The 60,948-nt window shown below is 40.9% G+C and overlaps 1 protein-coding gene across 4 annotated transcripts; it reads right to left on the bottom strand.

Moving 5' to 3' along the window:
* Positions 1-823: 823 nt before the first annotated feature.
* kat6a.S (K(lysine) acetyltransferase 6A S homeolog) lies at positions 824-44,915 on the bottom strand. Of its 4 annotated transcripts, none has more exons than XM_041588085.1 (18): positions 44,727-44,915; positions 42,710-43,528; positions 29,081-29,191; positions 27,597-27,705; positions 23,804-23,919; positions 23,539-23,620; positions 23,282-23,417; positions 20,254-20,540; positions 18,880-18,986; positions 13,140-13,255; positions 10,483-10,624; positions 9,179-9,340; positions 8,927-9,020; positions 7,788-8,019; positions 6,742-6,967; positions 5,857-6,381; positions 3,943-4,222; positions 824-3,836 (listed from the first exon to the last, which is right to left on the bottom strand). In XM_041588085.1, exons 2-18 carry the CDS (start codon positions 43,301-43,303, stop codon positions 1,372-1,374), a joined length of 5,784 nt encoding a protein of 1,927 aa, XP_041444019.1. In that variant the 5' UTR covers positions 43,304-43,528; positions 44,727-44,915; the 3' UTR covers positions 824-1,371. The 4 variants fall into 4 exon arrangements, with proteins under 4 accessions (XP_041444019.1, XP_018110515.1, XP_041444018.1 ...); XM_018255026.2 differs by having other exon boundaries at positions 5,857-6,387; positions 44,727-44,913; XM_041588084.1 differs by having other exon boundaries at positions 3,943-4,219; positions 5,857-6,387; positions 44,727-44,912.
* Between the last annotated feature and the right edge of the window lie 16,033 nt (positions 44,916-60,948).

The raw sequence follows: 60,948 nt of genomic DNA, 5'->3' as shown, positions 1-60,948 counted from the left end.
GCTGAGGATACGTGATCGGTCTGTCCAAAAATGCCATTTTATTGTGTAGGGAATAAGTGCTTCTTCTTACATTGAGATAGGAGTACTAACCCCTTGTACTGAGGGACAGTAAAGGAGAAGGAGCTTCCAGTCCCAAAAACATGCAGCATTCAATAGCAAGACTTAAAGGGGAACTATCGCAAAAATGGAAATTTAATACACTCAACAAATGTATAAGAGCTCACTCAAATAACAGATTCAAGTACAAACGAAATAACTGCCTTTTGCACAAATCCTGCATGTAGAGAGACATAATGTCTGATGATTTTAATCAAGTGAGCTCTAAAACATCTTCTAGGCAAAAGGAGCCCCCCTATAAGATATATTGGATCATTCATCTGACACACAACTGCTGCATGAAGAGAGAATGAAGAGAACAGATGCTGAGAGAAGAATAGTGAATATAAGCTTGATTTATTTTGGTGTGCTGAAGCTTATATTAAATTTTCATTTTCACTATAGTTCCCCTTTAAGTATGTCGCCAACATCCTGCTTTATTTTGTACAGTGGAAACCAAAAAAATTGAATTTTGACATTCATAACAAAAAGCTGCAGTTGTACTCTGTACTACTAGTGAACGCTGCATGTGCTGAGTAGCTGGGTATATCAAACCCCCATTTCATGTACCCTCAGAATGTGAGAAATCTACAGCGACTGGACTGAACAAAAAAAAAAAAAAACCCACAAAGGAGGGCAGTTATCATGCCCTTCTACCCATCATTTGGGCTTTGAAGACTTCTCTTCCCTTCAGCACCCCATCTAGGATATCACAATTCGTGAAGAAAGAGCGGATGCACGTTGAAAATATACGCTTGCCGCGGTGGCTGGGTTACAGCTGGCGACTCAATAAGGCTACAGGGTTAGATATTTTTTTTGTCTTTCTTAATATTTTTCTTTTAAACTTGATTTCTAAAAACAAGATTTTTTTCCTATTTCCGTGCGATTTTCCCGCTAGAGCTGCTTTTTATATCTGCTATATTTTTTTTTTTTTTTTTGCTTCCATTATATTTAAAAAAAACAAAAAAAAAATAAAAATGGAACTGAGGGGGGAATTTTTTTTTTCCCTGCCAACATTTGTATAAACTGGAGAAAGAGATAGAGTGAATAAAAGAACCTTTCTACAGAAAAGAAAAATATCTGGAAAACCCCAACAAAATTATATTTTTTTTTGCACGGGGGAAATAAAATAACAATAAAAAAAAACATATAATAATAAATCTACAGCAAGGGATAATAAGGGAGAGGGATAAAAGTCCTGTCAGTATAAAAGGCCTTATTTATAGTCTGCACGAGAATGGTGAGTGGCAGGTGGGCTTTTTTGGGGTGGCACCCTCATCTCCTCATATAGGGGGAGTTTAGAGTTTGTTTGGGAACTGCAGGGGAATTCATGTAGGAGTGGTGCGGAGGAGGGGTGTACATCATATTTCCATGGGGATTCGGCTGCATAGGTTGCTGGGTGTAGGCCTGGGCACCCATCATGCCCATGCCAACCTGCATGGGATACTGTGATGTCTGGTTCATATAGGCTGCGTTGCTATGATACGAGCTGTTGACCATGGGCTGGGACATGCGGTAGCTGCCCATAGCATTGAGCGAGTTCATGGTGTTGACATTGTACGGGGAGGTGGGCATGAGGTTGACGCCCATGTTCATGCTCCGCTGGACGGAGAGTGCTCTGGCGGATGACTGCATGCCTGGTGTGCTGCGTCCGTACAGTTGCTGCTGGTGAGGGGATGGTGCAGCAGGAAGTGGGGCAGATTTGGAGCGGATGGAAATGTGCCCCTTGACAGGCATCTGGCTTTGAATACGCTGGCTATGTGGAATGCCAAGATTGCCCGCCGACATGTTGCACTGAAGGAGGTTCATGGTAGGAGGGGGGGTCATGGTGGCTTGTGCTTGGGGTGCCCCAGTTAGAGGGTGGGAGGAGGTGAGCTGGGAAAGGCCTGCGTTGGAAAGGGCCACACTGTTTGCATAGGAGGTGACTGCCGGTGCATGGTTGTAAGGCATAGTATGAGGGTCCATGATGGTGTTGGTGAGCTGCTGCAGTTTTGCCAGGCTAAAGGTGGCAGAGGGCTGAGTGTAACCACCAGCCCCAAAATCCCCGGGATAGATGCTGAGGTTGCCGCCATTGCTCTGGTCTGGGATCTCCATGATCATTGGTGAGGGGCCAAAGCTGTTGTTCATGCTGCACTGTGACATTGGGGGCTGCTGCTGTTGTGGGGGTGGCTGGGGAGGCAATGGTGGAGGGGGAGGAGGCGGTGGTGGTGGCTGGTTATTGTTGCTGGGAGGTCGCTCTGAAGCACAGCTCTGGGGTGACTTAATGCCACAAGCTTGGGCTGGCTGCAACATGCTTGCCATGCCAGCCATCTGCTGATTCACAGCACACCCATTCTGTGCCAAGCTGGCCGTGGATTGCATGCCCCCTCCTCCATTAGCATTGCTGCTACTAGCATAAGAACAGCTGCTCTGTGAGGAAATACTGCCAGCCCCCATGCTGGAGTCATAACTGCTGGGGTTTTCATAGTTTTCTGTAGTACTCTCAATGCTACCGAGGTCACTGAAACCGCTATCCACCACCTGCTGAGAATGGTCGGGCACAGAGGGAACATCCATCATGGGGCTGGTGGTATCTAAGTTCTGTATAGAAGGAGCAGACAGGGAGCCCGCATCTGGGCTAATCTGTGGGTACACACTAGTTCCATTACTCTCCAAAGTTTGTGGAACGCTTGGGCTGCTTGCTGATCTCACAGACTGGCTGGGGTGGGAATGAACAGAGGAAATAGGGCTATCGTGGGCAGAAGGATGGCACTCTTCAGATAAACTTAGCTGGGGGTCTTCCTCTGCCTGAGTGAAACTCTGCAAAGTCTGACATGCTGCAAGGGTCTCATCCTCACAGTCCCCGTATGGGCCATCATCACGCTCGCTGCTCTCCTCCTGGGTTAGAGACTGCACAGCTTGCACAGTCTCCAGGTCCAACTCCGTGTGAGGTATAACCTCCTCTGTTTCTTCTTCTTCCTCCTCTTTCTGCTCTTCCTCTACTTTCTCTTGACATTCCTCTGCCTCCTCTAAGCAGGAAGGAGGATCAGGCCCTTCTGTTGCCTCCTGTGCACCATCCCCTTTGTCGTCTTCTACACTGCTACTAACTTCACAAGGCTCCTGTGGTGCGGGTTCTTCAGGTACTAGTTCCGGCTGCAATTCCTCCCCTTCCTCAGCCTCCTTGGCACCCTCATCTTCATCATCTGCATCTTGGTCCTCCTGCTGATTGGAAACAGTTGCTGTTTCAGGCTTTTCCTCTAGGGTTCTCTCCTCTTCTCCTCGATCAGCCTCCTCTGTAACAGCCGGAGGTTCATCTCCAGCTTGCACCTGCATTTCTGGTGACGCTGGTTGATTTTCAACCTCCCTTGATGAGCTTTCGCTACAGCTACTGCTCTCAGATGGAGAGGATGGTTGCACAACAGTATCCTCTTCTGCAGCCTTTTCAGTTACAGGTTCTACAATTTCCTTCTCTGGCTCCTTTCTCTCAGGAGATTCTTCTCTGGTAGGCTCTTCCTCCTCTTGGGTTCTTGACTTTCGTCCAGGCCTAGCAGGAGGAGGACTAGTTGGAACTGGCGGTGGAGGCTCACGATTTAATTTGAAACCTGGTTTACGTCCCGGGCGTTTCTTCCAGTGCAGCGGTTTTCTACTTTTACCCTTAGGCCAACCCTTCTTCTTGACAGGCGCAGGATTAGAAGAATCTGGTAAAGAGGCTGACCCTTCTGTGGATCGTATGGTAGAGACAGGAGGCTGTACAGTTGACCCTGAAATTGCAAATGAAACAGGCAGTCAGTGGAGAACTCTAAGGTTTTACTCAGCATGATAATACAGATTGATGAGGGTGTAACCTACTTTCCTGCACGCACTTACCTTGGGATTGTTCTGTGTTTGATCTGCTTTTGCCCAATGGTCGATTATGCCTCAGCAGGGGGTATGGAGTGAGGTAAGGGAAGTAGCTGGGAGAGAAAGGAGTACCACGGTCACTGCCCTCCTCTTCAGGCTCTAGTCTTGGCATTTGACGCTCCGAGTCAGAGTCATCGAAGGGCTCATCTAGGACTTGGGTAGTCTCAGAAATAGTCTCTGTTACTACGCTGCTGTTGTGGTGATGCTTGCGTCTTCGGACCCGACGTCTTCTGTGTGCGCCAGGCTTCTGACACAAAGGAGAGAATGAAGCTATCTTGTGATAAGTTCATGCATAGTAATACAATTAAAAGCTACAAGGGCTGAATTCTTATATGATCTTTAGAATCCTTTGGCAACTTAGGGGTCTATACGGCAAGTAACACAAAAAATAAACTAGAGGATGAAATACTTTGTTACACTACAATTATCAAATCTGTCTGTGGCACAACTTCTAGTACCTATGCAGCAGAGAATGCATGGACCCATGTACATAGTAGATGGAACTGCTCTCGGACAGACTATTGTTTCTCCTACTCAATGTAACTGAATGTGTCTAAGTAGGACCTGGATTTTTACTATTGAGTGATGTTCTTGAATCTACCAGGCAGCTGTTATATTGTGTTAAGGAGCGGTTATCTGGTTAGAGAGGGGGCGATATCACTCCAACTTGCAGTACAGCAGTAAAGAGTGAATGAAGATTATCAGAGCACAAGTCACATGACTGGGGGCAGCTGGGAAACTGACAATATGTCTGGCCCCATTTCAGATTTCAAAATTAAATATTAAAAAAATATATATCTGTTTGCGCTTTTGAGAAATCGATTTCTCTGAAGAATTCTGCTGGAGCAGCACTATTAACTGATGCATTTTGGTAAAAAAAAAATCTCCCATGACAGTATCCCTATAAGACGACAATGGAACGCACAGGTGCATCTTTATGCTACTTGCTCCTCATATTTATTGGTAATGCCTTAAAATGAGTACACTTCTAAGACAGCACTGTCTCCTCTGCATCTACAAAGTGTGTATAGCAACATAGTAAGTTAGGTTGAAAAAAAGACACACGTCCATCAAGTTCAAACTATTAACTTTTTGTAACCTGCCTAACTGCCAGTTGTTTGAGGTCACACACCATTACGCTATAACTTTCCTTATCTGCATTCACAGCAGCTGTTGACAAAATCTGACTGCATGGGTAAAGCAGCCTTCAAACCATAGTTGTGCAATTGTATTCAAAATTAGAGTAAAAACACAATTTAAAGGATAAGTAAACCTTAAAAATAAGAAAATATAAAATTGATGAAAGTGCTATTTTAACTTTTGCATTGTACATTCATTATATATTTATTTTTTATTCCAAGATATTAAAGGTTACAGGTACTGTTAACATGAATGAATTTTGTTACAACAGTGCCACCTGGTCATTTTCTGACTAGTCTGACGTCCAAGTAGTCGAGGAAGAAGTTGTCAGGAGAAATAAAGAGGCTGCTCTCACATTTTCGGCTTCTTCTGCTTAGGAAAAAAAATAGAAATCTTTCTCAAATCTCTCCTAAGCAGAAAAACTTCAGACCAGCCTCTTTCTTTCTCCTGACAACTTCCTTGACTATTTGGTGGTCAGACTGGCACTATTGTAACAAAATTCATTCATATGAACAGTACATGTATCCCTAATTATCTTGCAAAAAAAGAAATAAATAAAAAAATGAATGTACATACAGAATAGTCCCCTCATCAATTTTACATTTACTTATTTTTACGGTTCACTTATCCTTTAACATAAATCTTAAGTAAAATAGTCAATACAGTGAAAACGAAGCCTTTATTATTCAACAGAAACATTTATACTCTATGCATTATTTTTTTATTTTATAATACCCCCACCTTGCGTTTGAGAGTGGGCTTGGTGAGGATGGGCGGGGAATCAGAACGTAGGCTGTTATTCTCCTCTTCTTCATCTTCATCCTCCTCTTCACTGCTTTCACTGAAACGTCTTAGTTGTGGGTGCTCACTATCAAAATGCTGAGCCAGCCTTTCCTGTTGCTCTAAGAAGTCTCTGCGCAGCATTGGATCTGCCAGCCTCTTCAGTCTTCCCCTTCTTGACCCAGAGCGACCTCTCTCCCCATTTCGCCTTGGAGGCCCAGGGGTTTCCCTGGCAAGCAGCCTTAATAGGTCTGCAGCACGACTGGAAGACCCAAAGCCTCTTCCCCTCCGCCCACGTCTCCCTCTTCGGCCTCTTCCCGGAGGCTGACTATTGGCAGGTAAACTGTCCCGAAGCAAGTCCTGGAACTGGCGAGAGTTTGCAAAACGAGAGTTTGGGGAAGAGAGACGGAGTGTAGGTGGGCTCTTCTCCTTTTCCAAAACAGGACAGGTTTCTCTTTCAAATTCTCTCGAGATACTTCTCAGGACCTGTTGCTAGGGAGGGACAGAAAGCATTAACTGCAACGGTTCCAGGTTTATCATTAGTAATTTTATACCACCAGCTGATTTGCACTCATGAAACTTCACTTCTCTCCCCATTAACATTACATTGTAAGAGAAGTATGTTCATTTAAAATATGTAAAATCTAGATTATGGTTACCCAAAGGAAGGCTTGGGGCTGCTCACAAACTCCAAAACCTTTTTTATCCCCCAAGCCTAAATAAATGTTTTTTAGATTTCTTTGAAATCAAATCATTGTATAGAAAGTAAGTGAACAGGATTTTAAACATGAAAGAGCAGTGGTATTGTTACATCATTGCCCCACTATTACAGTCTATTATACTCACGCTGCTGTCTTTCAAAGGACTTCTTTGTTCTTCGTCTTCCTCCTCTTCATCCTCCTCCTCTCCGTCTTCTTCAGATTCCCCTTCTTCATCATTGGAGACCACAGAGTTGGTGACAATAACTGGCGTCCACCTCAAAGCTTCTGGATCCACGTCTACTTCCCGTGGCCGGGCCTGCAAGCGACTCATGTGTGCCTGGATTTGTTGTTCCCGGCGAACCAACACAACACTGTTCAAAGAAAATTACAAGCAAAGAGGTTAATATAACTCATTGGTAAGGAGGGGACGATTAAAGGGATTGTTCACCTTAAAAAAGTTCACATTAAATATTTAGGTTAGTTAGTTTGATGCAGAGAGATATTCAGAGACCGTTTTTTTATACGTTTTATTATTTAGATGAGGGGTGCCCAAAAGGTAGATCGGGATGGTTGATATATGTTGGTATATGTATGGTTGGGATAGTTGGTTGGTATGAATAGCTGGTGATCAGTAGATCTCAAGACACTGTCAACAGCTTGTCCAAAGCACCCTCCTATTTCATGATTTTGATTTAGATATTTATTACATTGTTACATAAGAAATAGAGGTTTGTAAAATATAGCTACATACATTTTCTCATAAATCAGTATTTAAGTAATATTTTCAATGGAACAGTATACTAATAATGCTTTTATGGATGTAGATCATAATGGGACAACATCACTAAAAGTAGACCTTGCATTAGTAAAGTATGGGCACAGCTGAAGCTTTATGGTTCAGCATCTCTCCAGTTTGGGATTTCAGCAAATTACCCTAGCAACCAGGCAGTAGTTGGTTTGAATGAGAAACAGGAATATGAACAGGAAAGGCCCAGAATAGAAAGTAATAAAAATAGTCAGAAGAAGGTGACAAATAATTCAAAAACTTGAGAAATAATAAAAAATAAAAAAATGAAGACCAGTTGGTAAGAACGGTCCATTCTATAAAATACTTAAAGTTAACTTGCCGCTTTAAAAGGAAAAGAGGCATCCTACAACCCCCAAAGCAATAAGACAACTGCAAAAGCTTACCGGTCTCCACGAAGTTCCAGCATACGTAGCTGCTGCAAGGTGGCTGCAATGTCCTGGGGGCAGATGCCAGTCAGCTTGGTGAGCCTTTTGATGCTTAGTTGATGCTCTTGGTTGTGATGTAAACACTCAAGTACCACACTCTTCCAGTACGCCATGTAAGAGAGACGGCCCAGATCGGAAAGTGGCTTTTCAGGGGATCCTGCTTGCCCCTCTCGTTTAGAAAGTAGGTAACCTAGGAGAAAAATAAAAATGTATTATATGTTACTCATATTGGCTTTTAAATCAGTAATAACAGAGACAGACTTGGTTACTTGGTTGCCTTCAGTAATTCAGGGAGCTTTGCTACACCAAGGGGTGACTTATGGGAACCCAGCCTTTAAAGGACTAAACCCTAAAAATTAATATGGCTAAAATGCCATATTTTATAAACTGCACTTATTGCACCAGCCTAAAGTTTCATCTTCTCAATAGCAGCAATGATCCTTGACTTCAAACTTGGCACAGTGGGTCACCATCTTGGAAAGTGTCTGCGACACTAAGCAGCTCTGAGCAGCTGTTGAGAAGCTAAGCTTAGGGGTCATTGCAAATTATCAAGTAGAAAATGAGGTTGGCCTGCAATATAAGCTGATGCTACAGGGCTGATTATTAAATTCTTATGCTAGCTGTACTAGTTTCTGTGCTGCCATGTAGTAATTATCTGTTTTAATTACTAATCAGCCTCATATTGTGACATTTATATTCTATGTGTACTGTATATTGTAAGTGGGTCCCTAAGCAACGAACAGTAGCACAGAGCATGTGCAGTGAATCAGCAGAAAAGAAGATGGGGAGCTACTGGGGCATCTTTGGAGACACAGATCTTCACTGTGGTTGCCTTGGGCTGGTACAGAAGCCCAACAAATAATGTACAACATTTCTACCTACTTATTTAGTTAAGCTTTAGTTCTCCTTTAAGCCAGTTAATATTAGGACAGAAAGTCTATTTGCTCTCCTACATACTCCATGAAACCAGCCCTGGAGGAGAAAGTCAATGAAGAGGAGATTTGTTAAATTAATTTGGATAGAGCAATACTAAAGTAGTGGAATGTTTCTAACACAAACAGTTGTGGTGGTAATGAGTATGTTCCCCCCTTCCTTACTGAAGTCTATAAGAAAGCGACCATATCCTTTTCTCTGGTACTGTGGAAGAATCATGATGCAGGACACATTGTACTTCTGCTGGCAGTGCTTCTCCTGGGGATAGTAGGGCAACACAAAGACAGAGATACATCAGAGCATGGAACAGGTCCAGTAGAACAATCACATACACGGCTTCACATTTCTATGCACCAAAGACATTCTGCCCTAGTAAGAAAACCACAAGTGTTGAGCAAGCAGCCCCTTTCCCTCACCTTAGAGAAATATCCAACAAGATGGCAGCCTTTTGAGTCATTCTGCGTCAGCACATAGAAGAGAAAGGGTTCCACGTCATAATAAAGGGTCTTGTGGTCGAGGAAGAGCTTGGCCAGAAGGCAGAGGTTTTGGCAGTAGATGGTGTTCACCTTTCCATCCACCTAAATAAACATTAATAGGAACATAAAAATCGAATGCAGAACAAATTACTTTACCAGTTTTTACCACATTTGTCTACACATTATGTAGAATGCCAACTTCCTGTTCTTAAACTGCTTGATAAAGCCCTAGAGGGGCAAAACGTCGCAGCATAGAGGTGCTGTGTCACTTCAAAATCCTGAACATATTTGCTAATGATTTAACCTCCTAAATCTCTAATCCGGTGATTTGGCATGAGAAGGTCCGGAGCGTTGCGTTACGCAGTGGAACGCACGCCCTGAAAAGTGGTCAGTGCCATTTTGGATCTGAATCGGATTCCCGAAGAGGAGTCTTTATCGAGCGCATAAGTGTACTGGCGCTAAGCTAATCTACATAGAGGGAAGGCAAATTATCTTGCCACAACGAGAACCAGAGTGCAGGATATGGTTTGATCAGCCCATTATTGTGGGGCACACGGTTTTTAATTACACCTAGATTATTACATTTAATTATTTATTCTATTATTGGTATCCTCAAAAGGACCTTGGGGATTAAAGGTGTATTAAGGGCTAGTTGGAGAAAAAAAACTTTCCTTTTAATGCCACATTACTTTATATCTTTTGGAATAAGGGTAAGGCCAGACGAGGAGATTCGGGGAGATTTTGTCGCCTGGCGACTTATCGCCTCGTCTTTTGCGCGACTATCTCCCCGAACTGCCTCAGCGTTTTTCCCCCATAGGCTAGAATGAAAAGTCGCCTGCGCTAATGCACACGCAGCGATGCGTTTTCAATAGTCGCCCAAAGTTGCCTCACTGAGGCAACTTTGGGCGACTATTGAAAACGCATCGCCGCGTGTGCATTAGTGCAGGCGATTTTGCGCTGTAGCCTATGGGGAAAAGACGCTGAGGCAGTTCGGGGAGATAGTCGCGCAAAAGACGAGGCGATAAGTCGCCAGGCGACAAAATCTCCCCGAATCTCCTCGTCTGGCCTTACCTTAATAGGTGAGGCCGGACCAACATGAGGATGAATAAAAGAAAGAAAACAACAGAACAACGCTGTGAGGTGATGATTAACCTGGAACAAAGGGAGGACAGAAGAAACAAAAAATGACAAAATGCAAACACAAGCAGAAAGAAAGCTGGTGCCAAACACTATGAACTACGTACCTCAAAGACGGAAAGGTTGTCCTTGCGGTAAATCTCATTGGCAGGTGGGTGGAACCAATTGCATTTCTTCATATGCTGCTGCAGCATTGTGTGGCTTTTCATATATCGGAGACAGAACTCACACAAGTACAGCTTAGGAAGTCTGCAAAGGATGAGAACATAAAGTTGGAATCACACTCTACTGCAGATGTCACAGACAAATACACTACCCTATACAAGCGCAGACCCTGCCATATAATATGCTACATTATGGGGCAGATTTATTAAGGGCCAGATTGAAAATTTGAATTCTCACATTTTTTTATGGTAAAAACTGTCAAACGCGACTATGGAATTATCCAAACTCGATTTGAGCTTTTTTAAAAAAAAATTGAATTTGATTTAAGAATTAAATTTTGACGTAAAACCTGCCGATTTACTGTTTCAGTCAATGGGAAAAGTCCAGGGATCAATTTGGAGATGTTTGCAGCCTTCCTGATATTCAAGTCTTTTTTTTTTTTTCTCCAAGAAAATACTCAAATCGATTCAGAATTAACTTTCGAATTAAATTTAATTTGAGTTTTCAGGTCGTTTAAATTCGTTCAAGTTTTAATAATTTAATTTTCTTAATAAATTTCGCCAGGTAGAATTTTGAATTAATTCGAATTTAAGAGATTTAAAAGAAAAAATACATGAATTCGTAATTTGACCCTTGATAGATGTGCCTCATAATATGCTACATTATACAGGTATATAGGCAACCTAGCTTTATGCAACATAATTCAATGGAAAATCGCCCTAAAGTATTTGGGAAAAAACAGATACGGGTGTATAGAATGATTTCAATTGCAAGTCCAATTTGGTGTTGAGGGGGCAGCGAGAGGGACATTATAAAGTACAGAAAGAACTGGATCAGTGTTACTCTGCAGATACACACAAGCAGGATAAGATATTCATGAGTGCATTGATTGTGTGTCACAGCAGCAGGAGTATTATATATGGGTGAGTCAGACCTGTGCTACAATGCAGTAGGAGGTATTTACATAGGTGTACAGGTTCAGTGCTGCATGAAGGAAGTATATTGGTTCTGCATTTAACCAAGATTCTCTTGTAGGCTAAACTCATAAATCATATGCAATGTGGCCCAGATGCTAGGGGCCTTTAGCACAGATACCTTACATACTTATGAACAATACCCATACCCTACACTTGCCATGAATATTGACTAATGATACATGGGACATAATCTACAGCCACGTTTAAAGGGGGAACTATTGCAAAAATTTAAAAGGATACTGTCATGGGAAAACATGTTTTTTTTTAAAAAAAAACGCATCAGTTAATAGTGCTGCTCCAGCAGAATTCTGCACTGAAATCCATTTTACAAAAGAGCAAACAAATTTTTTGATATTCAGTTTTGAAGTCTGACAAGGGACTAGACATATTGTCAGTTTCCCAGCTGCCCCCACATGTGACTTGTGCTCCGATAAACTTCAGTCACTCTTTACTGCTGTACTGCAAGTTGGAGTGATATCAACCCCCTCCCTCCCCCCCAGCAGCCTAACAATAGAACAATGGGAAGGTAACCAGATAGCAGTTCCCTAACACAAGATAGCATCCTGGTAGATCTAAGAAAAACACTCATTAGTAAAAGCCAAGTCCCACCGAGACTGATTCAGTTACATTAAGTAAGAGAAATAACAGCCTGCCAGAAAGTAGTTCCATCTTAAAGTGCAGGCACAAGTCACATGACTGGGGGCAGCTGGGAAACTGACAATATGTCTAGCCCCATGTGAACATAAAAAAATCTGTTTGCTTTTCTGAAAATTGGATTTCAGCGCAGAAGTCTGCTGGAGCAGCACTATTACCTGATGCCTTTTGAAAAAAACATGTTTTCCCATGACAGTTTCACTATAATATAAGCTTCATCACACTGATATAAGAAAATTGTAAATACAATCAATATTGTGCATTGTTTATGAAATAATCAAGTTTATCTTCACTGTTCCTCTCTCAGCATCGGTTTCTCCCCATTTTGTCTTCATGCAGGAATTGGGTGTCAGATAATTATTGACATTTAGATCCAATATATCTTATAAAGGGGGGGGGGCTTCCTTTTCTTGCAGATGTATTAGAGCTCACTCAAATAACCGATTCCAGTACAAACAAAATCTAATCAAATAACTGCCTTTAGCACAAATCCTGCATGTAGAGAGACATGATGTCTAGTGATTTTAATAGAGTGAGCTCTAATATATCTTCTAGGCCAAAGGAGACCCCCTTGGATCTAACGGTCAATAAATATTGGATACCCAACTCCTGCATGAAGACAGGAGAGAGGGATAGTGTAGATAAGCTTGATTATTTCAGAATAGGTACAAAATGTTTAATTGATTGTATTTGGAAAACGTATTATTTAAGTATGCGGAAGCTTATATGAAATTTTGATTTTCACGATAGTCCCCTTTAATAATGCCAGCGGAAACAAGCCCAGAGGGTCATCAGCCTTAGCAATATGATTTCGCGATATTACGTCAGTCACTGATGACAGTGAATATTGCATGCAGAACAAAGGCTCAGGCCTTCTCCTGTTTTAATGTACACGTGTCCTGTACGGATGTCAATGGCTGAATGGGGTTAGGGTCCATGTCCAGCTATCTGAAATTATCTGCCCTCACCTTGTGTACTCCTGTGGATAAGGAGAGGAATACCAGGTCTGGATCTCATATTTCCCAAACTCGATGACAGATGGGCAGCGCACCTGCGGGTCAGGAGGGCCACTTACTCCAACCTTCTGCAAAGGGAACACAGAATGAATGTAACGAGGAGAATAAAAGCTGAATGGTAGAAACAGAGAAAGTGTTGGATGGAAGTCACTCAGTAAAGGACACACAGTTATATCATCTGGATCTTCTTTTTCATACTAGCCAGTTTCTTCCCCATGCTTAGGTGCCTTTATGTTACAGGATAAAATAAAAGCAGTGAGAAAGCAAAGATCAGTGGAGGTGCAATGCAGTATGTGCACATGAACATAAAAGAAGGGGCGTGCTTGCGCTCCCATAGAGTAAAATTGTATCTTCACCTTTAATCAAAGAAAGATATATTGCAAAATTTGCAATCATTAGGAGAAAATAATTGTTCATCAATAAATCTGTTTCCTGCTAAAGGAACAGTTTAGTGGAAAAATAAAAACTTGATAAATAGGCTGTGCAAAATACAAAAATGTTTCTAATATAGTTAGCCAAAAATGTAATGTATAAAAGCTGGAGTAACTGGATGTGTAACATAATAGACAGAACACTACACCTGCTTTTCAGCTTTCTAAGGGAAGAACAACACGGCCGATTTCAATGCGTTTTCGGCAGATCCGTCGAGATGTGCAAAAACGCAGACGTCAAGTCGGATGCAACAGAAAATAAGGTAAGAAGTACAAATCAAATACAATTAATGCTACTTCAATTAATGCTACTATGCAGAGAGGCACAAGACTTTTTATACTATGACCAGAGGTAAACAAGTTAGGGACAACCGTGTGGGGTTTACCTTTGACGACGTGGTATGGTGGCTTATTAACTTTATGATCATAACTGTGTACCTAAAAACCCCTGTCTTTGTGAACACATGCACTTGCATATATACTGAATTACTTAGACTGGGGCCCAGGGAACGTGCACTCCCACTTCCATTATACTTTAATACATGTTTACTAAGCCTTAGGAGTGCTCCCACAACGCCCTTTTTGTAAAGAAATACAAGTGTCGGATCTTGTTGCAGCGTTCATCCGACACATCGGCATGCAGCGTGTGCATCCAACAGTCGTGTCCGATGAACACTGCGACACAATCCAACATTGGTATTGCTTACCTTATTCTCCGTCGCATCCGTTTTGACGCCTGCGTTTTGGTGCAGCGTATCAGATCTGCCGAAATTGCATTGAAATCAGCCTTGTAGTTCTACCCTAACTATGAGTTAGTTAGCGACCATTAGGGGGGCCACAAGGGACATAACTGTTCAGTGAGTTTGCAATTGATCCTTAGCACGCAGCTCAGATTCATAAGCAAACAGAAACATGCGGGCCCCCTCAAGTCACTGATTGGTTACTGCCCGGTAACTGATCAGTGGAAACCAGGAGAGCTGCAAAGCAGGAAGTAGTGTTCTGTTCTGTCATGACATCCAGTCACTCCAGCCTTTATACATTACATATTTGGCTAACTAACTATATTGTAATTTTTTTTTATTTTGCACAGTCTATTTACACAGTTTTTATTTTTATACTAAACAATTCCTTTAAATCTGCACATGGACACACTGGCGATCAGCAGGGCAAATCACTCAATACACGGTTTCACTGCCCTAAATGCTTAGCCTCCTTTCACTGCCCTTTCCCACACTGGATCACGATACATGTTAATACCAGGTTCCAACAACTCATTAACGGACCATCAGCAACCTTCCCTAGTGAGCGCTGGCCATGCCACCACCTCCAAGCAGGCAAAAAGATCTGCGATTAAAGGAAAACTGGATCCCTGAAACAATGTAGGTCTCTATGAAAAGATATTGCATAAAACAGCTCATATTTAAAACCCTGCTTTTATATACTTTTTTTTTTCTTCTTCAAATATTTTTGTGTTTTAAACATATGACAATATTTAAATATACTTGCCGGGATTTCCTGGGGTATAAACCATTTGGTACAATTATTGTCCATACACAACTATATATACTTTTTTTAACAGTATGTGCTATTGGGTAATCATAAATAGAAAACTGCCACTTTAAAAAAAACAAGGGCCATCCTCTTGGATGGTATGATTCACAGTGCACACAAACATACCAAACAAACCATACATGTTAGGTCACATCAGCGTTCTGTCTTTTGCTTCCACACTGCTTCCATCACAAAATGGTGGTTCAAGGCAAGAGATGTAAAAGGGCAAAGTTTACTTAAATATATATACCGGTTTAAGATGTGCCACTTAATATGATATAAACTATCTGTTGCTGAAGTATTCATTTTGGGGATATAGTTTTCCTTTAAAGGAACAGTTCAGAGTAAAAATAAAAACTGGGTAAATAAATAGGCTGTACAAAATAAAAAATGTTTTCAATATAGGTAGTCAGCCAAAAATGAAATGTACAAAGGCTGGAGTAACTGGATATCTAACATAACAGAACACAACTTCCTGCTTTTCAGCTTTTTGCCAGCAACTTGAAGGGGGCCTACATGGGACATAACTGAATTCACAATTGATCCTCAGCATGCAGCTCAGGTTCAAAAGCAACAGTTATGACCCATGAGCCCCTCCCCTGCCTCGAGTCACTGATTGATTAGAAAAAATTCTAATATAGTTAGCCAAAAATAATGTATAAAGGCTGGAGTGACTGGATGTCTAACAGAACAGAACACAACCTCTCTAACTCTGAGTTAGTCAGCAACTTTAAGGGGGGCCACAAGGGACATAACTGTTCAGTGAGTTTGCAATTGTCCTTAGCATGGAGATCGGCTTCAAAAGCAACAGCTATGACCCATGTTGCCCCCCCTTAAGTCACTGATTGGTTACTGCCTGGAAAACAATCAGTGTTAACCAAGAGAGCTGCAAAGCAGGAAATAGTGTTCTGGCTTTTTTGTTAGACATCCAGTCACTCCAGCCTTTATACATTCCATTTTTGGCTAACAATATCAGAAGCATTTGTTATTTTGCACAGTCTATATATCTACCCAGTTTTTATTTTTACACTGACAATCCCTTTAAACAACATCTGGGGGGGGGTATATTTGCTATAGACAATGAAAGGGAACCAGTTGTGCCTTACACAGGGTCATATTCAGGCTAAAAGGCACCTAAAGCCCTGACATGTATGAGTATATATCTCTTATTTTTATGGTGCACGGTTGTCATTTATTTTCTAATTGTGTCTAATTTGCCAAATGAAAAACAAACCTGAAACCAATGCTTCTTCTACACATCCATGATGAAAGAACAATGAAAGCTCTACATGTTTGTGGCTGAATAGGGAAGGAATAGTGAAAATAACAATAAAGAAAAGGGGTAAGGGAAACACAATGCTGTATATCTCTCCAATGCCTAGAAATCCGGATCCAACGACTGTCACTTAGATTTGTGATTCTATGTATGAGCCATTAGTCACTGCTATAAATATTGTCATATTGTGTGGCCAGCACTGCCTGATATATAGATGCTTGCACTGTACATGGATGACAGAACGAGTTACTGCTCATAATTCCCCTTTAGTAAAATGGGCCATTCCCTCAATAACAGGAAGGTTAAAAGAGATAAGTGCTGTATTGATAGTCACAGCGCACAGTAGCATATCTCAGTATGTATCAGCTGAAATTGGGGGGGGGGTAAAGGGAAATACAAGCTGGAAATACATTAACTCTATATAGATGTATATATGGGGGTCCAGCAGGAATGAGAAAGTATCATCCTTATACATGTAGGTAAACTACAACTTCCAAAAATGCACCATTGAATACTGATGGATGTAGTTCAATAGATGTACAGAGAAAGCTCCTAAATTGCGAGTATGTCCACAACTAGGTTTGAGATTTAGAGTAAAAGCTCATTCTCAGGGAAGTAGCTGGGCACTGAAGAGGATACTTGTGTACGGGAACTCAAAATGCATATGTTGCAAGGAGACTACTATACGGATTATGGAACCATGAATATTTTATTGTCTGTTATAAAAATGCAAAAAAAAAAAAAAAAAAAAAAAAACACTCATTCTCTGCCCTGGATATTCCTTGAGCAATAGCAAGTTGCTTATTATATATACATAGATCACTTACTTTCAGATTGACCTGATATAAGTTAGATATGCAGGTAGGGTTCACACTAGTTAAATTCTACCCACCTGCCTTAAGCATAAGTGGTTTTCAGAGTATAACAAAAGCCTTATTGGTTGATTTGTCATTGGATATCAAGCTACTATGTGACTAACCTGACAGAAATGTGGCTGGCTCTTGCTCGCTGCCCCAAAACCTTCTTCTAATTGAATTGTAAGTGTAAGAGTGGTCCCAGGACTCCAAAAGAGCTGTTTGCACATGACGCCAAGACCTCTAAACAGGACGGGGAGCACAATCAAGTACAGATCTCCCACCCACCACCCTATCTTTTCTCCGATCGTCTCTCTTGTTTGTTTCTTCTTGCTCCCCTGGGCTCTACCCTCCCTTATTCCTCCTCCTCCATCCTGTGCCTAGGTGACAGAAGAACTAAATTCCCTTTGGGTATAAGCACAGCTGGTAACAGCCGTAGAGATGCTGGAATGAACCCACTATGTGCCAAAGAAGTGACCAAAGATACAAAACGAAGACTTACTTATTTAATGAATATAGATTGTTCATATTATTCAAAAATATGGTATCTCCCTTAAAGGAAAACTATACCCCTCAGACAAGAGAAGTCTCTGAAAATATATTGCATAATACAGCACATATGTAAAACAATTCTTCATGTAAATAAACCAATTTCCTAATAATATACCTTTTCAGTAGTATGTGCCATTGGGTAACCATAAATAAAAAATTGCCATTTTAAAGGGCCGGCTCCCGAGATCTCAGGATTCACGGTGCACACAAACTGTACATGTTAGTCACACGAGCCAATTAACAGACAAAGTTCTGTCTTTTGCTTCCACACTTCTTCCTGTTACAGTTAGAGCTGCAGTATTTCTGGTGAGGTGATCTCTGAGGCAGCACACAGACCATCAGGAAATGGTGGTTCAACGCAAGAGATGTACAAGGGCATATATTCCAGTTTGATAAGATTCTTTAATATGCCACTTAATTTGATATAAACTATCTATACTTGCTCAAGTATTCATTTTGGGGGGTATAGTTTTCCTTTAAAGGAGACATAAAGCCTAACAAAGTAGGGCCGAAATGTTGCACATTATGTTTGGGCATCTGCACCAGTCTAAGGCAATCACAACCCTTTAGCAGGGAACATCGGTGTCTCTAAAGCCTTACTGAGCTTAGGGACCCACTAACAATATACAGTACACATAGCAATGTCACAATATAAGGCTGATTAGTAATGAATACAGACAATTACTACATGACAGTCCAGAAAACAGTGCAACTAGTATCTGAATGTAATAATGTAGCATCAGCTTATATTACAGGCCAACCTGTTCTGCTTGATATTTTGCTACGACCCCTAAGCTTAGCTTCTCAACAGCTGCTCAGAGCCCACTGAGCATGTGAGTGTCACAGACACTTTCCAAGATGGTGACCACCTGTGACAAGTTTGAAGTCCTGTATCATTGCTGCTATTAAGAAGCTGAAACTTTAGGCTGGTGCAATAAGTTTGGTACATAAAATATGTCATGTTTAGCCATATTCATTTTTAGGGTTTCCACTGGCTGATGAAGGTTCTTGGAATAGACAGTCTTTACCTGCAGTGCCTGTTCCTGGATATCCTGGAAGAGCGCAAATTCCCTTTCCAATATCATTCCTGGGTGATCCTCGCCATCCAGCTTGCTATCCCAGCCTTCTTGATTGTCTGGGGTGAAGACATAAATAAGTTGAAGATGGACTTGATAGCAATACAAAAAGTAGGCTTTTGTGTTTTTCCATATATTAAGCACAATAAAGTCCCTAGATCCTACAAATACCTTTGGGTAACTCAAAACACGGAGTAGCAAGTAAAGAGTTAGGGGCATTTGCCCGGGGCTGGGGGGGGGGGAGAGGAAGAGATGTCACACGAAGCTAATACAGCAGCTGTTATCCTAAAAACAAAGATAGCGCTTCTAGAGCCGTTTACTCAGGTGTGGTAAAGCATTCTGCAGAATAAATATAGTGTTATAGCTTGCACTATTATGGCTAATCTATTGGCAATCTATACCTCTATCCCAGTGATACTAACTTTTAAAGTTCACCATTAATTTAACTATTAATATGTTGTACAATGACCAGTTCTACGCAACTTTTTGATTGGTCTTCATTTTTATAGTCTTCTGAGGCTAAGGTTACAAATTTGCTATGGCTACTTTTTGTTAATCTTTCTATTCAGGCCCTCACCTAGTCATATTCCAGTCTCCTATTTAAATCAATGCTTGGTTGCTAGTGTAATTTGGTTCCTAGCGACCAGATTGCGGAAACTGCAAACAAAAGAACTACGGAATACAAAGTTAAATAACTCAAAACCACAAATAATAAAAAACAATTGCAAACTGCCTCCGAATATCAATTTCTACATCATACTAAAAGTTGAAGACTAAAAATGTAAATAATTTTTATAGTGTAAATGAAGTTTATTTTGCTTGACCAACATCAAAAAATAGGATTTGGGATTCTTTCTTAAAGGGGTTGTTCACCTTCCAAACACTTTTTTCAATTCAGTTGTTTTTAGATTGTTCCCTGGAAATAAAGACTTTTTTTCAATTACTTTCCATTATTATTTTTTATGGTTTTTCCAAAATCTAAGTTTTAAGTTGAATGTTGGAGTCTCTGGTGTTTGAGTCTGTCAGCTCAGTAATTCAGGTGCAGACTGTAAACTGTTTCAGAAGGTGAAAAATTACACTTCACACTTCACTATTAGAAAAACAGTGACACATAGAAAATAGAAAGTCTTTGGAAAATGTCTTTATATCTGGTGATCTATCTGAAAACAACTAGTTGTTTGAAGGTAAACCACCCCTTTAAGGTGGCAGGTCCCCTTTAAGCCTTTGTGCGTGCAGATATATTGTCCTTTGTCTATAAATGCATGGAGTTATTAAGTGGACACAGCATGGTCAGCTTAGACTACCTATGCTCTGGCACTCTCTTACCCCAATCTGCCAGGCCAGATTTGCGAGGCCCCCTCTTCCGTGAACGTTGCAGGGAATAATCCAGTGCTTCTGCCCGTGCTTTTCGTCCATCAGGCGATGGAGTGAAAAACTTTGTTAAGCCATCGATAAGGCCCTTTGTCTTCTTATTGAAGGGAACAGATGTGTCACAATCTCTGTGGTCCTCGGAGCTTCTGCCATCATCTTCAGAGGACGTCGAGCACATGGAAAGCTTGCGCTTCCTGCCTCGACCGGGTCCTCCTCTGCCTTTACCAAACGATGGGTTTGTCCTGTGTAAGACAAAAAAAGGGAACATATTAAGGTTGTTGGCACACACGCTCTGCAGAGTCAACTCAACATCTGATTGGATACTAAGGGTTAGTAGACCCAGTACAAATGCGTGTGACTTGTAACTTCACAAATCTAGTTTTCAGGCAGTTACCATATTACATTTTTTTCTTGAATACTGGAATCACAACCCTTTGCCCAAGTTCACTGGCACAACATTAGACCAATATATGTATAAACGTGCCTGGGTGCAGTGTCCAAATTTAGTACATCTAACACACAAAAGGTCCGCACTCTCAGGACTTACTTGTAAATAAAAAATGTTTTATTAAAAGACTAACGTTTCGGCCTCTCCGAGGCTTTTGGCCTCGGAGAGGCCGAAACGTTAGTCTTTTAATAAAACATTTTTTATTTACAAGTAAGTCCTGAGAGTGCGGACCTTTTGTGTGATATATATATATATATATATATATATATATAATATTTGTATTTAGTGTGTGCTGGGAGCTCTGGGTATGTTTTTTATGTCTTACTGAACGATACGGACACATTCCTATAAATATTATAGGAACGTGTCAGTATGAAATACGTGCTGTACCCGGAATATTTTGCCTCAAAGCCGCCCCCAGCTCTGCTCACCTTTGCGCAGCAAACCACTCACACTAGTAAGGGATCTTCTGTGAGGCTTCCGTGTTGCTGGGGTGGGGGCAGAGCGATCCTTCCATAGGCTGAAGTCCTGTTGTGATTCGTAATTAGGCTATGAAAGGATCACGCCCCTCAGCCCAGCGTCACTAAAACTACACCAAAGGTCTTTCAACAGTGTCGGAGGGTCAGGTCAGTGCAGGTTTGTAGGGTGGCTTTGAGTGAAAATATTCAGGTGCAGCACATACTTTATATTGACAGGTTCCTATGATTTTATAGGAATGTGTCAGTAAGTCAATGCTTCAACTTATAATGCACCTTATGAATACAATTTAGCATTTAAGGTGCCCTGGAGAGTGCTGTATTTATGGCTTCTGTGTTTGGTTGCTGGTTACCAAAAGTTGAATTTCTACAAAAAAAATTTTCCAGCCTTAGTACCACCCAAATTTGGGTTATCCAGTCTTTAAATTAATTGCCAGTGCATTTAGCCACACTTATTTAAAGGCCTGACAAAACCAGAGTGACTATGTGAGAAATCATGGATGTATTCCAACAGGCCTAAAGCTTTTGTGACTTATTAGGTCTATAAATCCAGGGGCCTTGTGTCAATCAAGTAAGCACAGACTTTGCTTGTGTTAAGTGGACCCGACACCCAGACACAAAAAGCCATATGATCCTTTTCATATTAAGCATGAAATCCAATTTCTATTTTTATTAAAGCATTCATAGCTGTTGTAAGCGCATTTAAAAATCTCAGCTATCAATCAAATATTGTCTGCCCCTCCTCTATGCCTAGGCATAGAGGCGGGGCAAATAATTACTTTCACTTCAGCACTTCCTAGATGTCACTGCTCTCCCCCATTAAATTGTGTATCCAGGACATGGGGATGGACATTGGGTCCCCCATTATGGTGCACAAACAAGATTCTGACATGATGCAAGGCTTGCCTTAATAACAGTGCCCACAAAATGGATCCTGCTTGCTTGCTATAATTAGGAGTACCCGGAAAGATGGAAACACTATTGAAATAATTTATATAGTGTAATTAAAGTTCATTTTGCTTGACTAATGTGATAAAATAGGATTTTGAATAATTGTTTTGGGTGACGTGTCCCCTTTAGGGCTAGTTGTGGTTAGAAACCCAGTTACCTGGCCAATACTGGGCATTATGGTTAAATTGGCCATAACAGCCATATTTCAACATGTATGGCCATCTGTAGTTTATAGAGCTCTGTATAAACTAACCTTTCCCTTCTCCCAGCTGTTGTCTTTTTAGGAATAAGGAATTAAAGAAAGAGTAACAGCAAAAAATTAAAAAAATTTTAATGGCAATATAATGTAGTGTTGCCCTAGTAAACCTGGTGTTTGTTTCTATAAAATATAGAAAAGTTTCTAAAGTAAACTGCTGTGTAGCCATGGGGAAAGCCATTCAAGCACAGGGGAGATAGATAACAGATAAACTCTGTAGTATACAATGGGATTATTCAGAACTTAAACGTTATCTGCTGTGTATCCTGTGCCTTTTCTCCCTTTTCAGCTTTGAATGGCTGCCCTATGGCTACACAACAGCTTGTACATAAACAATAAGAGTTTCTGAAGCAAACACAGCAGTTTTACCAGTGCAGGGCAACACTACATTTTCATTACTTTAAACAATTTCTTTTTTTGGTGTGACAGTTCGATTAAGGGGATACCCACTAATGTTAAATTAAAGTAGTTTCAATTTCAACTTGCTTTGTTCAATAAAAAAAAAAACAGATGCCAGTTTAAAATAAACTGGGTTAATGTTGGACACAGAGTGTACCCCCTAACAGATCTGAAGAGGATATCACTGCAGACTCAAGATATAAATGAAGACCCTGAAGATGCTTGCCATTGATTTAATGCTTTGTAAACCAAAGTGGATTGGTGGATTTCAGATCACAATAGATTCTGAGTGTGCAGAGCAGTAAAGGAGAATGATAACAGTCATGGTGTGTGGTGTTTATATATGACAGAATAAACGGATTAAGAAGAACACCTAAAAGTATATGGGGGCATGGATACATATGCAGGGTATCATACATAGAATATGTATGTATAGCAAGGTGAGGCACTCACGCTGAACTCTGCTTCTTTAAGCGGTTCTTTGGACGCCCAATGGGGTTAGTGTAACGTCGTCGAATCTGCGCAGCCTTTTTGTGTAGCAACTTCCGACCTTTTTTCCGAGGCCGGCAAATCTGACATATCCACATGCCTGTTTTAATGAGGCAAAATGTGGAAGAGAGAATTAGAATGGACATTAAAGAGCTAAAATGTAAAACAAATACTGGATGGAAGGCCTATGTTAAGATGGCAGAGTGAGAACAGACCCTTACCTTTCGGCATCCTTGTGAGAGGGGGCTCACAGCACTCCATATGAAACCCACGGTCACAAGAGTCACAAAACAACATATTATCCTGAAAGACACAAAAGCAGAATGTAAGGCAAGCTAATAAAACTCCCCTTCTGTCCTAAGCAGCAGAAAGCAAAGACATGAGAAGTGTCATTTAGCATTATTTAGTAAGCAGTAGTACCTCTAATCACTACCAACCAGCGTGTGGTTCATAACAGAAAGGAGCCGTGGCATTGGGCATACTTACTGCATTTTTTCCCTGGTCTCGGCACGAGCTGCAAGTCTTGCATTCAATGCACTGCCAGCGAAGAGCCTTCACACGCATGGTCAACTCGGGAGAAAATTTCAAACAGGACGGGTGACCTGTGCAAAAAAATAATAAAATAAATAATAAAATAAATAAATAAATAAATCAGCAACAGAAGAAAACCGGCAGGTTTTAAGCATGTTCAACAATCCTTAATGGGGAACCCGAAGGTTTTTACCAAGAGTTTCCATAAGAATGGTGCTTTGCATACCACTCTGTTTAGCTTTTCCCATTATGTTGACAGTAGTAAACGGAGCTTCAGTGTAGAGTCTCTGCTCACCAGAATTGCAGCTGGAAATACGAGTATAAATATGTGCGTTTTTTCTACTGAATTGATATCAGTTGAGCCCAAGTCTATAGAACAGAGCAGAGGCATGGCTGTGCCAAATGAGAAAATCTTTAATGTTTATGCTCTTCAGGGCAGGGACCTCCTATCTCTTTTCTATAGCACTGAAGCTTGATAAGTGTATTTTGAATTTGTTTTTATTGTATTTATTATACGGACCCCATTTGATTCTGTAAATGTACTGTTCTACTGTACATCACTGCATGCACAATTAGCACTATATAAAAATACAGTTAGGTCTATAAATCTTTGGACTAAGAAAGCTCTTTTTCTAATTTTGGTTCTGTACATTACAAACAACTCAGATGCAGTTGAAATGCAGACTTTCAGCTTTAATTCAGTGGGTTGAACAAAAGGATTGCATAAATATATGAGGAACTAAAGACTTTTTTTTTTTCAACACAATCACTTCATTTCTAATACTTGGTTGAAACCCCTTTGCTGGCAATGACAGCCTGAAGTCTTGAACTCATGTACATCATCAGATTCTGGTTTTCCAATGCTCTGCCAGGCAGCAAATTCAAAGTGCTGTGTAGAAGTGAAGCACCTCCGCTGCTTGCCCTCGTCTGCTCATTGTGGTAATGTACAGAACCAAAATGAGAAAAAAGTTGTCTCTGTCCAACGATTTATGGACCAAACTATATACATACAAAAGAAGCATTAATACACCCTGCTTATAAAGGAAGTGATTAGGGCTGCAGGTGCCAGAACTAACCCCTCACCTACACTATATAAATAGGAACGTGCAGATACACAGTTTATGTCAACAGATACCAGGAACATTGCTGTGATGACCGAGTGGAGTGACTCCATTTTGAACCTCCGTAGGTGAATGAATATGTTGAACTTCTTGAGGTCCAGGGCTGGACAAACAGATATGTCTTTTTTGGGGACTATAAAAAGATTTGAATGGTAGCCTTTGAAGCGCTCTCCAGAGGGAACCAGTTTTGGAGTTCACAGCTTGGAATGCTCAGTGTTTTTTTGGTAGCCTAGGGTCACAATTTTGTGAAGCCAGGAGTCTTGAGTGAGTTTGAGCCAGGAATCAGCAAAGTAGCCATGTGGCCTCATGGTGTGGGTAAACAGTTTTGCAGAGGTCGATTTGTTCCTGGTTTTGCCTGAGGGTTTACCTCCCTACCAGGATGACCTGAGCTTGTCTCCAAAGTGGCCTCTTCCCAAGGATGGCTGATGTGAGGGGGGGTGATCGGGATACCAGAATATCCACTGAAGGTGGAGAGGACCACTTGTCAGTAAGCCCTGTAGAGAAAGGATAAAGTTTCAAGAAACTACAATTAACTTGGAAGCATCTCAGGCTTATCCCGCTCCTGCTGTTATCTGAGCTGGAAGTTAGAAGGAAAAACCAGCGATGATTTGCTGTGTCTCTTGAAAAAAGTGTCAGAGCAGTCAGAAAAGACTTCAGTCACCTGAAGATGAAGAGTGTCAAGGATCGGTAAGACCAGAGAATCCAACCCTCTGAGGAACGCAGCAGGGGGTTGGGACTTCTCGTCCTCCTGGTCGCTATGAGCCAGTTCTCCATCTGAGAGGTTGGGCTCTGTGGACTAGGAGCAGCAGGAGCAAGAGGCATACTTATGTGATGAAGATCCAGCCAGCTGACTCTCCTTCGGGGGGGACCAGAGAGGTTACAGGAGCTGGGTGGTCGGTGCAGTAAGCACATAGGAAACCCCGGAGACAATCCCACAATGGCAGATGTCAGAAGGAGACCCCCTGCATGTTGTAGGAGTCATGAGCATTTTCTGGCATCAGAATAAATGGACTGTAGTGACAGCATAGCACCAACACATCCTAACCTTGAGGACAGCAAAAAAACTCTCCTGGGCTCGGCCTGCTTGGGGGGGGGGGGTTTATAGCCAGAGGAAGAGCAGCTACTTCTATTTCAGTATTGTGGTGTCCTGCCTCCTAGTGGTAGTGTACAGACTATACCCCACTGTTCCTGTGTTCCCCAAGCAGAACATGGAGAAATGTGGAACAGTCTATAAAAAAAAAGTCTGGAGTGTGGGGACAAAGGGTCCCACTGTAAGAGATTTTTCAACCCTGTTTCTCTGCCAAAGCTATAATCATTTCCCAGCACTCATGTATGTGCCTCTATAGTTACGGCGCTGGGGCATATACACCAAAGGGTGAAGAGGCCAAATGCTCAGACTTATAGAGCTTAGACCTATACAAATGTATTGGAAATAATTTTGGAAGAATCATGTAGAAAATGGTCTTTTCATCCTTTAATATGTATGCCCATGTGACACAGTAGAAGGGGCAATTTTATTTTCTGACTGACCTGTAAAGGGGTAGCTCTACTTCAGAGAATGTATTGTTTACAAACAGAGTACATAGCGCCTGATATAGAATATTTGCTCAACATGGAGCTACAGAACCCTAAGTATGCTTAATCATTTTCAAGTCCAGGCGTTGCATATATACAGTTAATAGCACTGACATATTAACCACAACTTTCTACCCATTTGTTGATGAACCAGCACTTGCCAGAAAGAGACTACAGAGGAGATTAATTGGATATTACTCAGACATTACACTGTAATAGTCCTTTGCCCAGTCTCTTGTTTAAGCAACACTTCAGCACCGCCATGTGGAGAGAAGAGGAGACTAACCAGCTTCCTATTTATTATTATTATTAGTATTATTTCTGCAGCTGAGAATGTCAGTGTTTCATCTGTCAAGGGTTTGGTTTTGCTTGTACTGATCACTTCAGTTCTTCAGAAAAGGAAGTTTAAATATCTAAACTATCAATCAAATATTACCTGCCCCGCCTCTATGCCCGTGGAGGGGCAGTCAATTACTTTCACTTTCCATTCAGCACTTCCTAGATGTCACTGCATTCCTCACATTTCCCCTTCCCTCCTCAGGCTCTATAATTGTGTAGGGCACTGCACATGGACATTGGGTCCCCCATTCTGTTGCATACACGAGATTTTGGGGTGAAACATAATTTTCCTTAATAACCGTGTCCACAAAATGGCAGCTGCCTGCTTGCTATCATTGTATAATTCCAAGACAGAAGGAAACAAAATGTAAATAATAAATACAGTGTAAGTTTATTTTGCTCAACTAACATGATAGAAAAGAATTTGAAATTATTTCTTAGGGTGACAGGTCCCCTTTAATGCAATGACTCCTATGGTATACTGGTAGTCCTGACCATAGATTACATCAGCCTGCCATTTAGGTTTATTGCCAGCGATATGCTGAGCATCACCAGGAAGAAAAACGGAAGTAACACAAGAATTCCTTTGCCCACTTATGCTATTCATATAACCCACCCCTAATCCACTACTGTGGTTTATCCTAATTATTTGGCATACAAGGGGAAAATCCTGAAGGTTGTGTATACATTACAAACCGTAGCTCTGTACTCACCGCTGTTCCCACAGTCTGCGCAGGATATAAGCTCTTCTGGTTTCTTCTCTCTGTTTGACTCTTTCGTTCCCAGACAAAAACTGCATATTGGAATGGGTTCGGCTACCGGCTGTGGGGCAGAAAAAAGATGTCCTTAGAGAGGTAAGATGGGCATATGGATCATCCAACAGCAAACAATGCGCTCGGAAACGCACTGCAAGGCTTAAAGGATAAGTAAACCTTAAAAATAAGTGAAAGTAAAATTGATGAGGGCACTATTCTAAGCTTTTTTGCAATTAACATTCATTATTTATTTTTTTTAATTCTAAGATATTAAAGGTTTCATATACTGTTAATATGAATGAATTTTGTTACATCGCCGCCTGCTGCTCATTCATATTAACAGTAAATGAATCCTTTAAGATCTTGGAATTAAAAATAAATAAATAATGAATGTACATAGCAAAAGTGCTTAGAATAGCAACCCCATCAAATTTACATTCACTTATTTTTAAGGATTACTTATCCTTTAATGAGTATAGTGCTTTTTAAAAAGACAATTTTGCACCATGAAATCAAAAACAAGTTGCCCTCTATATGTGGTACAGGTTGAAGCATAATACATAATGAATTTCATGGACTCCACTGTGACCTCGTTGTAAAGTACAGGTAGTGGGTACCTTATACTTATAAAACGTATCTTGTGACATGGCAATAAGCAACACTTACAACCAATGACACTGCTATACACTGTTTATAAGGATACATTTCCTGATTATTCATGTCTCTCATATAGTAATAAAACAGGACACAAAAAGAGCCCAAGCAATGCATTTTAATGTCACTTACAGGTCCTGCAATAGCACCACCGTACATAACATTACGGATAGCTTACTTCTTCGGAGATATGTAACTTTAGGATAAACCATGTGGAGATCAGCTAAGGAACCTACAATCATCTCCAACATCATGATCATTTGGGCATAAACAACTAATAAATCTCATCCAAGCACTCTGTCAAGCAATTGTAGAAGCATATAGAAGACATACAATTATTCTTTTAGCAGGGCAACAGCCGTTATTGTCCGGGCTCTGGCCTGATTATTAAAGATCAAGTGAAGGCCACAAACTCCCTTTTACAGGTATGGGAACTGAGGCTTTCCGGATAATGGATCTTTCCATAATTTGGATCTTCATACCTTAAGTCTACTAGAAAATCACAAACACATTAAATAAACCCAATAGGCTGAGTTTGCTTCCAATAAGGGTTAATTTAATCTTAGTTTGGATCATGTACAAGCTACTGTTTAATTATAACAGAGAAAAAGGAAATAATTTTCAACATTTTTAATCATTTCATTATAATGGAAGACGGCCATTCCATAATTCGGAGTGTTGTGGATAATGGGTTTCTGGATATCGTATTACAAGGGACTCAAATTCAGAGCAGGGAAAATGCCCAACAGAGGCTCCAATGTCCCAGCCCTTCTTAGAACAGGTAGTACCAAATCCAGCTTCCTTCCTAGAATACACTGGCACGTCCTCCTACAGGAAGACCCATCCACTCGCTGGCACGACTCCCAGGAACAGGGCACATAGCAGAAGGGCAAGGGAGGCTAAGGAGAGAAGGATACACATTCAGACTTCATTGCTCTCTATACAGACAAACAGAATGGCTACTGGGACCTCTAGCAGCAGTGAAATGGTTAAAGCTTGGCTGGGGCTCCCCATTCCCCCTCCCATTGCCATGGTTAAGTATCACTGTTCACAGCAGATGTCGTCCATCTGCAGAGAGAGGATCCGGGAACCTGAGCCAGGGCGTCAGCAACATGAGCCACTTGTTTATCATGTGCCAGAAAGCAGGGCTATAGACACCATACACACATACTGTAGCCACAGGGAAATTGCCAACTGCTAGCCCTTCTGGCTTGCCAGAGTTTTTGGCGAGTGCCACAAGCCATGAGAGGTCATTCTGGGTACTGCATTCCTAAAAACAGGACCAAGTATTTTAAAGACAGTACAGAATAAAATGAATTGTTCAGTGTAAATATAAAAACTGGGTAAATAGATAGGCTGTGCAAAATAAAAAATGTTTCCAATATAGTTAAGTTAGCCCAAAATGTAATGTATAAAGGCTGGAGTGACTGGATGTCTAACATAATAGCCAGAACACTACTTCCTGCTTTGCAGCTCTCTTGGTTTTCACTGATTGGTTACCAGGTTAGTAACCAATCAGTAACCTGGGGGGGGGGGCACATGGGTCATAACGGTTTGCTTTTGAATCTGAGCTGTATGCTAAGGATCAATTGCAAACTCACTGAACAGTTATGTCCCATGTGGCACCCCTTAAAGTCACTGGGGGTCATTTATAAAGTTCGCGCAGCACATATTTATTTGCAAATGGTTGTATTGCCCATGTTTTTTTCCTGAACGCTAATATATTGCACTGCTCTGCCCATCTTTACGGTTTTTGCAAATTCATATTGTGAATAAATTTTGGAAAATGGTGCGCAAATCAGAAGGGAGTTTGCGCGAGCGCACCCAATGTGCGAGGTTGTTGTGCGTGAAAATAGCGTTGACCGTAAATTAAATTCGCAAAAACTGTTTTGCAAATATTTTCTCCGCCACCAAAGTTATGGCGTAATACAGTGCATGCGCATAAATTTGCGAATTATTTACATATTTAAAAAGCTCTTATAGACATTCACATTGTGAAAAAAGTTTGCAATTCTGTTTGCACCACACTTACTCAGCTTAATAAATATAACCATGCACAGGGCAAATATATTCACTTTGCAAACCAATCTGCCTTGCGTGAAGTTGAAGACCCCCACTGACTTGACAAGAGTTAGAGAGCTGAAAAGCAGTGTTCTGACTATTATGTTAGACATCCAGTCATTGCAGCTTTTATAAATTACATTTTTGGCTAACTATATTAGAAACATGTTTTATTTTGCACAGCCTATTTACCCAGTCCTCTTACTGCTTACTGCCACTTAGGTTTGGGAGACAGTGTCCTGATGCCCACGAGAGGGCAGTGCCTCGTAACGAAGTAGAATACAGTAAGAATATTTATACCAGCCCTTGGCCTCAAAGCAATAACCACATTGTGTTGCTATCGGCATGCAATGATGTTCCAGGTGGGTTCAGGATCCAGCCTCATTTATAAAGTCCAGAACTGCTAAACCCTGGTTCCCCCAGGGCGAATGAGACCGTTCAGTGAAAGGAGTTGGCTCTGGCATGTAGCATCTATAGCATAAATCCCCAACCAGTGGCGCACAAGCAACATGTTGCTCCCCAACCCCTTGGATGTTGCTCCCAGTGGCCTCAAAGCAGGTGCTTAATTTTGAATTACTGTCTTAGAGGCAAGTTCTAGTTCAGGGGTGTCCAAAAGATAGATCGGGATCTACCAGTAGACCTTTAGCTGGTGATCAGTAGATCTCAAGACACTGTCAACAAACAGCTTGTCTAAATCACCCTCAGGTTTCATTCTTTTCAGATATTTATTACATTAAGAAATAGATGTTTAAATATAGCAAAATACATTTTCTTATAAATCAATAAGTAATAGTTTCCATGGGACAGAATACTAAATGCTTTTAAGGATGTAGATCTTAATGGGACAACATCACTAAAAGTAGACCTTCCCATTAGTAAAGTATGGGTACTCCTGTTCTAGTTGCATAAATAAAAAAGGTTTACAACCAAATAATAGAACCTCCTGTAGGCTGCCAGTGCACATAAGGATAGCAAATAGCCATTATTTGGCACCCCCAAGAACATTGTTCATGCTTGCATTGCTCCCAAACTCCTTTTACATTTGAATATTGCTCAGGGGTTCAAAAAAAAAAAAAAAAAAAAAAAAAAAAAAAAAAAAAAGGTTGAGGAGTCCAGGTCTATAGAGTACTCCAATCAAGCGCAAGGCGACAAACTTGTACTATTGTGCTTGCCAACCAACCAGAACAGCAGGAGGTGCCCCTTGATATACGCAATTATGATAAAAGCTGAAATGAAAATATATAATGGATGTAAATTGCAAAATTGCTCAGAAAAGCAACTTTACTTTGAGGAACATTCAACATGTATATGTATTGCACCCTGTACAGGCTCTATGTATCTACTGTAATGCAGGCAAGAAATTCTGTGTTATGGATTGATTTTTCCCAGCCCAACAGCCATATAGACAAATATATACTGGGGTTGTACTAGAGGCAGTATAATCTGCAGAAAGAAGGTACAAGCCTCTTATAAAAGAGGCTAGTTTGGTGTGCATATCTCCATATAATACACAAAAGCCATGAATATCCTGTAAATTATATCCTTATAAACGGTGAGTTCTGATGTCATCAGTTATAAACGGTGAGTTCTGATGTCATTTCTGTCACATGACTCACTTAAATTTGTGTATTATAATAAATAAAGTACCCCCAGTTGCAAAATATAAGGATATTAGAAGTTAGTAAATGAGAAAGCAGAATAGGGACCGCACAAGCTCACCGTTTTTCCTCCGGTTCAGGTGCTCAGTCTCACAGTGTCCCCACTGTGAATACAGCAAAAATTCAAGAAAGCAGACGGCACTTCTGAAACTGGGGTTTATTGGAGTACCTGCTGGTAACACCTGACGCGTTTCGGGAGTTATCCCTTAATCACCTATGATTAAGGGATAACTCCCGAAACGCGTCAGGTGTTACCAGCAGGTACTCCAATAAACCCCAGTTTCAGAAGTGCCGTCTGCTTTCTTGAATTTTTGCGATATTAGAAGTTACCTCGGAGTTCCATGACCTGTATAAAAACACTCGGCCTTCGGCCTCGTGTTTTTATATGGTCATAAAACTCCTCGGTAACTTATAATATCCCTATATTTTACAAGAGGGGGTACTTTATTCACTATATATCTTCCAATGGTGCTCCATATACAAGAACATCACTACCCAGAGCCATGACAAGATGATGCCCTTGCATGAAGCTTAAAGGGATACTGTCATGGGAAAACAGTTATTTTTTCTTCAAAATGCATCAGTTAATAGTGCTGCACTCTCTCTGAACGCAGATGACCAGGCAAAATAACCTAGCATGGCTGCCTACAAACCAATATAACAACTAAAAAAAAAAAAAATACACTTATTATTTCAGGAATTAAAGGGGTGGTTCACAAACTAGTTTTTTTTTTTCAGATAGATCACCAGAAATAATTTTTCCCAATTACTTTCTATTTACTGTGTGTCACGGTTTTTCTTATATTGAAGTGGAAAGTGTCATTTTTCACCTTCTAAAGCAGCTCGGGGGGGTCGCTGACCCTGTAAACTGTTCTAAATTGATTTAGTCAATAGATTTCTTATTTTTGTCCTGCTGAGAAGAATCTCTGGGTTTCATTACAGGCGGCTGTTAGAATTGATACAATAGTTGCCAATACGCTAGAGACTAAATGTTGCAAAATTGTAACCGTTTAGTCTGCGCCTGAATTACTGAGCTGCCAGACAAACAACAGAGACGAACATTCAACTTTAGATTTTAAAAATTAAATAATGCCCACAGGAGTCATCATCTTAACCAATTATTTACTACTACTCTGCCATAATTATAAGTCTCTACTGCTCTACCTTGCCGTCTTCGGATTATCTAACCGTGAGTAGCTTTCGCTATCTGCAATTTGGGGAATGCTTACCCAATTCTCTCTTTTGCAATCACTTGGCATAACCTTAGATCATTATTGTTATCTCTGCCTTTTATTATTGGAATCTGTACTTGACACTGACTGTTTACATTATTTTTCTTTTCTGTTTGTTACAATTCTGTTACGAACTATTTTACATGTTTTTTGAAAACAAATAAAAACATTTGTGAAAAAAAAAAAAAATTAAATAATGGAAAATAATTGAAAAAAAGTATTTCTGGGGAACAATCTGAAAACAACTGAACTGAAAAAAGTGTTTGGAATGTGAACAACCCCTTTACATTTTTCATGTTAGAGTGAATTATTTGCAGTGTAAACAGTGTCATTTAAAAATAAAAACTGCACTGTAAAATCATGACAGATTCCCTTTAAGGACAAAGCTTTCCAAGGGCATTGTATGCAGCTACCTTCTGGCCTTAGCAGCTACAGTCTCTCCGTGTGGCCTGATCAGACAGGAGGGTGGAACTGGAAGGGTTTCTCACGCTCTCTCCCTCTGACCTCCTATAAACACACCAGGCACGGAGGATTTACAGAGAAGCCAGCAGAAACCAGGTACGGATTAGAAACGGGGCACAGGGGAGGGAGTGAAACATTCTGAAGGTCCAGCTGGTAGCACCCGCCTGTTATCTGTTGGGGACTCTTTCAATTTAAACTACAAGTTGCTGCTACATATACTTCTCATGCTTTGCTTAGGAACAGCTTTTTTGCCTTGGTAACGTATTAATCTCCAAGGGCAATGCTCTGTGTTTCTCAATAGCCTTGCATGGGAAGCCAAGAGCAGTCAACTCTTCAGTTTGTGAGAGGAGGCTCCATTGCATTGGGTCGCTTGTTATTCCTCTCCAGTAATTGCATAGTAATGGCCTTCAGAGCCAACTTCCTATTGCCCATTGAGTCGGTTTACCTGCTATATAACAGCAGCCACCTAATCTGTTCTCTACACCAACCCTGCCATTCTTGCCAGTAGTTCCCAGCACTCAATGATCCACATAACCCTTACTATTATTAAAAAAAAAAAAAAAGTACTATTACCTTCCTATCACTCTTAAAAATTTTGCAGAAAGTTCAGAAATACATTCACAGATGCCAGTTCAAGTGTGCAAAAACCAATTAAAATGTTACTTTGGCCTGTCAACTGCAATTACAGCCAACGGTTAGGTTCATATGAGATACCGCTCGTGTGTGTCGGGACCCCAAATGAGAACAGTTTGCCCCTTCATCAGTTTGCATCATTCTTCGGATAGCTATTTTAAACTACATCTCCTATTCACATTCATAGCTAGAAACTATATAAAAGTAAAGATTCAAGGGAAACACCATCCATGGTAAATACAATTTGGCTTCTATGGGTAAGGCCACACTGGGCGTTTTGGGGAGATTTGGTCGCCTTGCGACTAATCGCCTCATCTTTGCGGTGACCAATCTCCCCAAATGCCTTCCCTCACTCTGCGCCGGCTAAAATGAAAAAATGCCGGCGGCAGTTCGTTTTCCGAAGTTGCACCGGTGTTTTTTCATTTTAGCCGGCGCAGAGTGAGGGAAGGCTTAGGGGAAATTGGTGCCGCAAAGACGAGACGATTAGTCGCCAGGCGACCAAATATTCCCAAAACACCCAATGTGGCGTTACCTTAAGGGCCACCCCCTGCCTTCCATTAGATATCACGATGAGGAACTGGTCTGCGATTGTAAGCCCTTGTACTTCTGTAACAATATTAAGCAAGACACACTGGATACTGTCTGGGCTATTTCTACACTGGCAGGAGGAAAATATTACACTGTAGGTAAATATTACAAAGCGTTATTAATGGAAGATTCTATTTAATGATATTTATAACAGGCACTTGTTACATCATGGATTATGTTATGATTCCACGAAAACTCTGAGCATTGTGGTTCCTCCCCATCTGTTTCCAAAAGGGAAAATAATTTCTGTGTCACACCAAAAGCAGAGAGAGGATTCTGTATAGCGGTGTGCTGCTTCCTCTGTATACCAGCCCTTAGAATGGTGGGCTCCGTGTCTTTCCATGCAGTGGGCTGATCCAACGCTATCCCATTTGAGGACCAGGATTTAATAAATGTAATTCAGAGAATGGTACAGGTATGGAATCCATTATCTGGAAACCCCTTACCCAGAAACTCCGAATTACAGAAACGCAGTCTCCAATAGACTACATTTTACCCAAATAATCAGAATTTATAAAAAGGATTTCCTTTTTCTCTGTAATAAAACAGTAACTTGTACTTGATTCAAACCAAGATTCTTATTGGAAGCAAAACCGGCCTATTGGGTTTATTTATTGTTTACATGATTTTCTAGTAGACAAGGTATGAAGATCCAAATTATGGAAAGATCCGTTATCGGGAAAGCCCCATGTCCCGAGCATTCTGGATAACAAGTCCCATACCTGTAATTGGTCATCGGCATGCCAATGTTGACTATCCTCTGCATGGAGCATGACCAGTTCTTCTTGCCAAAGGACTCCTCAACATGAGGCAAATGGCAACCATTACCTGCCTTTCTGCAAATAGCATTATTTTTTTGGGGGGGGGGGGGCAAGTCTAAACATGGACAATTTTCCTAAAGGTGTAAAGGTGACCATAGACGTTAAGATCGATCTCTCCCCAACGGCCAATTTTAATGCGATCTGACGAATCCATCAAATTATTGTGAGGCTAGCGGACATCGAACAATTGTGCATTTAACATTTATTGTCTGACATCAGACAGAAGATCGGTCTAGTTAGAAAATGTTTATCATTCACAGTGAAATGTATCCATTGTCTATAATTGTTTGCAGGACCAAGCATGCAGCTATTAGTTAAGAAAATCGTACATTTAAACGATCGTTTCAGGAGAAGCTTGATCTTAGTTTGGATCAAATAGAAGCTACTGTTTTATGATTACAGAGAAAAAGGGAATCATTTTAAAAAAAATATTTGATTATAATGGAGTCTATGGGAGACGGCCTTTCCGTAATTCAGAACTTTCTGGATAACGGATCTCATACCTGTATATGGTATAGCTTGCAACTGGACAATCACTGTAATGCAAACCATCAAGCCAATAACCATTTGGGCACAAAGCTAAATAGAACGGTTTTGCACCAGAGCTGCAGTGTTCCCAAATATGTACAGTCAACACATAAAGGGGAAAATAAAAATGAGCAAAGCTCGGATAACGGCTCAGACCAAGGTGGATGCCTCTGTAACAGACACAAAGAGCCTAATACAATACATAAAACCTATTGAGAACCAAATTGCTCAATAGAAAAAAGGCGTCTAATTGCTCCTGTCCTGCTGAGACACTCAAACAATCATACAGCAAGAAAAGCAGTAGCCTGGCACACACAAAGATTGCCCTGTCTAGTTCACCGTCCTTGGGAACGCCAAACAGTACACACAGCTATGCTGAACTTTAACTCCCAAATACTCTGCTAGTCAACAGCATCATTCAAAATGCCCTACATAAAGGGGCAGATTTATTAAGGGTCGAATTGTAATTAGATTATTCGCCACCTAAAACCTGCCGCATTCATGTAGAAGTCAATGGCAGAGGTCCAGTGACATATTTTAAGATGTTCATAGCCTTCCTGACATTCCAGTTTTTTTTTCCCCGGTGAATAAACTTGTTTCAAGTTTAGTCTAATTCGATTTGAGTTTCCGGCCGGTAATATTCAAGTTTTAGGCCCTCTAGTTTTTTTCTTGAATTAGATACAATTCAAGTTTGAATTAAAAAAAAATCTGCCCCAAAGTGTGTTCATGAAAGACACCCTGAACAAATATCTTCAGAAGCAACTATTTACAAGCAAAAGAAAGGAGTCAGTTTTTCCTATGGTGCAACCCCCAGTGGACTAGGAATTTGGAGTAGCAGCAATTTGCTCTATGGCTCAATAAGATGCAGGCGATTGAAAAGCTGTTACTGGGAGCACGAGAGACACCAACCCAGGATCAGCACCTGAATGAACGCTGACCAGCAAACTCAGTGACAAGCAGGCAGTCACTTAAAGGAGAAGGAAAGCTACTGAAGCAGTTTAGTGCCAATAGATTAGCTATAGTAGTACAAGCTATAACAGTATATTTATTCTGCAGAATTACTATACCAGAGTAACAGCTCTACAAGCTCTCGGTTTGTTTAGGATAGCAGCTACCATATTAGTTTGGTGTGATATCACTTCCTGGCCAAGTCTCTCCCTGCTTGCTCATAGCTCTGGGCTCAGATTACAACAGGGAGGGCGAAATGGAGAGGAGCAAACTGAGCATGCCCAAGCCCTGAAGGTTTATGTTGAAAACGGGAAATCGGATATCTACACAATAGAAGGAAAGAAAGATTTCTTTGGACAGAGGACTCCGAGAAGCATTTCTTTGAGGGTTTATAAAGAGCTTTCTGATAAAGCTTACTTAATAGTAGCCTTTCCTTCTTTAAAGGGATGGGCCACCTTCCAAACATTTATTCAATCATTTTCAAATAGTGACAGTCTAACATAGTGGGAGCTGCCAACGAGGAAAAGGGATGTGGCTGGCACATACTATAAGTGGTTAATTACTGTTACCCAGGGACACAAGTGTCTCAGCAGAGTCATTTGCATGGGCACTGAAGGATTAAATTAACCATCTGGCAAAGTCTCAATGCACCAATGCCACTTCGGTTGCATGGGCACATTTGCAACAATCGGCAGTTTAGACGTGATTCTGGCGCGAACCCTCCCATTTATGGATGAAGCCATCTGACAGTATAAAAGGAGAATAAGGCTATGTCCATGGGAGGACTGGAGCAGCTGTTTAGCACATGAAGACTCGTTCCTAAATAACAGGTTTGAAAGGCACACAAGTGCAGAGTTATCAAATATGCAGGGTTTGTGCGAGTACCTTGCAGGGCTGCCAAACTGGGAAGAGCACCTAGCAGGACTCACATTTCAGCTCCTTAAATAACCAATGGCACAGGAGTGCTTTAATCAGGAACAGCTGGTGCAAAACTATAAAAAGATTTTCATACGCTGAAAAACCAGGCGAGTAGCAAATTCTCCATTGCTTATTGTTGTGAATCTGAGGATATCGGAGGATAGAATGTACAGGTATGGGACCTGTTATCCTGAATGCTCAGGACCAGGACCTGGGGTTTTTCTGGATAAAGGATATTTCTGTAATTTGGACCTTCATACCTTTAGTCGAGAAAATCGTTTAAACATTTAAAAAAAAACAATAGGTTGGTTTTGCTTCCTATAAGGATGAATTATATCTTAGTTTGGATCAAGTACAAGCTACTGTTTTATTATTAAAGAGAAAAATGGGAGTCTATGGGAGGCTGCCATCCCTCGGGGCTTTCTGGATAACGGATCCCATACCTGTACTGGAGGATGGGCTAGAACCTCCAGACCCACAGGTGTAAGTCCTAAAGATAGAGTCGTGCGACCGTTCAGCCAAAATTCACCAGCAATACTGTATCTAAACACAGAACTCTCTCATCTTAAACCTAACTCCTCTAGATTGTAATCACTCATGTGAAGAGAGACATGAACTAGACGTGCTTTACATTTCCACCATAAAGATCTGAAAAATATAAGGGGGGGGGGTCTTCAAAAATAAAAATACTAAATGCTAATTTCTGAAGAACAATTCAAACTAGATGCAAGGACAAATAAACAGATGGAATATATACAGACGGAATAAAGGTCCCCTTTCAAGCCCTTTGTAAGAGCAATTAGGATGAAAGGTACTCCAATTTGTTGCTGAAATAGCCACTTACTAGATGCTGTTAGTCTCGCTTTACTGCAGTAGAAGAAATAAAATAAATATGTTATGACATGGAAGAGTATCATCAGTCACTCCTCTCGGATTCAGTGTAAAGCCATAATCAAAAGATTAGAATACCACCCCAAGGCCTAAATGCAACTGCTTTACACATATATGTTTATAAGGAGAGCACAATAGACATTAAGGGGCAGATTTATCAAGGGTCGAATTTAAAATTTGAATTTTTTTTTATAGTTAAAACTGTCAAATTCAACTTGAGTTTTTTTCGATTTTGGAGATGGATCATGCTCTGGCCCTTTAAAAACTCGAATTAGAGTATTCGCCACCTAAAACCTGCCGAATTGCTGTTTATGTCAACGGGAGACGACCAGGGATCGATTTGGAGTTGTTTGCAGACTTCCTGGCATTTGAGGGTTTTTTGGAGAAATTCAGTTTTGGAATTGAGTTTTTAAAATTCGAATCGAGTTTTAAGGTCAATCCTATTCACCCAAGTTTAAAAAATTTGATTTATAGAATAAAAATGGATCAGCCCACTGCATGGAAAGACACAGAGCCCATCATTCTAAGGGCTGGTATACCTTTTGGGTGGCTAAGTAAGGCTGCTTCAAGGCCAGTCATTTTTCATCTAAACACTACCACAGAGGAAGCAGCACACCGCTATACAGAATCCTCTCTCTTTTGGTGCGACACTGAAATTATATTCCCTTTTGGAAACAGACAGGGAGGAACCACAATGCTCAGCGTTTTCGTGCAGTCATAACATAATCCATGAAAAACTGACATGAATTTGAAATTTGACCCTTGAGAAATGTGCCTCTAAGAATTATCAAATCAACAGCCACTGTGGCAGCTCCTACTTGGTCAATGAAATACATTTCTCAAAAAAATTACACCTTCAAAGAAAAACATTGACAAAAAAAATAAGAGCTCTGGCCACCTGATTTGTTTTCTTATACCCTGCTGCTTTGTTCATTTGTTTTGTTGTATGTGCAATGCTTCTGAATACATAGTTGCTACAACGACAAAGTTTGAAGTTTGGTGGAAAATACACACACACAAAATCACAACATGCCTTCCAAATTACTTCAATATTTATATTCAGGATCAAAAACAGATGGTAAAATCTTGACATCAACACACTATGAAACACTGTGACATACATGGGCTTGACAATCTCCCATTTAACAATACCATGACATATTAGTGCTTGACAATCCATGCCTTCCCAAGAACTTGTATCATTTGCAGCCAGCTAGAATAGCAAACATAATGCAATGTTGGCACTGAAAAGTACCAGAAGCTGGCAAAGCACAGACCAATCTTTAGCCAATCAGTATGTTGGGGTGCGAATACAAAATAGTCACCCAAGTAAATGGCTAGATTGATTGAACCAAATATGACTGACAGACAACTAATCAATTCAGTCCAGAGTACGACCTCCATACGTTTTTCTATATTTGAGTGACCAACGTAAGTCACTGGTCATTCAGTTTTAAGAGCTCGTCTGTTCATCTGGCCATCAACAGACTGTTGCTATTGAATGAAAAAAAAAATATTTTACAATAGAGGGTAATGCTCTGTATTTCTTACAAACTCCAGTGCATTGCTTTTAAGGACACAAAGGCCAGAATGAGTCATTTTATAGACACCAGTAAACACAACGTAAAACAGGTCTCACGCAAACACAAGTCATGTGGGATCTGTTTATGCACCACTTTCTACCAGAAACTTAAAGGGGAACTATAGCGAAAATTTTATATAAGCTTCATCATTGAAATAAGAAACTTTGTAAATACCACAATTAAATATTCTGCACAGTTTCTGGAATAATCAAGTTTATCTTCATAATCCCTCTCTCAGCATCTGTTTCTCTTCATTCGATCTTCATGCAGAAGTTGGGTGTCAGATATTGACAGTTATATCCAATATATCTTTTAAGGGAGATTCCTTTCCTATCATATGAATTAGAGCTCACTCATATAACTGATTCCAGTACAAAAAAATCTAACAAAACTACTGCCTTTTGCACAAATCCTGCATGTACAGAGACATGATATCTGGTGATTTTAATAGCGTGAGCTCTAATAGGCAAAAGGAGCCCCCTATATTATATATTGGATGCAACTGTCAATGACGAACTGACAGCCAACTCCTGTATGAAGAAAGCATGAAGAGAAACATCTGAGAGAGGAATAGTGAAGACTTAATTGGATTATTTCAGAAATGGTACAGAATGTTTAATTGATTGTATTTAGAAAAAGTTTCTTATTTCAGTATGTTGAAGCTTATATTAAATTTTCATTTTCGTGATAGTTGCCCTTAAAATTTAAATGCTACCATACACATACAGACAAGGTATGCTCTCCAGCTAATCAGCCCATGGCCAAACGGACAGAGAACATACAAGGGCTCATACAAAGTATGGTTGCCTTTCTATTTTTCCATTTGTGCAAAGCACCTGCACCTCCTCTTCACATCTTTATTTGCAGATGCACCATGGATTGGCCAACATTGTGGGTCTGCAGACAACATTTTAAACCTGACTGATCCCACAGAAATCCACGAGGTACACAGATATTGGCCAGGATCAGCCGACCATACATGTACCAATAATTGAACGATATTATTGGTATGTGTATGGCCAGCTTTAGGAAGAACCATCAAATAGCATATACATAGTGGCTGCTCAGTCTGATTGTATTGACGTTAAAGGAACCATAACACCAAAAATTCAAGTGTTTAAAAGGAATGAAAATATGATGTAGTTTTGCCCTGCACTGGTAAAACTGCTGTGTTTGCTTCAGAAACACTACTATAGTTTATATAAACAAGCTGCTGTGTAGCCATGGAGACAGCATTTGTAGTACAATATACACAGTAGATAACAGATAAGTTCTGAAAAATCACATTGTATACTACAGAGCTTATCTGTTATCTGCTGTACATCCTGTGCCGTTTTGCCTTTTTCAGCTTTGAACAGCAGCTGGTTTATATAAACTATCGTAGAGTTTCTGAAGGAAACACACCAGTTTTACCAGTACAGGGAAGCACTACATTATATTGTCATTCTTAAAAGACTAAATTTCTTGGTGTTACTGTTCCTTTAAAAGGTGCAAAATGCATCCATTGACAGATCCTTAAAGGAACAGTTACATCAAAAAAGTAATAAAAATATAATGCAGTGTTGCCCTGCACTAGTGCAACCGATGTGTTTGCTACAGAAACACTACTATTGTTTATATAAAGAAGCTGCTGTGTAGCAATGGGGGCAGCTATTCAAAGGAGAAAAGGCCCAGTTTACACAGCAGATATGCTCTGTGGAACATAATGGTGTTCTGTTATCTACTATTTAACCTGTGCTATATAGCCTTTTTTCCATTTCCGCCATTGCTACACAGCAGCTTGTTTATATGAACTATAGTAGTTTTTTTGAAGCAAACAGATCAGTTTTACAAGTGCAGGCCAATAGTACATGATATTTTCACTTTAAAACCCAAATTTTTTGGTGTTACGTTGGATTTTGCTCTGCAGCATAATAGAATCCTCCTGAAGTGTATAGCAGAGACCCGACTGAGTGACATTACAACACAAATGTAAAAAGGTTGAGGGAATTCACTCACATTTATAGTACAAAAAATGTTCCATATCTTGACAGTATGTGAAGACTGGACCATTTCACCTGTGCAGAGAAGTTTTACTTTATAGAGTTGACTTACCTTGTCCTTCTCATGGGGTAACAGGCAAACGGGTGGCAGGGAGGCCAGTGAATCCCACCCCTGTTTTCCTTCGGACAACTTGATATTGAGCTTATAGAGGGATCCTTCTTTAAGAATCCTCCCATGGGCCAGTGCCCGTTTCACTGCAAGCCGTAGCTGCTGGTGGAAAGCTGATGATGTGCCAGTATTCCCCCCAAAGGATGCATTCACATCACGCTGATTTCTCAAGAAACGCTCGATACTTTTCAGTGGGGAGCCACCTGGTTCTTCCAGGCTCTCAATTGCCCGCTTGAGAAGCCGGTGCCAATCTAAACCCTCTGGCCGCCCTTGAGTCTTTGTGGCCTTTGGCAGAGCCAATCGACCTGGATTATCAGGGTCCTTGTAAGAGTTTTGCCCCTTGTTTGTGACCTTGAGAACAGTCCCATCTTTAACGCTCAGTTCCAACTGCTCCAATACAGTGTGGCGGTCAAGGCCATGAGAAGTTGACACGGCATTGCAGAGCCGCTCCTCTGACGGACGCTGCTTCTGTTTCTTCACCTTCCTGATGGCCTCCAGGATCCATTGCGTGTACAAGGGGTTTGCCAGTTTTACCATTGTGACTGTATATCCATAGAGGTTTAGCCCTGGTCCTGGAGGGAGGAAAGGAGGCTGGCACTGCCCAGAGGCTTACTCAACATAGCATACGACAGGCCCCTCTATCCTCTGCCTCTCCAAACACCAAATTCGTGGACAGGTTGAAAGAATGGTAGAAATGTGCAGCTGGATGTTGCCAATGGTTTCCCGAGACAGGTGACAAATACTGCAAGGGTACGCTCACACCTGGAATAAAACAAAAAAAATGTTAAGTGAATAAAGACTGGTGTCATACATTAAATGATCCTACTTGGCACAATATTTAGAATGAGTCCTTCCAAACTTTATAGCAATTAACTTTCAGCTGAGTAAGAAACGTTAAAATCTTACATATACCAAGTTATCAACGACAGGCATGAGACAACACACATACCCCAGTGATTCACTAGTGTCAATAAAAGTGACAGTGGCACTGCATGTATTAACCAATATGTTTTTTATTAAGACAATTTACTATAGCATGACAGTAATTCTGCATATAACGATACTCAGCAACATCATACCGTGCAGCAGATTTACTGAAAGCATAAGGATGTAACTAACACCATATATACACACAGCTTAAAAATACAATGACAGTTTTTCTTATGAAGAGAAAATATACTCTGCATCACTATGAGCAGTCAAGTCATTATCGTCGTATATTCATACTCAGACACATTACACAGAGCAGCCTTTTCTGTATACATGTATGAAGACACTCAGCGTCATTATACAGAGCAGCCTGGTTATTATCAGTGTATAGAGGTACTCAGCATCATTATACAGAGCACCTACGTCATTACCCCCATATATAGCTACTCAGCATCATTCTACAATGTAGCCTATTTATTACCAGTACATATTTATATTTGATATCACTGTATAGCACAACCTGATCATTATAAATCTATCAAGACACTCAGTACCAGTATACACCGCATTCTAGTGCTTTTCAGTGTGTAAAGATACTTAGTATCATTGTAGAGATCAGCCTGGACATTATCAATGTGCAGACATATTCAGTATTATGATATAAGTCAGCTTGAACATTGCCAGTGCATAGAGATACTCAGCTCCATCCAACAGTACCATGGTAACACAGACAGCATTGTGTTACCATGAGATAACTATCATTACTATCATTACTGAGGCAAGCACAGTGAAATAATGTGATTACATCCCATGTTTGGTGTCATGGCCCTACGGCGGCCTTGTCTGGGCAAAGAAATACGCGAGTCCCCGGCTCGCTCAGACGACGTAGGCCGCAGGCCAAGGCCTGCCGAGAGGTGTGGGAGCGGTCAGATGCTGCACTCAACGACTAAAAAGCTACCCGCAGGCCTGCGAGGAGACAGCGAGTAAAGGCAAAAAAGAGGAAGAGGTGAAAAAAGAGACCATCTCTTACCGGGAGCCCCAGCAGGCAGCAGCGGCGGAGCGCGGAGACACCCCGAGCTGATGCGGCGGCCATCTTGAAAAGTGAAACCCGGGGAGGGGGGCCGAAGCAGGGAAGAGCGCGGGGGGCGGAGAGAGCGATGCGCAGAACAGCTAGGCAGGCGGCGTAAAAAGAGAATGGAACAGCACAAACTACAGCGGGAGGGGGAGAATAGAATAGGCTGGTGAGTGGGCGTAGATGTTATGTTCGTATCACGTGGTGGACATAATAGGGGCGTTGCTTTGGTTCATGGCACACGACTTTGGATACGGGAGGGGCGTGGTTGTAGACAGAGTAGGTCATATACAAGGCGGGTTATGGAGTAGCTGCGGAGACCGAGGGTTGATTGGCTGAATTGCGTCAACTAGAGGCGGAGCTCCGCGGTTGTTGTTGGAGGGATGAAGCAAATTTCAGAGGGAGGGATGGCGATGTGTGGATCGGCTCGTTTTGGCGCTGTGGAGGGAAGCCAGCAAAAAAGAGGAGCAGTGATGGAATAGGCGCCTATGGTGGCGGGGATGCGCACGTGACAGAAAAGGGCAGGGGAAGCCATTTTCGCCATGAGTGTTGTGGGCAAAACAAAGCGTTTGCACTCAGTTAACCCTTTCCATGCCCTTCAATGTTCTAGTTCCCGGAGAGCCGTGGCTCTTCGGTTGGAGGCTCTCTCACTGTGCGCGCTTTACGACCATATTTGTATGGCTTGCTAATTGTCGGCGTGTGTGGAGATTCCTGTGTTGCAGTGATACCTCACGTAACCTTCCTTATCATTCGCGAGTAAACAAATGGGTCGTCGTGAAAGCGAGCCGCCAAAATGTGTCATTGTGCTTGTTACGAGCTCTGTCCCTTGCTGGATGTGCCCATTTTTCCCATGTGACAATTGTTTCACGGAGGGGTGGGATGCACCAAATCACAATGGAGGTCATACAAAGGAAAGATGGGATCCAAGATTATGTCCTGCCTTACCCCTGTACTAACCGTACACTCACACACGTTCATGTATTGGAGGCATCTTTGCACCCCTGGGTGCTGCAGGCTCATAAATCTTCCTGTCACTTCACTTATTGTGCAGATACGCAAAGCTCTCCCTCACCCACAAATCTTTGTTCAGCTGCCACTACAGTGTTTGGCGCCATTATTATTTCTATATTACCCCCAGAGTTTTTTTTTTGTGGGGCCCATTTGAGCAATTTTTGAATGTTACCAGGGCCCTGTCTCGGTGCTGTATTAGTAACTGTGGGATAGTAGAAGCACATGGCAACTTTAGGGCTACATTTTGACAGTAGCACTTTATTTAAGTGAGGTCCAACTGCAGCCCTGTACGCAGTGTCGGACTGGCCCGAGGGGCCCAGGTGTCAGTGGACCCTTTTGCTTCTAACCATTTGGACACTTTCATGGCCATTCCCTATGGAGAAAAAGTGTAATAATGGAAGAATATATAGTAGAAGTAGATATAAATGACTAGGAGAATAAAGAGGTTGAGTGAGGAGAGGAGGAATAAGAAAATCATCTTCTGTTGGGCCCACGGTCTATGGCTTTCTGGTGGGCCCCTGGCATCCCAGTCAGACACTGCCTGTAGGTCTTGTTCAAGCAGTGTCGGACTGGGGGGCCCACCTGGGCTTCTGTCTCTGGGCCTCCCCTGAGGGCTGCTGCCTCAGGGCCTCCCATCCGGTAACCCTCCTCTCTCCCCCTCCTCTCCGTGTGTGCACTGGAGAATCTGCATCAGTGCACACACTGTTTGGTTGCGGCAAAAAACAATGTTCACTGATGCGCATGCGCGCACTTGCGCACACGAGCGGTGGCGAGGTTGACGGAAGGGAGGCCGTGAGGCAGTAGCCCTCAGGGTCCAGAGGTGGGGCCCTGAGACAGAAGCCGGGAAGAAATCCAAGTTGCGGATTTGGGCTGGCGGGGCCCACTAGAGCTGGGGGCCCACCAAGTTTTTTCCCGGTGTCCCACCGGCCCAGTCCGACCCTGTGTTCATGTACAGGTCAAATGTCTTTAGTTGGTGATAGTTGTATTTTAGCAATAAGTGAACACAAGTAGCTGGCTTGTGCATAATCCGATTTACACAGAACTCCTCCAAATCTGTAAATGGTGCCACTGTTTTCCTCGAACATTTTGCATGCCAAAGGCTTGTCCCTTCAATCTATTCCAGCCGTTGACAGGTAATCAAACGCACAACATAAATTAATGCGGTGACTGAAAACATAGAATTTACGGTGCTAGCACTATGTTCTTGTTTTAATCCTGGTACCATAAGTTCTGTGGCACTATTATGTTTATGTACCTATTAACCCCAGGGTCAGGTTCACACATGCCAGAATTTCCTTTACAGTAATTATACTTTCAGGTTAATTGTAGCCATTATATCCTAAACATTAGTGATGTGCCAGTCAGGAAAAATACAACCTGATACTGACACTAAAAAAAATTTTCTTCAAAATATTAATCTACATTATAAGGGGCAGATTTATCAAAGGTCGAGGTGAATTTTCGAATGAAAAAAATTTGAATTCCGAGCTATTTTTTGTATACTTCGACTAGGGAATAGTCCAAATTCGATTGGAATTTGAAAACAATTTGAATATAGAAATTTATCTTTTACTGTCTTTTTAAAAATTCGGCTGCGACCTTTCGTCATCTAAAATCTGCCAAATTGCTGTTTTAGCCTATGGGGGCCTCCTAGAACCTATTTGGAGTCAATTGGTGGACTGAAAAATCTAAGGTTTTTTTTGGAAAAAACTTTGAATCGGATGCGATATTCCTTCGATTCGTACGATTCGAATTCGGGTGAATAAGGACTATTCGATCCAAAACAGACCTATTCAACCAAAAAAAACTTTGACTTTATTTAGGTTGGTCTTATTGAATTCGAATTTCAAAGTTTTTTCAATTTGAAATTTAACCCTTGATAAATATGACCCTAAAAGTTACCTATTGGTCATGTTGATCGTTTTACGCTGAATATGAGGATAAGAAAGGTAATGTAAAAGCATGAGGGGAATACTTTTATGATATAGTTATAAATAGCATTCAAAGACAATGTTATGATGGATATAAAAAAATAAAATTACTTTCTGGTGTCAGTATCTCTTTAACCTGTACTAACTTAACCTGCAAAATTTTGCCATTGTAGTACTCAACCCATACCCCAACTATACACTACTTCTGTAAGTGACTCTGGTTCCAGGACAGGGAATCATTGGGAAAGTGGAGAAGGGTACTTCGCTAGTCTGAGCCGTACCCAACTTTAACCCACAATGGTTGTCTAAATTTCAACCCAAACCCGCCCAACTGGTGGCCAAGCAGCGGGTCACCACGGGTTTTGGGTCAACTCACACATCACTACTACACATTATGATGCATATTAGCCAGTATAGTCTAATATACATGTCCTACATTCAAGCCATTGTATCCTATGTGTTCTAATGATGATATACAGGGCATTCTTGCCATTATATCCTACATGTCCTAACAATACAATCTTGTGAATTCTGGCCATTATATCCTACACATTCTAATGACAATATACAGTGCATTCTAGCCATTTAATCCTACATGCCCTAACAATATGATCTGATGAATTCTGGATATTTTAATCCTACATGCCCTAACAATACGATCTGGTGCTGTCAGGGGGCCTATCAGCTCCCAGCAGGAGGATTTCGAAACCAAGGAGGAAGCTTTAAGGTTCAAGTCCAAGTTCGCAGTATTCAGAAAGGAAGCAGGCGTAAGCGAAGTCAAAATCCAGTCAAAGTTCAAGGCAGGCATAATGCAGGCAAAATCCAAAGTTCAGGCAAGGTTAAAGTCCAAAAATCACAAGAGTAACAATTATAGCACTCAGGAACGGCGAGGTAATGCGACCGATAATTGGGCATTGAACCTGTGACCTTGGCGCTCTTTTATTTCGAATTTGGTCGCAAGACGTGATGCCTGTACGTCTGCGCCAACATCCACATTGCGGCCATGGGCACCGCCATCTTGGACCCGGCACCGAAGACGGAGCTGCCATCCAGCACTCCTGACAGGTTCATTCTAGCCATTATATCCCACACATAAATGATAATATACAATTAATTCTAGCCATTTTATGCTAAATACAATGCTGAGCATACTAATGATTGTTATTTTTATAGATTACCTTTCACTAAACATAAAATGTTGCTATATCATGGATTCTTTATTTTTTTGTGTAACTGTAGTGGGAGCAGACCCCACCGATGTTGACTGCGGGAAGAGGGCCCTGATGAAATCTGGCTGCCCCACTACTCCATGTAACAAAACTACTAAATATTTTTCCAGTATTTTATCTTACTACACATAATACCCTACACATTGTAGCAATATTATCAGGTGCATTCTGGCTATAATATCTATATCCGGTTAATTGTAAGCTCTATTTCCAACAAAAAAACTGTTCTCTCAAGTGTATTCTAATATTAAGGGGGTTATTTATGAAAGGTCGAATTTTAGAGTAATGTGAAGTTTTTTAAACCAATAATTCAATGTTATTCACAATTCCAATGGTATGTTATTGATGAAAAAAATCCAAAGTCTAAAATTCAATCAAATAGTCCTGATTCAAAAACTCGAATCTTATTTGAATCGAGTTTTCCCTGCCATTCGAAACTATGGGGAGTAATTTTCGCAGCGAAACTTGGCAAAAATTTGGCTTATTAACATCTTCAAATAGTTCAAGGTACCTCTATCATTGACCTCTACATGAACCTGGAAAGATCACCGGCACACACAAGAGTTTGTTCAGCAGGGCAAGCCCTTGCAATTTTAATAATGCAGTGCAACGTTTCGGGGCACGCCCCTTTGTCAACTTGGCTGGGTGGTTGCCGATTCCCCTACCGCCGAGCACCAGGAAGCTCTGCTCAGGTTTGTGAGGTGTGCGGTTTCTCCAAATTGGCTTGGAACTCTACATGAACCTGGCAGGTTTTAGGTGGTGAATATTCAAATTAGAACTGTTTCCAGGGTCGAGGTGTAATAAAACTAACATTTGAATTCAAATTCAAGTTGGTGCTTTTAAATTCAAAATTGTGAGTTTTGACCAAAAAAATAATGAATTTACTATTTGAACCTTCGTAAATCTGCCCCTATTTGTGCACATTTTTACCATGCTATTTGGTGCAGTCTAGCCACTGCAATTCACACGTTCTATCAATACTATAAGATGTATTCTAGCCTTTTTATCCAATAAATTAACACTACTCTACTAGGCGCATTGTAGTTATTTAAGCATACACATTCTGAGGAACACTCCAGCCATTCTATACACTATATTCTTACAATAAATTCTAACAATAATACCAGTTGATTCTATCCATTTTGACAATATTATCACATGCATCCTCACCAATATATCCTACATACTGTAATAATATTTTCAACTCGGGAAAAGCACATCTGTCTTTTTAAAGGAACAGTAACACCAAAAAAAAATTTTTTTTTAAAGGAATGACAATATTATGTAATTTTGCCCTGCACTTGTAAAAGTTGTGTAATAACTTCAGAAACTCTACTATAGTTTATATAAATAAGCTGCTGTGTAGCCATGGGGGCAGCCATTCAAAGCTGAAAAAGCACAGGTTACAGCAGATTAGATCGGTAGTATACAATGGGATTCCTCAGAATTTATCTGTTATTGATTAACTTATCTGTGTATCCTGTGCTTGAATGTCTGCCAAATGGTTAGGAAAAGGACAAGGTGCTCCAGAATTAGATAAATAGTCACTCACCAAATAGTAAAAGTGGTCCGGGTGCACCAGACCCAGACCCCCAGCTTAAAGCTGGCCATAGATGCAAAGATCCGATCGTACGAATCATAGTACGATCGGACTTTCCCGTCTCCTGACCCGCCACTAACCATTCAGATCAAAGTCTTACCAGTCAGATTAGTTAAAGAACAGATCAGCAATGCTCTGCCCCTGACAGCAATCGTACGATATCTATGTCCAACCAAAGCTAGTGACAGTCTCCCACTGAAAATCATACGATCGGCAATACACGCAGAGATATTATCGGCAGCCGACCGAAATTTTCTAACCTGTCCGATCGACCAAACGACCGAAAATGTCGGGACTCTCCACACACGTTCCGAAAATTGTACGAATCCTCGATTCGTACGATCAGATCTTTGCGTCTATGGCCAGCTTTAGGGAGCGGTACAGCAAAACATTGGAAAGCGGAGCTGACTGGCACTCAAACGGATCCACAGGACCAGAGATGTTCAGTTAAAAAATATTTTGTTAATAGAAAAGTTAAAAATATAGCTGTATCTCCATCCACCCTACGCGTTTCACACCCTTAAGGCCTCTGCTTTCCAATGTTTTTCTTGAAATGGCTGTCACCATGGCTACACAGCAGCTTGTTTTTCCTGTTCCTTCACATGGCAGTGGGCACCAGTGAGTTACATCCCCCGTTACGTGACCTAATTACCAAAGCACTCAATAAATTTGGCTCCCCAACCCCAAGCATCCATCTCATTTCCTATCACATCAATGGTCACCCGAAGTCTGGCTGGGTCTCTGGGCTGAAGCTAAAGGTCTGGGTACTATTACCTGTGTGAGGCCTGCGAGGGTCCAAGGAGGACCATGGCCAAAGTGTGCCTATCATCGCAGTCAGTCGCAAAGCCTTTGGGCACATGCACAATAAGTCAGTGTTTGCATCCAAACAGAAAGTATGGGGCTCTCCTCACTGTGCACTCTGCTGGATAGCATTCAGCTGAAAGGCTGGGTGGAGGATGTCGGTACAGTTACCAGACATAAGCTATCTGATGAACGGGCAATTTTCTATGATGCTCCAAAGTGCTTTTTGTTCATTTGTCTCCCCTGGTATTGAGACTGGGTGGAGAAAGGTTGAGTAGGACATCAGATCACCAGTGAGGTTAGTATTCATTCAAGCTGAAATCAGGTTAGGTGTTCCACTATATATATCACGTGAGCAAAGTTTTAATCATCAACAGCAAATGATGGTGCAGCTTTACCAACTGCCAGTGGGTGATTTGGTAACCAAGCCCCTGTGCTATAGTTTCCAGCTTGATGGAACAGATATGCTGTTTAACCTGCGCTGGCCCTTTAAGGGAATGCAAAGAGAGACTGGTTTACAGTAATTGCCTCCGGCTTGCAAATGTCAGGAGGGGCTGCAGGTGCATGAGCTCTAAGTAGCAAATTGGCTGTCCAGCTATACCAGTGAGGGATCTTACATACAACGAGAATTGTTTCATCCAATGCCGGTAAGGTTTATTAAACGAAATCCCTGGGACATACACAGTAATATTGCTTCATAAACACTATGTTTCTTGATGCTAAGGCTCTATAAAACTCATTACCTTGAGATGGGTAGTATGAAGTTGTCTGTAAATTATCGCAAGGAACGTTCACTGTAGCTAGGGTGAGTATTTCAGTGGGAATCATTATTTGAAGGTACAGTTATTCCGATGTGTTTTTTCATTTCTTAATTGCACCGACCTCCATTCAGCATATGGATCTAAGTGTATATCTGCAACAAATTATTATTACTATATGTCTGCAGATCCTGTATGTTGTTCTAATCACACCCTTGCACTTACGAGGCCACAGTACAGCAATTTCTGCATTAATCAGTTATAGCCTGAGCTATTATGCATATTCTACTAAGTACATGCCTGCACATCTTTTTTGCTACCTTACTGCACCAGCGCTGCCATGAAGTAGACATACCGATATTAAGTACAATTCCGCAGTTGATTATTTCTTTATTGCAGCTTATAAACTGATCAAAGCTATAAATATGTAGCCACTCAGTTCACCTACAATCTTATACTACCATATTGTAATGTCTGTATTTCTAGCAGGGGGTGGATGTTTGGGGTGGTATCCATTCAGCATATTGATTCTAATTGCTCTTAGGCAAGTTTATTATTCCTATATTTCTGACCATGCTGTTTTACTGCAACATGTGCATTAAACCATTCAATATAATTTACTAAGCAGAGCTTAAATGCACTTCCTCAGTTCATTATTACTATAGGTCTGAAAACTTCAGTACTATCATAGCCATTCAGCGTGTCATACTAATCGCAACCTTGCAGTCCACCATGCTACTGCAACATGTTTATTAAACAGTTCTGTCATGATGCTAGCCATTCAGCATAATTTACCAAGCAATTCTTAAATGCACCTCCGCAGTTCATAATTACTATGCAACTTTGTTAACGATTAAAGCTATTGTGTATAACAATTCAGCGTGTTGTACGAAGTGCTCACCTACAGCCCTCTATACTACTGCATCCAACCAGTACTAGCAGCATATTATACTAAGGGCACCCTCAGTGGCATAACTAGATATTTTTGGACCCCACAGGTTATTTTTCAGGCCTCCAAAATGTCTAGAGGTTGACCTGTTTTGCCTATTTCTATTGAAATTGTAAATTAATTAGGGCCCTATACCTCCAGCTGCAGGGTCTGCTTCCTCTGTGGTTGTGCCCCTGGGCTCCCTTGGCTACCACACTACAACATCTGCATTTATCCAGCCCCATCATGTTGTAGCTATTCAGGATATGGATATTAAATGCACGTCTGCAGTTCTTTTTACTGTATTACTACTATATAACTACCAAAGCTATCACTGTATAGCCATTTAGGGTGTCAAATTAAGTTTTCTCTTACAATTTACTATACTACCATATTGTAATCCTTAAAGCTGCTAGCACTATCTGTATTTAGCTTCTAGCACATGGATACAAAGGGCACCCAGGTATATATGTTACCACATAACAACTTCAGCAGCTGTTCAATACTATTATAATATAGTCATGCCAAAAAATTAAAACTAATCGCCTCCCGGCAGTCCTATTATTATACAACTGCTGCAAATATTATCATGATAATATTCTCCATATTATGGTTCATACACCATATTAATATGGCACTTCAGGTCATTGCATATCCTTCTACATCTACTTAGTATTGTCCTCCATGTTACTTTAGCTTCTATGCAACTCTTATATCATGATATCCAATTCATTATATGCTCATCATTCCTCTATGTTGCAACACATGGGACACATCCCTGTTGTTGGGGCCTTACCATTCTTCTATCCTATAGATTACCTCTGCAGGTCATCCTAGTAACTAGGTTCAATAGCTTGTCATGTCAACACTAACTGTGTTGCACCTCCTGGTGTGACTCTTGACAGTATCTGGTAATTACAAAATATATTGATACTGGCTAGATATTTTGGTGTCTTATTCCCATGATACAGCTTCCCAGTTTTATGTTCACTTTAGGCTTATCACGGTTATAACTAGGGCATAACTTCAGTATATTGAATACAGTACATCGCTGCACTTTTACAAATGTTATAGGTAAGAGTGTATTAATAATGGAGTGCAGTTTATAACTCCTATTTTATGGCTTCTCGGCATGTTACGTATAGCGTTCATATTCGCTACTATTGTTACTTTGTCCACTATGCATTATTATTTTTATACAGTACCACAGTTCATCACCATTATATCAGGACCTTGCAGGGTACTACTGCTGATATGTGTAGGAAACCTTTGGAATCGTGAGTGTATAGGTGTAGTAATTATCCTATTAATCCTCTACACTCTAGTTGGGCTCCTGTAGTAGTGTAGTATTCTAAAAGATTGCAGCCCATCATCTATGTTACCATGCCTATACTAATGTTAAGCAGCATGAATAAATAATAATCACTAGTAGTTAATCTGCGTCTGAGTGCTCTCCTCTCTTTCATTGAAAAAGTGGATAATCCAGCCATAGGTCTATCTGGATTATCCAGTACATATTGGTTTGTTCTGCACGCACTTGTTAGTATGTTGAATTAATGATCTATCTCTACAGCAGGTTTAACCACATGTATTGTCCTTGAGACTGAGCCCTATAGTGCTACAAACATAAGTCGATCAACTGTATCTTTGTATTGTGCAACTGTACTGTCATGTTATTTTTCTCTGTTTATTTGCTCAATAGAAAAGCTTAATTAATTAATACACGGTGGTCTCTATCCTAGGGAATATGTTTGTACCTGATTGCAATCGGTAGTAGCTGCACTAGTTTTTTTAAAGAAAAAATAGAGCGCTCTCTCGGGCAAATGACCGAACAGAAAGATTGTCAGTCCGGGCCTGGCCTGCATATTGGTTTAGCTCTCACTGTTTTACCCTCCCTATTTGTAAAGCTTTTGTACGTCCCACTGGTGCCCAGTCACGAGGAAAACTTCAGACGACTTCGGAAAATGAAGCACCACGAGTGCCATGCCACAGGCGATTTTTCATTCTAGCAGGTGGAGGACAGAGGGAAGCAGTTTGGGGAGATTAGTCGCCCCAAAGAAGAGGCGATCAGTCGCTAGGAGACTAAATCTCCCCGAATTTCCCAGTGTGACCTTACCTTTAAAAGTCTGACCAGAAAAAATCAGACTTTGATAAATAACTCCCCCTATAGTTAAACTCTAACTTTCACCTATTGATGAACACAATTTCAAAAACCCTATAGGAATGAATACAAAGTGAGTGAATTTCTTTGTGGTGAGTTCTCATCTCACATTTTGGCAGTAACGTAACTGCTCATGTCCGGGCCCGGGTGCAAGCCGTGTACCAGCCCCCCCTCCTGGCACGTTCTCCGCAATGGATTCACATGCGTGCAAATACACCCCCTGGTAGTTCCGCTGTGTTTTAGTAACTCTGCGTCTATGGGGCATATTTATCACAGGTCGAATTTGAAAAACTTTGAAATTCAAAAAGACCAACCAAAATTAAGTTGAAGGTTTTTTTTGGCCAAATAGGTCAGTTTTCAGCTAATCGATCGAATTCAAATCATAGTTTTTCCCCAAAAAAACTTAGATTTTTCAAAGTCCACCAATTGACTCCAAATGGATTCTAGGAGGGCCTTCTAGTACCCCACATCTGCCTGGATGTACTCCTTTCAATTAGGGATGCACCGAATCCACTATTTTGGATTCGGCCGAACCCCCGAATCCTTGGCGAAAGATTTGACTGAATCGGAACCCTAATTTGCATATGCAAATTAGGGGTGGGAAAGGGAAAAAAATTACGTCCTTGGTTTGTGACAAAAAGTTACAATATTTTCCTCCCGTCCCTAATTTGCATATGCAAATTAGGATTCGGTTCGGCCGGGCAGAAGGATTCAGCCGAATCGGAATCCTGCTGAAAAAGGCCAAATCCCGAACTAAATCCTGGATTTCCTACATATCTACTTTTAATATACTATCATTGGCATGTCCCACCCCCTTCCGTGATAACATAGGAGGACACGCAATGGTATATAATCAGGAGCATCTAGTGGGTTAGCGTCTGGTGCAGGTTCTCTAGGGTTGGGTGCGGGTTGAGTTTTTTTTAATTTAAACATACAGGAAAACACACAAAAACCACAAATAACAATACAAGAGGTAAAGAGGGCCCAGTATATACCATTTTTAAAAATATATATATTGTATTTTTTTAATTTATAGTAACCGTGCTGCCAGGACAATTAATGGGAACAAGTTTATAAAATTGTTGCATGACAATTGTATGTAACAGGTTGTTGAGGAGCCAACCAGAAAAATCCTAAACTGGATCTAGTGATCTCCAATGGCCCATAAGGTATATCAAATGTGCAAGTTATTAAACCCAGACCTTAATGTGATCTTATTTAATGTTTGGTGCAAAAAAATCAAAATACAAATATATACTGAGGCCACAAACTTTCATACAAAATTCAGTGTGTGTATGGTGGAAGACAAGCTGACCGCTATCAGCCAGGCCCCTGTAGTAAAGGGCAATAGTAATAGGCACCCACAGGTTACCCAGTCTATGGAGACCACCGTTAAAGCCTGGAAGCTAGCTCAAAAACTGTTGACTCCCACAGGTCTGACCTATCACTCACCTCATGCTCCACTGTGGTGTAATAAGTTACTCCCACATTTCCTCACTAACCAGGATTACAAATTTTGGGCAGGCAATGGGCTCAGATATGTGAAAGATCTGTATCATGAGGGGGAGCTGAAGAGTTTTCTGGAGTTAAAGGCCTCCTGTCCGACACAACATGTTACTCAGTTTCGTTATGACCAACTTCGACACGCTGCTCAGGCGCAATTCCCTAACCCACAGTCTACTATTGTGGCTACCTCATTGGAAAAGGCTCTGCAACTCCAGGTGGTCGCCAAACCTCTCTCTACCATTTATCATAACCTGTTGGCATCTGAAGAAAAACTCCCGCTTAAATGCTTCCAGAAATGGATTAGGGATATTGACAATTTGGACGAGGAGTCCTGGGAACTGATTATGCGCCACATGTTAGCCACTACAACTTCAGCCAGGGACAAGTTGGTACAATTGAAATTTATGCACCGCTCATACCTCACGCCGGTGCGCCTCCATCATATGGATCCTACCAGAGATCAGAACTGCACTAGAGGATGTGGGCAACCGGCGACGTGGTTCCATGTGGTGTGGACATGCCCCAAATTGACTCGCTATTGGACTGACATTTTCTCCTTTATCTCTAAAGTTTTGGTTCTCCCTATACTGCCTCAGCCCAGTCTAGCACTGCTTGGGTACACGGGTGGTGACGTGGACTCGGTTGGCTGTCGGACTTTACTCCAGCTGCTAATGTTCTATGCTAGGAAAATTATTGTTCTTCGGTGGAATAAGAAGTAGGCACCCAAGTTGGAGGACTGGAAGGACCTTGTTAATAAAGCCCTTCCTTACTATAAAGCAGTATATATGTCTAGAGGATGCACTGACAAATTTATAGCTATATGGATGATATGGGTTTTGAACTCTGACACTAATAGCCCGCATGTGTTTTAAAAGCTGATATATGCTAGCACCACTTGATTCTAGTCAGGTCTAATGCTCACTCCCTCCTCACCCCACACCTTACTTAGCTTTCTCTCTCTCTCTTCTCCTTCCTTTCTTCTTTCCTTTATTGCTTTTATTGTTTATGTATGTTTTTTTTCATTTCTTTTCTGGAACGCTAGGGGGCCGATTCACTAACTTCGAGTGAAGGATTCGAAGTAAAAAAACTTTGAATTTTTGTGCTCCTCGACTATCGAATTGGCGTAAATTCGCCTGAGTAGAATGATTCGAATAGATCGAGCGCAGAAACGCTGCGACTATTCGCCATTCGATAGTCGAAGTACTGGATCGAGCGCAAAAACGCTGCGACTATTCGCCCATTCGATAGTCGAAGTACTGTCTCTTTTAAAAATACTTCGACTGCCTACTTCGTCACCTAAAACCTACTGAATTGCTTTAAAAGCCTATGGGAAAGTCCCATAGGCTTGTTTTCCAAGTTTTTGATCGAATAAAAAGGCATTCGATCGAATGAAAATCCTTCGAGCGAATATTCGATCGAGCGCCTATTCGCCTGGCGAATAGTCGCCAATTCGACTATTCGCCAGCGCGTAAATTCGCCCGAATTGTCTATTCGATTCTATTCGATTCTATTCCCCAGTCGAATTTCGAGGGATTTAACCCCTCGAAATTCGACCCTTGATGAATTTGCCCCTATGTGTTCTATTTTCTTTTGTGTGATGAAAACCAATAAAAACAATTTAAAAAAAAAAAAAAAGTAGTTAATAGGAAAGAAGAGAGAGAGGCATTTAAAAGTCGGTGGGGACAGAAGCTGCATTTAATGACTATAAACACTATAATAAATGTTGTAAAACAGCAATCCGGAAGGCAAAGATAGAAAATCAGGAGCACATTACGGCAAAGGTTAAGACTAACCTCAAAAAGCTTTTTAAGTTTATTAATAGTAAAACAATGCGGATTAAGAGTGTGGCTCCTTTAAATAATGGTACGTAACAGTTATGGTTGTAACAGTTACTGAAAAGGCAAATGTGGCAAATCTGTTCTTTTCTTCAGTGTATACAATGGAGGAGTCAGATTTCCATGACCCACCTCATAGCACTTGGATCAACTCTAGTTAGTGGATGACACAGGATATGATACATACAAGATTAACTCAAAATGAATGTCAACAAGGTGACAGGATTAGCTGGAACACACGCTCAGGTACTAAAAAAAGCTTAGTTCATTCATAGACCGACCTCTATTTCTTATTTTTTCAGACTCACTTTTATGTGGTATGGTACCTATGGATTGGAGGAAAGCTGATGTAATTCCAATATTTTAAAAGGGATAACGATCTCAGACTGGAAATTATAGGCCACCATCTGTGGTGCGCAAATTATTTGAAGGCTTGTTAAAGAATCACTTTCAAAATAATGTCCTGGTGAGGGCTTTATGATTATCAGCATGGCTTAATGAAGGATAGGTCATGTCTGACAAATTTGTTAAATTTATATGATACGGTAAGTAAGATGGTGGACAGTGGGGGGGGCAGTAGATGTGATCTATTTCCATTTTGCCAAAACGTGCCCCACAAACGACTGCTTTCTAAACTAAGGTCTGTTTGGCTTATTGAAGGTTTTTGAATTATTTAGCTTTTTATTCAGCAGCCTTTCAATTTACATTTTAAGTAATCTGGTAACTAGCGCCCAAATTACCCTTGCAACCATGCATTGATTTGATTAAGAGACTGGAATATGAATAGGAGAGGCCTGAATAGAAGGATCAGTAATAAAAAGTAACAATAACAATACATTTGTAGCCTTACAGAGCATTGGTTTTTTAGAAGGGGACAGCGACGCCCATTTGAAAGCTGCAAAGAATCAGAAGAAAAAGACAAATAACTATAAAACTATATGAAAAAAAAATAAAATGAAAACCAGTAGAAAAGTTGCTTAGAATTGCCCATTCTATAACATAATAAAGGTTAATGGTGAACCGCCCCTTTAATGGTACATTCTCTACATGGAGTAAGGTTCTTAGTGGGGTCCCTCAGGGCTCTGTATTGGGTTCACTTTTATTTAACTTTTTCATTAATGACTTAGGGGAGGGTATTAGTAACATAGTAACATAGTAAGTTTGAAAAAAAGACACACCTTTTGACTTTTTTTTAACTTGCTTAACTTCCCTTTAATCCAGACGAAGGGAAAAAAACCCATCTGAAGCCTCTCCAATATGCCACAGAGGGGGAAAAAATTCCTTTCTGACTCCATAACGCCAATCGGACTAGTCCCTGGATCAACTTGTACTATGAACTATCTTCCATAACCTTGCCTGTATTCCCTCACTTGCTAAAAAGCCATCTTCCTAAAGCTATCTAATGTATCAGCCTGTACCACTGATTCAGGGAGAGAATTCCACATCTTCACAGCTCTCACTGTAAAAAACCCTTTCCGAATATTTAGGTGGAAACTCTTTTCTTCTAATCAGAATGGGTGACCTCGTGTCAGCTAGTAAATAAAGCATTAGAGAGATTATTATATGATCCCCTTATATACTGTAAGTAATGTATCAGTGTTTGCAGATGACACAAAACTATCCAGCCCAATTAATTCCATACAGGATGTGGCAGGATCCTGCAAAATGGCAATTTGGGCAGCTAAGTAACAGATGAGATTCAATGTCGATAAATGTAAAGTCATGAACCTGAGATGTAACAATATGCAGCTGCCTATACCATTAATGAGACTGCACTAGGCAAATCCATAATGGAAAAGGACTTTGGAGTTACTGTAGATAATAAACTTGGCTGCTGCAAGCAATGCCGGTCAGTGACTGTGAGGGCAAGCAAGGTCTTGAGTTGGTTACTTTGGTTTGGTTACCCCCCACAAACTCCCTACACAACTAAGCTGGTAAAAGGTAAGAAAAATCTCAGCTTTGTGGAAGAACTGGCCAAGTTCCGGTTGTTCACGCTGGAGAAGAGGCGTTTAAGGGGTGATATGACAACTATGTATAAATATATAAGGGGATCATAAAATAATCTCAAATGCTTTATTCACCTGAAACGAGGTTCTATCTAAATTTTCGGAAGAGTTTTTTTTACAGTAAGAGCTGTGAAGATGTGGAATTCTCCCCCTGAGTCATACAGGCTGATACATTAGATAGCTTTAAGAAGGGGTTGGAAGGTTTTTTAGCAAGGGAGGGAATACAGGGTTATGGAAGATTGCTCGTAGTTAAAGTTGATCCAGGGACTGGTTCGATTGCCATCTTCAAATGTGTTTTTTGCCTTCCTCTGGATCAACTAGCAGTTAGGCAGGTTATATATATAAATGTAAAAGGTTGAAGTTGATAGACGTGTGCCTTTTTTCAACCTAACTTACTATGTTATATCTGCTTTT

This window comes from Xenopus laevis, chromosome 3S (assembly GCF_017654675.1).
Source record: "Xenopus laevis strain J_2021 chromosome 3S, Xenopus_laevis_v10.1, whole genome shotgun sequence".
Taxonomy (NCBI): Eukaryota; Metazoa; Chordata; class Amphibia; order Anura; family Pipidae; genus Xenopus; species Xenopus laevis.
This window is presented reverse-complemented; position numbering and strand designations above follow the sequence as displayed.

What these genes read in the sequence shown, in the direction of transcription:
- kat6a.S (XM_018255026.2), bottom strand. Translation starts at nt 43,303, where the DNA reads ATGGTAAAACTGGCAAACCCCTTGTACACGCAATGGATCCTGGAGGCC. An exon ending in TACCCCATGAGAAGGACAAG is followed by an intron (nt 29,192 to 42,709) that starts GTAAGTCAACTC and finishes TTCTCTCCTTAG; the next exon opens with CCTCCCTTGCCCTTCTGCTA. An exon ending in CGCAGACTGTGGGAACAGCG is followed by an intron (nt 23,920 to 27,596) that starts GTGAGTACAGAG and finishes TTTTTTGCACAG; the next exon opens with GTCACCCGTCCTGTTTGAAA.